Source organism: Mirounga leonina, unplaced genomic scaffold, assembly GCF_011800145.1.
Source record: "Mirounga leonina isolate KUSES-001 unplaced genomic scaffold, KU_Mleo_1.0 Mir_201, whole genome shotgun sequence".
In the NCBI taxonomy this organism is placed as follows: Eukaryota; Metazoa; Chordata; class Mammalia; order Carnivora; family Phocidae; genus Mirounga; species Mirounga leonina.
Window position 1 is genome coordinate 27,529,937 of NW_023270504.1, and position 72,089 is coordinate 27,602,025.

Consider the following 72,089-nt stretch of genomic DNA (forward strand, 5'->3'; position numbering starts at 1 on the left):
AGGTTGGTAAGGGATAGATGTGTTTAAATTCCAGGAACTGAATCTGAGAAGACACTGAGCAGAGGCACCTCTAAACCATGAGACAGAGTATGACTGAGGGTCACAATTAGAAATGAAGACTGTGGGTGCTGCCATCTGAGCTGATGGCCACAAGATGGGATGAACTCACTGAGAAAGAGAGAAAAGGGAAGAGCACGGACCAAGGAGTGAGCCTTGCAGGACACCTGCACTTAAGGAGTTGTGTGTGCATGTGCGTGCGTGTGTTGGGGTGGGGAAGGCAGCAAAGACAGAAAAAGGGCATTGCTGGCTTTGTCAGTTCATACCTACTTTCTTGCCCAAGCGAGTGAAGACAACTGAGCATGCCAGAGAGGGTGGAATGAAGAGTATTTCCTGAAGGAGGGAGTCTTTAGCTGGGTGACCAGCCTCAGGGAGGCCCCAGGGCTGAGGAAGGTGGTGGGGAGGGTGGCTTAGGAAAGTCACCAGATTTAAGAAGAAGAAGGTCACTGGCTCTCAAGGGAACCATGGAGGAAGTTAGGGCAGATGCTCAGTCTCAGGGGCTTCAGATGTAATTAAGAAAGAAGTGGAGACTTTGGTGGGTGTAAGGTTATACATATTGAAACAGTGTTCCCATGAAATTAACAAACATATATATGAAAAACCATATAATGTCCCTAAAAACCAAGCAGAACACTTTACAGGAGATCTAGGATGACATCAGGAAAGGGACCTGTGGACAGGGCATGAGAACCCAGGAGGTGGTAGAGTGCCCCCACGGTTCTGAGTGTTTCTGGGTGGGCCTTCCTTGTAGCTTAGCCGAGGTGCCACAGGGCAGGTGGAAGGATGCAGCCTCCTGGCAAGATTGTACACAACAAGGAAATGGGAAAGGAAAATGTCCTGTGTCCTAAAATCCCCAAATCTGTCGTTCATTGTTTGAAGAAGACAATATGAAGTCTGCTTGTAGATATTAAGTCTTATGTTGCTTTTCTTCTTTGCTTTCTTAAATACTTTTCCCACATGCCTCTAAGTCCGACTGCAAATGTGTGTCTCTGAGGGGTGTTCTAACAGGCTTCTAGTCAACATGAGAAGCCCAAGAGTTTATTCTTGGGGACAGACCCTACGACATTTGGGGAATAACAAATATTGTGCTTTGGGTCCTAAAACATCTAGCCTTCTTAAGAAGGCCTTATGGACACTGAGAGCCAAAAATTTCAGCCACAGTAGAATAAAACATGCTCCCTTGCCTCCTGTTTGCTTTCTTATACTCTTACCGAAGGTCTCATTAAGCCTTTAGGGCTGAAGCATCAGTGAAAATTTTTACTTTGGAAAGAACTTGTGCTTTTCTTATATTTTAAAGATCCATGTATTTATTTATTAATACATTAATAAATTTCTTAATAAATACATTCAGGTGCAGAAAATCAAGGTTAAGAAATTGCCTCTCCACTTAAGGCAAAAGTCATTTTCATGAAATAAAACAGATATTGCTAAGGACTTGAAATATGACAGTCACCAGGCCACGTGCTTGACATGTATTACCAGATTTAACCTTTATAACAAGTTGATGAGGTAGGTATTTACTGTCCCTATTTTATAGATGCTGAAAGGGAGCCTCAGAGACATTCATGGGCCCAACACCAAGAGCTGGCAAATGGCAGAGCCAGAGTTCCATTCCCAGTTGGCTCCACTGACCGTGTTTCTAAACCACTGGAATCCCCTGATGGTACTTAGTGAGCCTTTTTTGCACATGCCTGCCTAGCCTTCACAGCCGTGGTGATGAGGGGTTTCCCTGTAGGAGGAAGACATCTGGGAAATCCAATCTATCCCTCTTCCTCATGCCCCAATGATGCCTCACTTCCCAAAGCTTGGAAGACCTTGGCATCCCTCAGCCACACTGAGGCAGAAAGGGAGCCTTCCGCTGGTGGAGGGCAGGATGTACAGATAGCTCAAAGGCTAACAAGGCAGGCAAGGTCATACTTCCGGATCACAGTGATGGGGGGTGCTTCTAGAAGTGTGACCTTAGACATGTGACGAGACTCCCTGGGCCTCGGTTTTCTCAGGTGAAAAAAGGAAGTGATCTTACCTTCCTCTCTGGGGAGGTAGAGTGGGGAGCAGTAGGTTGGGAGGGCGTGGGGAAGGAGCCCTGCCCAAGTCATGGAGACCAGGCTGGCGGAGAGCAGCTAATGTGGGGAAAGCATGGTCCAGGCAATGGGCTGGCTTGGAATTTGCACCCGGGTGAAGGCTGGGGGGATGGGGTCAGGGGTTCAGGCATGTGAGAGATAAGGTTGGTTTCACAGGGATGGGATTTGCCAGGGAAAGTACTTTCCTTTATTTGAAGTGACAAGTGCTCTTGACAGTGCTCTTTAAGGGAAGGAGGAGATGTGGCTTAGGTGGTGTAATTTCTGGATGACTGTTACTGGGGAGCAGGAGTTTATGTTCCCACGCCTGATGATGCATTCAGCAATGCATGTGGCTGGGCTGTTTCTTCACACACTTTTACTTTTGCTTTCCTGTAAAGAGTTCCAGTGTTATCATTCTGTTTAACAGTTATAAACACTCCCATTTATTAGGAGCTTACTAAGCACCGGCTTTACTTGTATTTGCCTGGGAAATTTGTGCTTATCACCCCCAAGCTGGGCAATGAGTGATCTGTACAAACACTGCTTTATAAGCCTTGGACTGACTTGTTAGTATGCAGCCCTCACTATAATAGGACATGGTTCAGCCTCTCAGTTCCTGATTCCCGCCGCCCCCGCCCCCCGCCACAAGGCAGAGGTCATGACTGCCAGTTAGTGAGCCTGCTTTCAGGTGTGTGGGGAGGTTGGCGAGTTTGTGAGTGCTGCTTGGGGCATGCCCAGCTGGAACAAAGATGTTTGCTTCCTTTTACATTCTAGGCTGGCTCCCGGCCCTAGGGAACTCACAAATCACTGTCATAGCGTTTCTCATATCACACAGTCCTTATCTGTTTCTTTAGTGGTCTCTCCCCCAAGACTGTGAAGTTCTCATGAGCAAGACCTAGGTGTCTTTCCTGTATCTCCTCATCCCTAACACCGATGTCCCCAACAGGGTCTGGTACAGAGTAGATGGTCAGCGTGTGTTGAGCAAAGGAATGACTTCTTTTCTCAGCTCTGTTTCTGACATGCTTTGTGAGCAGCTCATTTTTGGAAGGACTTTCTTTTTCTTTCTTTCTTTTTTTTTTTTAAGATTTTATTTATTTATTTGTCAGAGAGAGAGAGAGAGCGAGCACAAGCAGGGGGAGCGGCAGGCAGAGGGAGAAGCAGGCTCCCCACTGAGCAGGGAGCCCGATGTGGGACTTGATCCGAGGACCCTGGGATCGTGACCTGAGCTGAAGGCAGAAGCTTAACCGACTGAGCCACCCAGGCGTCCCAGAAAGACTTTATTTTCCCTCTGTCACAATCTCATCACAAGTCTTTCCCCACAACTATAGTACAGTTGACCCTTGAACAGTACGGGTTTGAACCGCACAGCTCCAGATACACGTAGATTTTTTAGGGTACATTCTTATATTCTCTTTCCTGTGGTTTTCTTAACATTTTCTTTTCTCTAGCTTCCCTTATTGTAAAAATACATGCGTGTAATACATTTAACATACAAAATATGTGTAAATTGACAGTAAGGCTCCCAGTTGGGGGAGCCAAAAGTTATACACGGATTTTTCTCTATGCAAGAGGTTGGCACCCCTAACTCCTGAATTGTTCAAAGGTCAACTATACTTTTGTGACTGTGGTGTGTGATTCTGAAGTGTTCTGTTAAGATTATTCATTACAACTTATTATGTACTACAAAGAGTATTTCACAATTGTTGAGGGGAGAAGCCAATCCTCCCTTTCCATGTGCTAACATAATTACACAATCCATGTTTGCTGGGATGCTCATCTGAAATTATGTAGGACACACAAAAGTAGTTTCTCCATTATTAATAAAGGTAGCTATACCATTTATTAGATGAAATATACACCTGACCTCCAACCCAAAGCTTTAGGCTGTTGGCTAATAGAGGAAAGGTTGGATTAGAATAGGATGGGCACCAATGAGGTAAATTTGATCCTGAACCAGTTATTTGTCCATTAGACAACTTTCCTCGAATCACTTATCTGTTGTAGAACAGGGAAGAAAGTGAGCTAGTTTGGGCTTCATTATCAATTGTATACTAAAATCCTTTTCTTGTCTTGAAATGTGTTCTAGTATTAAACTACTTGAGCTCACCTTTCTGTGACTCCTAAGATAAAAAAGAAATTTCTGCATATTAGATGATTATCTAAATGTTCTGATTAGGGATAACTGGTAATGGCTTGGAATGCCTTCAATATCCCACCAAACTTTTTGGAGTATCCCCTGGATAGTGCTCAACAGGGAGAGGGGAAGAGGGCAGGAGGGAGTGACCTGGTACATGCAGATCAATAACAATACAGTCCCACAACACACCCACACCTAAATGCCACAAGGATGATTATGATTAAGTGTCAGATGATCTACACTGAATCCATCGGAGATTTCGAGAGAGGAAAGCACTGTGCCTGCGGGTGGTTAGGAAACACTTCCCAGGAGAATGGGTAACTATGCTGGGCTTTCAAGAGCAGGTGAAAGCTGCCGGAGAGGTGGCTAGGGATCACATTTTACCTTAGGGAATGGCCTGAGCAAAAGGATGGGGAGGCCCCGGCACGTGGAAGAGTGACATGGTCCAACTGAATGGAGAGAAGGCTTGCACCTGGGAGAAGGAAGAGACACAGCTGGAATGAAATGTTGGGGCCAGACATGGTGGACTCTGAGCACCACACTAAAGAATTTGGATTCTAAACCAAAATATAGCTTTGAAATTAAAAAAAAAAAAAAAGCAGGGGGCGGGGTAGAACAGATTTTATTGAGAGGAAACTGAAAGCCAAGATAAAGGAGAAAAGTTAGTAAGAAAATGTCTGATTTTTTGCGACATAGAACAGAGACCATCCGACCTTGAAGGGCCCTTCCACATCATCTGGTCCAAATGCCCTATTTCACAGATGGGGAAATTTCAGCTGAAATGAAATCAAAACCTGCCCATGCTCACTCAGCTAGTGAAGGGCAAAGCCAGAGCTAGAAACTAGCGTGGTGTTCTTTTCACCCCCCTTAATAAATTCAAATCTCCAGACTTAGACAAACCGCATCCCAGGTTGCTCAAAGGACTCCCAGAACCATTGTCGATAATCTTTGAAAAAGCATGGAGAATAGGAGAACTGTTAACAGACAAGAGAAGAACAAAGTTGTCCCAATTCTCAAAAAGGGGGAAGGGGGCATATTATAAAAACTATAAGCCAGTCAGCTTGACAATTATCCCTGGCAGAATTCTAGAACAGAATTTTAAAAAGCTATTTACTCCACAAACATTATTATAATAATAGAAACGAAGGGGGAAATAACCCACAATTTCACCACTTTAACCCATCAACTGAACAGATTATTAAGTAGACTCTTTGTAAGTCTTTAGAAAAGCAGAGATCACTCAGAGCCAACCCGAAATCTCAGAAAACAAAACATGTCTTCATTTATTCCTTTTTTGATAGGGATATTAGACTGGTAGAAAGAAGAGGCATCAAAACCATCCTTGCTTTCAGCACGGCAGTTGACAAAATCTATCATAATCACCTTGTGGATAAGACATGACCTGGCTGATAGCCAGTGGGTACAGCCACGGCTGGGGTAAGAATTATACCTAAAGACTGCTGATTAGTGCATATGTCAGCCTGCCGGGAAACCATGGCGGCGAGCCTGGAGGTCTCTCTTTTACACGTCCCTGACAGGATTTTTGTCTGTGTCTTAGAGGAGATGCCTATCAGATTTTCATATGACACGAACAAGGAGGGAGAGCTAATATGAAGGAAGATAGGGTAATATTAATTATAATAGCAAACACTTACCGAACACGTGAACACATGAATTGTGTGAAATAGACTTCTTCCACAAAGCTGTCACATTTAATTTGCACTACTCTCTGAGGCAGGTGACAACATCATATCTCCATTTCAGAGATGAAAAAACTGATGTTTTAAGAGATCGAGTCATTAGCCTCAGAGGACACAGTTCATGAGCAGGGGAATAAAATTTTGAATCCTGGTATGCCTAGCCCCTGAGTCTGAATTAAATGAGTCTGTGTAATTATAACAGAGCACAGCCATGAGCCAAAATCTATGCTACATCACAGAGCTAAACAGCTGAATTATAATTTTAAAAATGAATTTCATAGACAAGGATTGAGCTGGTCTGACCCACCACGAACACGTGAGTGACCTGGGAGCTGGTCACAGGCTTCAAAAAGAAAACAGTGGAGAGAGTTCACCAAATGTGGGTCCCCTTCCTAGAAACACAGCATTTGAACCAAGGCAGCTGACAGTTCTGTTGGCTATGTGATCAGAACACGTGTTAAGATAAATCAGAAAAAGGCAACCAAAAATCGATCCAGAAACCATGTTATATAAAAAAGGGTTGAAGAAACGGATACTATTTTAGGCTGAGAAGGCCTAAACCATCACATATTTTAAAAGAAGTCATAGAAAAGAGGCTGTTTATTCTGCATTCCTTTAAAAGGAAGAATGGAGATCTATGGGTAGAAGTTATAAAGAGCCACACTTGGGCTCAACCTAAAGGACTCTCTGTTGGAATTTTCTGAAAATATAACAGGCCACTTCTCTGAGTGGTCAGTTTGCCATTACTATAAGAGTTTAAACAGATGGAGCGAGCCCTTGTTAATGTGGAAGAGATTAGTGTGGGAGCTGGGAGGAAGACAGAGGCCATATAAGCTCCTTTCTAAATCCAAAATTCTAAGACTCAACTTAGATGTTATCTCATCAGAACTTGGTTAGTGGTTATAGTTCAAATGGTGAATAGTTTATCAAATGGTCCATCAACTAATCCTGAAACAGATCCAAATATGTTAAAACAATACAGCTTGTTGGGAAATGGGAGAGTTTCTACTTTAATCCCTAATTTAATTTGATTTAATTTTGTAGCTACCTGAATTTATATCAGCATTATTTAACTGGCAAAGCCCCATCCATATCAGAACAAGAATCTAAAACCTCTCACTTTTGATTATGGTGCATAGTTAAGCCTCCTGACCGCCTATCTTTTTTTGACACTATGTAGTTAAGTGATCTATAGTTCTTTATAAATGCCTTTACTCCTAAGTACATATTATACTGCTTTTATTTAGTCTTGACCATTTGGTTGATTTAGGGCAAAGCAGTACAATTAGATTATTGCTACTCCAGACAGCTATTCTGAAATGTGCTTGACAAAAGCTGATCTTGCCCACCCAGAAACAAAGGAATTCTCTGGCTTATTAGAGAGTTTGTGCTCGCCTTCCCCCCCCCCCCCCATTAGAGACCTTCTTGCCTGTGTGCTAGCGCCATCTAGTGAGGAAATGATAAAGTGAGCACATTTTCCAGCCAGGGAGCAAAAATCCAGTTTCAGACAATCTATGAGGGACCACCATTCCTTTCTGCACCCCGGACTATTTGGATTGGAAGAAATCTCCAGGGGTCAAATATTTAATATCCTTGTATCATCCAGGCAGCTTTTCCCCAAGATCCTACCCAGAGATACTGATTTTTAGTCTAGTCTCAGAGTAGGTATTCATCCAGGAGGGCCCCGGCTGAAAGAAATCCTCCCAGGACAAATGAAAATGAAGGAATCGAATGGTAGAGATCAAGGTGATTTTTCTTTTCTATTTCCTTTTAGTACCCCCCGCCCCCCGCCTTTTTTTTTAAGAACTCATGGCAGGTGAAGACATATAAAGGCATGTTACTGGAGACCTGTGGAAATGATCAGTATAGCCTCAGGGAGTGGAAACAGATCTGAAATGAAAGCATGAGATAGGAAAACGCACCAGCACCCTGAAATAGAGGGGAAGAACTTAAGATTCTTCAGGGCAGTGATTTTTGAGAAGTGGTTGCCAGGCAAATCTTGTTCAACTCTATGGCAATAATGAGCCTCGTCTTAAAACTACTCCACATTTAGCTCCCCGGACTTTGAAGAAAAGGATATTATATGCATTCCTGTTCCAGTTTTAGGATCATTCAGGATTGTGGATAATGTCAGGAATATTCTATCAAGTAAAAATATAAGCACAAGAGAAGCATCATCCCAAATGCTAAATGCTGATGGAGGGATTTGGATTACCTGTTTGCTAAGATTCCTTTTCTACTCTGAGAGTTTCTTATTCTGTGATGTGAGGCCATCCATAAGATCTACAAGGAGTGCCTTTGCATCAGGGGTACCTGTCCCAAAAGGCCCACGGTTTGGCAGAGTAGGAGCTCTCTTGTTTCTTCAGTTGCACAGGTGAGTCAAAGCAAGGTGATCTGGACCGGAGAGCGGATAGTCATTCTCAGCTGCTTCCTGTTCCTTGCATTCTTTGGATGGTTTGTGTATTTACTTTATATCTTTATCAAGTCTTATATCTGGCTCTCTTATTAGTTTCCTTCAGTAAATGAAAAGTTCCTCAAAGGCAGAGAGTTTATCTTTTGCTTCCTCTGTGTCTGGGCATCATGGTGCTGACATCCCTTAGCCCAGCATCTGATTTGTCTCATTATGACACCAAATCATGGACTGTGAGATCTGGCAGCAACATTGGAGATCACCTGGTCCAATTATCTCATCTTTTAGATGTGAAATTGAGGTCCCAAAATGGGATGTGATTTGTTCAGTATCACCCAACAAGTTAGAACCAGAGCTTGGATCAGCCGCTGAGTCTCCTGACTGTTATAGACTTTAACATGACATCTTAAGCTGCTCTCCGATAATGGCAGGGAGCATGTGCCTCCCCATCCTCAGCTGGAAATAGCCAGCCACAAGCAAGAAACTGCTTCAAACAGTGTGTGAATATTGCCTTCTCATGTATGCAAATTTTGCCTTCCACTCCATAATATGTATGTTTGTTTCAACATACCCATGTTAGAATTATTTTTTCTAATAAGAAAAATTGGTACTGAAGGTATAATGGGAAAGAGCCATTTATTCCTTGGCATAATGCTGTAAGCCTTGGAGTCAAAGCAAAGGTATAATTTTGGGTTGAGTGCTTGGGGTTTAAGAATGGTAGACATTTTTCTGAGTGTGGTTCTGGGCCCCCTGAAACTATGTGAAGGAGGACAGAGGAGGGTTAACAAAGGATGTGAAAGCCAAGGTCCTGTATTTTTAAAAAATGAATTGTTTTAACAGGTTTTTTGAGACGTAATTCACATACCATACAATTCCTCCATTTAAAGTGCATAATTCAGGGTGCCTGGGTGGCTCAGTCCATTAAGCGTCTGCCTTTGGCTTGGGTCATGATCCTGGGGTCCTGGGATCGAGCCCCATGTTGGGAAGCCTGCTTCTCCCTCTCCCTCTGCTCTCTTTCTCTCTCTCATGCTCTCTCAAATAAATAAATAAAATCTTAAAAAAATAAAGTACATAATTCAATGGTTTTTAATATAATAAAGTTGCTGTATCTTGAGAGAACTGGACATAGAAAGCATGAGAACAGCCAGTGATCAATATGTTACAAATGCACCTCCTCCACACAGTGCCTTTTAAAGTGGAAGGAAAGGCAGTATCTAGTTTTTAAATGCAGTGTATGCTCTGTCCTGCCTCCTAGTGATCTGTAGGGCATTATTAATCTACAGAAGCACCCCAACTCCTCCTCTCACACTGAACCAAAGCTCTATCCATAGACTTGATTTGCTGGGCAAAAGCGATTGACTTCATGGTGAACTTGCAGAAAAGATCAGTCCTTGAGTTGATGGGGGAAGGGAGCAAGGGATCAGGGAAAAGGATATAGGTGATCAAGGAATGAGCAACGCTGCTTTTTTATAAAGAATAACGTAAATTTATCCTGGGAGAGTACTTGAATTCCAAGTGCAATTAGGTAATCAGGGCTGGTATCAGAAATATATGGGTTAAGACCACATTGAGAAATGGCATAGAGTAGTGATTAGGGGCGCAGGCTCTGAAGCCAGGCACCTACCGAGATTTGAATGTTTGGTCTTGGGCCAAGGTAATTGATCTCTCTGAGCCTCGGTTCCCTTACATATAAAAGGGGTGAGAACACCTACTTTATAGGTTTGTTGTGAGCATTATATTTGCTAATATATATAAAGAGCTTATAACAGTGTCAGACACATACTTGGTGACATGTAAGTATTTGCTAATTTTTATACCAGGCCCTGTTCAATCTGCACATCTTCTCTGCTCCCCCTGCTCACACACACACACTCACACACACTCCTTAGGATCTTTGCACCCTGTTCCCTCTGTATGGAATACTCTTTGCCCAGATATCCATCACACTTGCTCCCTTACCTCTTCCAGACTTCCTTAAAGTTACCTTCTCAAGGAGGATCATCCTGATGACTCTCAATATCCCTTACCTTGATCTAGGTTCATTTTTTCTATAGTTCTTATCACCCTATAACATACCACACAATGTACTTATTTATTACATTACATTATCAGTTTCCCCCCAGCCCCAGGCCGAGACCAGCCCGCCACCCCCCACCCTTGCATGTAAATCCCCCCATGGGCAGGGATTTTTCTCTATTTCATTCACTGATGTATCCTAAAAGGCTAAAGACAGTGCCTGGGACATAGGGGGTGGTTGGTAAATATTTGTCGAATGAAGAATTCAAGAGTAATTCATATTAGATAATCTGTTGTAATTTCTTGACCTCCCTGCTCATTAGGAACAGGCATCAGCCCCACATGCCTGGAATGACCTCATGCAGGCAAGACACCCTCCAGCCGCTCTTTCCACCACCGAAGGCTTTTACTTGCCTCCCTCTCTCCTAATTTTTAAAATTATTTCTTATGGAAGTGTTTTCCTGCTTTCCGCTTTTAACCTCAAAGCTTCTCACACTCCTTTTCTAAGTCATTTCTGTTGCCCCTTTCCGGATCAGTCCTATTAAGTCCTTCTTTACAATGTGATGACCAAAACCCTAATGTGGCATTCCTGGAAGGAAAGCCCACAGCCAGGAATGTCACAGCTCCAGAGCCTTTTCAGACTCTCCATCCTCTAATTAGGATGGCCACACATCTCAGCTACTGCTTTTGACTGTTGCTGTGAGCTGCATGTTGATGCCCATCATTGTGCCTAGATAATTTCCCTGAGCAGCTAAAACTAATAATCAGTGGTATTTTCAATAGAGCCTTGCCATTTAGTGGGTGAGTTATTTAGCACTTCATTTTTTTTCAGTTGAATTTAATTTCTGGTCATGTTTCCTAATTAGGAAGATTTACAGGATTCATTTTGATTTTTTGAAAAATTCCTTCCCAGGAATGCTTATCTCAGCTTCAGCAAATGTTTCATCTGCTTATTTCACCTCTTAATTCCTGCTGGGGTTGTTAACGTGTCAGACTTCAACAGCAGGGCTGATTCTGGGGCTGCCTCATTGTTGGCTCTTTTTCAGACTGAGCCTAGGTCTTTATATTCAAGGCTGATGGGCACAAATGCAGCTTTTTCTCCCTTACTCCTGGACCCTCTTGTGGCCCCTCAGCAATCCTTTTGCGCCTTCTTCCGGTCTCTGGCTCCTCCTTTCTGTCAAATCCAGCCTGTCTTCCATATGCATTTCTAGGGCTCCCCTATTTCGAGCCCTGAATGTGGCTTTTAAAAATAAAAACTGTTATAGAAAATTTCATTAAAATAATAAGTGATGCTATCTCTTGCATCTCACCACTTACTTGGTTCTCCTTTCTCCTCCTATCATCTGTACGTGAGATTGATTTTGTTTGCACAAATTTGCCTTGCTGCTCTGTTATTTTCGCGCTTTCCAGTGATAGGTCTCCACTGCTCCTTTTCTTCTCCTCGCTCCTTTCCCCTCAGGCATTTCCTCCTCCTCTCCTGGTACTCAAAGAGCTAATAAACTCAACCAGGTGGAAGGGGGGCTGCAATCACTCAGGATCCTTGGGCTGGGATTAGCCGGGCTCTGGACACCTCCAGCCAGAACACACATAGAAAACACCAAAGATAAAGTAAACTGTCTTCCGTTTGTTTGGTCTTCCTGAGAAAACCAGTGCCCGTTTCTACTGCACAGTGACCAGTGTTCATAATTTCTACTGCCGTGGCTCTTTGCCCAGAGCTGTGATGCAGAGGGGAGCATTCCCAGTGCTGGACTTGGTGTGACAGGGAAAATTTCAGGCATTACAGGCAGAGAGTAATCTATGAAAAGACTATGAGAGGTGGAGCCCCAGAGGTATGGGAGAATACAGTGAAGTTGTTTTCTATGAGGATATTTTTAGAAAGTCCCAGATCCATTGGGTTTCCTCAGCAAAATAGGAGGTGGACTATCAGTACAATTTCAAATACCCAGAGGGCCTCGGTAGGCAATTTAAGGATGAGAAATACTGGCCTGGTAACTCAGGTAACACTGAGAGACCATCCCTAATGGGAAAGGGTCAGCGAGACTTTGGCCAGTTGTTGGCACAGGTGAGAATACCGCGACTAAGGGAAGCTGAAAAGCCACAGGATTTCATGTGAAATTTCCCAGTTTTAAGATGGCAGCCACTTACCAAAAAAATTTCAATAGTCTGTGTGTGCCAAAGCTCATTAGCTATGAGTTTACAACCCCAGGACTAAATGATCATTAAGGTCCCTTCCCACTCTTACTCTCTCAATGGTCATAACTCAAGAATGATATGGAAAAAAAATTAATACTAAAATTTGCACAGCTATTTTCAGTTTATGAAATACATTCCCTTCATATTACTTTGAGATATAGCAGTTTGTATTTTAAAATCTGATATATATTTGGGGCACCAGAGTGGCTCAATTGGTTAAGCGACTGCCTTTGGCTCAGGTCATGATCCCAGGGTCCCGGGATCGAGCCCCTCATTAGGCTCCCTGCTCCTTGGGGAGTCTACTTCTCCCTCTCCTTCTCCCTCTCCCCCTGCCTGCCACTCCCCCGCTTGTGCTCTCTCTCTGTGTCAAATAAATAAATAAATAAAATCTTTAAAAAATAAAAATAAAATCTGATGTATATTCAAACTGGTTGTGTTCTCACCATTCCATTCTCTGACCACCAGGCCAGGCAACCCTAAGACTTCAAGAAAATGAAGTATAGGGGCCCCTGGGTGACTCAGTCATTAAGCGTCTGCCTTCGGCTCAGATCATGATCCCAGGGTCCTGGGTTCGAGCCCCACGTCCGGCTCCCTGCTCAGCAGGAAGCCTGCTTCTCCCTCTACCACTCCCCCGCTTGTGTTCCCTCTCTTGCTATCTCTCTCTCTGTCAAATAAATAAATAAATAAAATCTTAAAAAAAAAATGAAGTATAGTCCCAACCCTACAAAAGGTTGAGGAGTTGGTCCCAATCTTTCCAGTTAAACTTGCTTTGTAAAAATCCCCACCTTTGAAGAAGAGCTAAATAACTTAAACTGCTGCTATTCACTTAACAAAACTTGTTAAACACAGACACAAAAAACACCAGTAACCATGGACCAATTTCATTAATTATAAATAAATTTTAATCCTAAATAAAAGATTAACAAATTGAATCTGGCAGTGTATTCAAAGAATAATGAATATATGGCAAAGCAGAGTTTATTTCAAGAATGTAAGGGTAGGTTGGACATTAGGAAATCTACTATAGTTCATTATATTAATAAGTCAGAGTAAAAAGTCAATCTGGTAATAGACCTTAAGAAACAGTTAATAAAATTTAACCTCCTTTCCTAATTAAAATCTTATAGTAAATTAGGAATAGAAGAAAACTTCTTCAAAGATGACAGTGTATTTTTTTAAGATTTTATTTTTAAGTTATCTCTACACCCAATGTGGGGCTCAAACCCACACCTGAGATCAAGAGTCACATGCTCTACCAACTGAGCCAGGCAGGCACCCCAAGATAACAGTGTATTTAAAGGATATCAAGAATCAACTAGGGGCAAATACTTGTCTTACTACATTATAGACTGAATGCCCATGATCTTGTCCTGTATTCTTCAAAAGTTTTCTGAGGTTTTGGCCAATCCAACAGGAAGAGAGAAAATGCATTATTTGTAGGTGATATGATTGTTGACATAAAAATTCAGAGAGATCAGCTGGCAAATTATTAGAACTAATAAGACATTTTCAGTGTGTTAGGATAAGAGATAAATAAATAAATAATAAAAACGAAGTTTTCCTAATTTACAGTAATGATAAATATCTCATTCGCAATATTACCAAAAAAAAAAAAAATATCTAGGAACAAACTTCACAAAAATTGTGCAAATCTTTGTGAAAATTTTTTCATGTCCTTGAAATTTAGAATACCTAAATACATGAAGAGATGTATTCCTGAATTTGAAAATTTTGACTCACGAATTTGAAAATTTTTAAAGAAGAGAATTAGGAGAGGACTTGCTTTATGAAACAGCAAATATATTACAAAGCTACAATGATTTTAAGTGTGACATAGCACAAACCATGAGAGACTATGGACTCTGGGAAACAAACTGAGGGTTTCAAGAGGGGAGGTGGGTGGGAGGATGGGGTGGCCGGGTGATGGTTATTAAGGAGGGTATGTGTTGTGATGAGCACTGGGTGTTATATGCAACTAATGAACTGTTGAACACTACATCAAAAACTAATGACATACTGTGTGGTGACTAACATAACATAATAAAAAATATAAAAAAATAAGTGTGACATAGCACAGGAATAAGCAGATAGCTGATAGAATAGACAAAGTGTTCAGAAACATACAAACACACACACATTTAGTTCATGATTAATGGTGCCACTTCAAAGTAGTGGGGAAAGAATAGATTATTCGACAGGTGATATCGGGGCAACTGGTTAACCATTTGCAAAAAGTAAAGTGGAAAAAAATAAGGTGAAGAAACCTATGGTTTCTTGGTGAAGAAATTAGAGATTTCAAATTTACACATTCTTTTTGAGTATAGTTTGGCAAAATGTTTTAAAATTTGAGATTTCTATAATCTCTTATTAAATGATTCCATTAATTTCTTAAAAGATTTTATTTATTTATTTGAGAGAGAGAGCATGTGCTTGAGCGGGGATGGGGGACAGGAGCAGAGGGGGAGGAAGAGGGACAAGCCCCAAGTGGGGTTTGATCTCAGGACCTGAGACCATGACCTGCACTGAAACCAAGAGTCACATGCTTAACCAATTGAGCCACCCAGGCACCCCTAAACAATTCCATTTATAAGAACTAATTCCAACGAAGTAAATGGACAAATGTACAGAAACGTCTGTACAAGAATGTTTATTGCTGCACTTTTTAGAATAGTAAAAAATTGGAAACCACTTACATGACTGTCACAATGGATTATTTCAAAAGTGTGTGTGAGAGAGATATACATACAAACCTCGGAATGCCATGAGTCTGCTTCAAAATGATGGAATAGATTTATATATATTGGAATGAAGGCTATCCACATGATATTAAGTGAAAGAATCACGTTCTATATCTGTAGGTATTCTTTGATTTTTTTTTTTTTTTTTAATGTGTGGAGCTATGGAAAAGCCCAGAAGGAAATATGACAAGCTGTTTCTTTTTCCTTTTCCCTGGGTAGATTCTATTTTTTCGCCTAGAAGATTCTCCCCGTTTCTTAAGAGCTCTTTATCCAGGTAACTTCAATAGTACATCCTTGAGGTCTTAGCTTAAACTCTGTTGGGGGGAGAAGGGAAAGCAGAAACCCTATCCCTAGGTAAGCATGCTCTCATTGAACCCTGTACTTGCCACACTACCTACAAACCATACTACACGTTTCTATTTATCAAATTACTTACTTTTTGGGTTTTTTTCCCCCTAGACTCTAAGCTCCGTGAGGGCATGGACTGCATATGGGTCTAGCGTTCCAGAGCCTAGCACGGTGTCTGGGAAATAACTGTCGCTTATTGAGCTCTTACTGCATGCCAAATACTGTGATTGGCGTTTTAAATGATCTCACTACACCCTGAGGTAAATGCTATTATTCTCTCCATTCTGAAGACGGGGAAACTGAAAGTGAGTGAAATTTGTCCCCAAAGCCGTTGTCCCGCTGGGATTAATTCCCAGGCCTGACTCTTGGCCACTACACTCACTATATAGTGATCAGTAAACACCATACGAACTACAACCAGCCGCGGCTTGAGGGTCACTTGGCGGGGACACTGCGCTGGGGACATAGCACTGGAAAGGTGATCGGAGGAGAAGCCCTTTAAACCCGCTCACAAGGTAGATACTCGCAAGCCCCGCCCACCACGACCCGCCCACCAGCCCGGAAGGGACCGGCTGGGGCGGGACGAGCTTCCGGGGGCGGGGCGGGGCCAGCGCTGGTTGGCCGGCTTCGGGCGGAAGTCGGAAGGGTCGGTGGTCCGAAGACGCTGGCTTGTGACAGGGCGGGGTAGAAGGAAGGCCTACATAAAGGTTGCCTCTCCATCCCTTCGCTCCCGGGGACCCTCGGAAAAAACCCAGCACCCCGGCCCCGCGGCTAGCCCCTTCCCCCAGGCTCTCTCCGCTCGATTTCGCCACCGTTATGTGGGAAGCGAATCCGGTGAGTAGCCGGGCGGGACGGGGCGGACCCAGTGGGCGGGGTTCAGGGGAGAGGGGCGGGAGGGGGTTCCTGGGAACTGCTCCCCCTCACCCGCTTCGGGCTGGGTGCTGAGTTCCGGGACCCCGAAGACCCTGGCCCTTGGGGCTTCTATAGTTTCTGGCTTTTGAGCGGTGGAGATAGCTCCGTGGGTTTTCCAACGCATTATTACTTTCTGTTACAGTTATTTATTTGACTTGCTGTGGTTTCTCCGCCTCCCCCTCCCCCCACCGTCTTTTTAAACTTTGTGTTTTGCTTCCTAATCGGAGTTCCGGGGCTTTGGACCTGTTCCTCTGCCTTTGCCTCGGGTGTACCTGCCAGTCCCATCCATCTAAAGCGAGGGGATTCGACCCCCGTGTCTAGAAAGGGCCTAAGAGGAACCATCAGTGCTCCTTTTTCCCTTCTTGGTGGGCAGTCATTTCAAACTTGGGGGGACCGAGTGTATGTTCTAAGCGTCTAGATGGTGAAGTTCTTAGATTTTTTTTTTTTCCAGTGGACAGAACTGATGACCTGGAACTTTTCAACTGCAAGTCTTGTCTCCCTCCTTCTTGTCTGACTCCGGTGTTTGCATTCTGTCTGCGTGTATTTTGGTCTGCTTTGCTTTTATACATTTCTTTAATGTGCAGCTCTCAAAGAGTGGAATCCGTTTGCCCAGAGTATTCCATTCATCTCTTGTTAGAGTTGAAATCGCCTAGTAACATGGCAAATGTACACCTTAGGAGTTGACTCAGGAAATGGCAGAATCCCGTTTCAGCAAATTGTTGGACTGAATGAAATTACCGCGTGTGCCGAGATAACTGCCCAAATTTACTTACAACCCCGCTTTCATACTTGCAATACTCTTTTGCTGTAATCAACACTTTTTTTTTTTTCCATTTCTGGAATATATTTCTAGATGAGTTGGAGTGTTTATCAGTTAATTCTGTTATGTTTTTAAGTTTTTATCCAGTAGAAACTAGTCTGTTGGTCTGCATTTGTTGGTTGCACATTGTGGTTGCATCCCAGTCCTTCATGTTACTGGTCGTCATCTAAGATCTTTTTTTTTTGGGGGGGGGGGTTCATACATATAACCCTGCAATATCAGCCCACATCACAGGAAAGTAATTGCTGGGATTTGATTTTAGCAAAAATAATTTAGAATTATGAGAATGTGCTCTCTGCGTTTGTATTCAGTTTCACGATCTGTCATCAACAGTCTTCATTTTCTGCCATTATACATATATGTGTGTATGTGTATGTGTGCATCTGGCGTCTGTGTCTTCAGTTTTTATTAGCAGTCCTTTTCGTCTTGGTTTCTCCATAACAAACTTTTTAGTCATCTAGGTATGTCTTGCTCGAAGTCACATGTTTCAAATTCTTCATTATATTGTAAGCTCCCTGTGGGCAGGGATTTTTGTCTGTTTTGTTTATTTCGGTATCTTCAGGGCAGAGAACAGAGCCTGGCACTTAGTAGGCACTCAGTAAATATCTGTTGAATTAGCAAAGGTGACTGGATTTAGTACTAGAGGGAGTCCTTTGCTCCTACTGTTCATTCTCCCTCCTCCATCACATATACATTAGCAATTGCTATTGGATCATTTGTATGTTTGTAAGGATTATAAAGACATTAGTGAATGTCTTATAAATTTGTTTTGTTATATAGCATTATCTCATTTCTTTCTCATTATACATTTCTTTGTATGCTGTTTCTTCTGACATCACCCTAATGATTTTGCTTGATTTCACCAGAGCAGACTGACCTTTGTTAATAGTGGCGAACCTTCCACATATAATCCCACGTTCTTCTTTCAGCCCCTGTTGTGCTACCCTAGTATGTCTTAATGCTACTCTGTTTTCTTACTGATACTGGTTTCCTTCCTATGAACATATGAATTCTGTCAATAAGGACAGTTTAGTTTTTAAAAATACAGTCAACATTCTGTATGTGTGTTTCTCTAGTAATTTGTTAGTTTATAGTAATAGAAGCAGCATCTGGACAGTTTGTCCAGCTGTACTCATGGGATGAAAATTAATTTTAATGTTACCCTAAGCCAAACACATTGGAAATTTAAAAAAACAACAAAAAACTACAGTGTATCCTAAAGATAAATGCAGATGACTTTTGCATTACCCATCAATTGAAATTACTGTTTGCCATTTCTTACCATTGAATGAGATCATAAATTCTACTTTGTGAAGCAAGGCCACTGTGAACTGCTCTAATTGAGGTCTTCTGCCTAGTTTCTCCCTGTATATTTTTGATAGCATCTATGGCCTTAATGTACCACCTATGAGCCGCGGACATACCTCCTATTGCAAATATACCTTCTGTATGATACTGTATTCTACTCACAAGTGGCTTTGCGAAAATGTTACACTGATGGCCATGGTAATACTCAGAAGCAGCTGCCCCTTCCAAGTGAAAAGTCCCCATGACATGGTTTCAGTGTGGAAAATCAGCACTGAGCTTGCAACATTTCCTTGGGGGAGAAACCTAAAACAGAATAACCAAGGAGTTATAAGCTTTGTCTCAGTACAAAATTTTATTTTATCTTTCAAGACAGTCATGAGGTCAGTGATATCTACTCAAGCCTTTCACTGACTAGGCACCTTGAGGTAAGCATAATGTCCCTGCCAAGGCAGATCTGATTGACAGAAGGAGCAGGCTCACTCAGTTCTGGTATGAGCTTTTGGCAGTTCGCCATCCACCTGGGGGAGGTAGCCCTTGACTAATGTCCCCCAGTTTAGAAAAATGGCAAAGTCTGTAGAAAGGAATTGAAGGGGTTGCCATCACTGCTTTGACTCTCCATACCGTGACTTTATCCTGCCTTTCTCTGTCCTCTGTGTCATCGTCTTATTCCTCTTTGCTGCGAGTAAGTAATCACTGTTACATATGAGGGAGTTTCAGTTTCCTTTTCTCGCACTGATGAAGGAAACTGAAAAATGACAAACATCTGTAAGATTACAGACCCATGTGTTACAGTATTAAGACCTTGCTTTCAGTGATAAAGTCTCCCATAATTCCTTCCCACATATGAATTCATATTATTCAAAGAATCTGATGAGTTAGCTAAGGGAGGGGAAAAATGATTTTCTCAGGACCACGCAGGTGAGTATGCAGCAGAATTATATGAGTACCCGTGTCCTGTTGCTGGGCGACAGCAGTGATAACGTTGTGTATTGGTGCAGTGCTTTACCTGCTGAGCCATCTTTTTCTCTGTTATTTTACATTCACAGCTGCTTCCAGACTCACTTGGCACTATGATTCTTCTCTCTCCTTTTTCTGTCACGCTTCTTGAAAGAATAGTCTTATACTTTTTGTCATTCTTATTCATACCTCTACTCCTCCAGCCTCACCTCTGTCCCTAACACCTCACTTGCTAGGAGGTCACCAAGGACTTTTGAATCAACACATCAGTAGTGACTTTTATGCCTCCAACCTCTTCTGTCTTTCTGCAACATTAATGCACTAGAGGTGTTTTTTAGGACTCTTTTTTTATTTTCCTGGGTCTCTACTGCTTTGGATTTCTTCTTTTTATGATTTGTCTTTGAATCATAATTTTAACTGCACTTCCTTCTATCCCTGAAATGTTCTACTGTTAACCTTTGTTTTTTCTCAACACATCCTTTTTTTGGTGAGCTCCAAGGCTTCAGATACTACTGTAGTGAATATGCCTGCCAAATGTACCTTTTCAGTCCTGACCCTATTCCTGAGCCAGGTGATGGACACCTCTACTGGTTGTCTCTCTGACAGTTCCAAGTTGGTATGTCAAAACTGGACTGCCAGAGAACCCAATCATTGATTATTTCACCCACTCAACAAATAGTTACTAAGTATCTACCACATATAAAACATTCTAGGCACTAGGGAGGGGCATTACAAATACGGATCAAGTCAGAGTCTGCCCCTCAGGGGTCTGGCAACATAGTTTGGGGAGTGGAAGTGATACCAGAGGATATTGGGGGACTAGGTTCACTAACATAAGTTACATTTGAGCTAGGTGTTGAAGTTATAGAGGTGGTTCTTTGGGAAGGGCAAAGGAGCAAAATGACCACAGACCCCAAAGGTGAAAGAGATTGGCAAGTACAGTTTGGATAAAGGAGTGAAATGGAAAAAGTGCATATCTGATGAGTCAAGTCTCAGGATGGGCATTTTCAGAGAATGAGGATGGAGGGGTTGTGCGTGGTGGTATCTAACATGAGTGTAATATCTCTTCTGAGTCAGGCAGCGTCCCTCAGGCTTGGGGGAGGATGGAGATAGGATTCATTTCTGGAAATGAAAATTCTACAGCGAACGTAGTGTCTATGAAGAGGTGTTCCTAGATCCACATACAGTCATGGGTTCATATACTGATACCTGTGTCTTGGCATTCTTTCTAATTGTGCCAGTAGTAGATTGAGTTAAGCTTGTGAGTAGTGTGATGTGCCAGGGTTTGGTGGCTGAGGCGGCACTCAACAAAGCGTGCCCACACTGAGGTTATCTGATACCTGTGGGAGGTAGGAATTAATAAATGATTAGTCTCCCTTTTTCAAGGATGATACTAGGTCTCAAAGTTTGGTGACCTTTCAGAATAAGGACAGAGCCGGGTTTTAAATCTAGGACTTTCTGGCTCCAGAACACATACTCTTTCCAGTCTGCCTTAACATACAAGACTTAAAAGTGGGTAGAGAAGGACCTGTGAGGAAAGATACAGGGAGTCAGAGAAAAAGAAGAATTCTTGAGCTGCAGAAAATCACACCCTTTGTGCGACACCCAACTCCCATGATTTTAGAACTTTTTTCTAGTGGTGCAGCACATGAACAGCAGTAGGGAAATGCTGTGGCCTCCCCAGGATGGGTACAGCAGATGCAGCACAGGGCCGAGGGAGTGAGTCTAATGGTTTCTGGAGTATCGGAGTTTGTGATACAGGCCAGAGGCAGACTTTTGTAACAGGTTTGAAGGATGGAGTGAGGTGAAATGCTGAGTATGACCCACCTGGTCTGAAATACGCAAAATGTTGAGGTCTGTGGCTTATACAACTCACCCTCTAAGAGTCGGATCTGCTTTTGAAATAGTATCTGATGGCACTCATCTATATATTGAGCACCTACGATAAGCCAATCAGTTCTAAGCCTCAGCGTTTACAATGGTGAATAAAACAGACCAGGTCCCAGCCCTTAGGAGCTTGCAGTCTAGTGCAGGGAGGCAGACAGTAAGCCAATAATTATACAAATAACATTTAACTGCAATTGCAGCCAAAGCTCTAAAAGAAAACAAGAACAATGACAATGTATAATAGGGGGAGTTAATATTAGACTGGGACATAGGTTAAGTCTCCTCTCTGAAAGCCACTTTTACAGCGATTTGAAGGACTGAGCAAGAGTTAGCCAGGTAAAGTTGGATGGGGGGCAAGGAGGGCTCTTTAGACAGCAGAAACAGTGTGGGCAGAGATCCTGAGGCAGAAAGGAGCTTGGTGTTTGAGGCAGAGAGAAGCAGTGTGTGGCTGGAACCCAGTGAACCAGAACATGAGGCCAGGAGGTAGGCAGGAACTAGCCAAGCACGGCTCTGTGGCACATGTTTAGGATTTTGAACATCATCCTTAGAGGAGTGGGAAGCCATTAGAGGATTTTATATAGGAAGGGGAAGGAACGTATCTATGTTTTTAAAAAGATCAGTCTGGCTGCTGTATGGAAAATGAGTTATGTATTAGGAAGTGTGAAATAATGGCCTCCCAAAGATACCCACATCCTAATTCCCGGACACTGTGAATATGTTAGGTTACATAGCAAAGGGGAATTAAGATCTTAATCAGCGGGCGCCTGGGTGGCTCAGATGGTTAAGCGTCTGCCTTCGGCTCAGGTCATGATCCCAGGGTCCTGGGATCGAGTCCCGCATCGGGCTCCCTGCTCCTTGGGAGCCTGTTTCTCCCTCTGCTTCTCTCTCTCTCTCTCTCTCTCTCTCTCTGTCTCTCATGAATAAATAAATAAAATCTTAAAAAAAAAAAGATCCTAATCAGCTAACTTTGTGATTGGGAGATTGATTACTTTGGATTATCCAGGTGGCCCAGTGTAATCACAGGCATCCTTAAAAGCGGAAGAAGGAGACAAAAGTGAGTCAGAGAAAGGTGTTGTTGTGGAAGAATAGTCGACATTGCTGGCTTTGGAAGATTAAGTAAGGGGGCTACAAGGCAAGAAATGTGGGTAACTTTTAAAAGCTGGAAAGGCCAACAAAACAGATTCCCCATTACAGCCTCCAGAAGGGAATCAAGCCCATGGTGATTTTAGCCTAGTGAGTTCCATGTCAGACTTCAACAGAGGTGTAAGATAATAAATTTTGTGTTGCTTTAAGCCACTAAGTTTGTGGTAATTTGTTCCAGCAGCAACTGAAAACTAATATCGAGGGCCATCGGAAAGGCCATTGTAAGACCACTTAGGGAGCTATAGTGTAGTCCATGGCGAGGATGAAGGTGATCTGGGCTAAATTGGTGATAGCAGGGAGAGAGACACATAGGTGGATCCGTCCAGGCTGCGCTTTGGATGAAGAGTGCTAGGTTTCTGGCACAGGCAGCTGGAGGAATGAAATATTTTCACTAAGATGGGGAGATTGGGAAAGGGGAAGATATGGCCGAGACCAAGAGTTTGGCTTTGGGCCTGTTACAGGTTTAATGTGCCTATGAAGCGTTCAAGCAATAAAGCCAAAGAGGCAATTGGTAGGTGGGTCTGGAGAGTGGGTTAGAAGTGGCAGTTTTGGGCTTAGTCTTTTAAAGTCTTTGGCTTTTAAAATCATGACAGTAAGTGAGACCCCTAGGACAGTGTTTCTCAAACTTTTAGTATCGTTGCAGATCACCAATCTTAAACAAGAAAGTAGTATTTAAAAAATTAATGTTTTTATTATAGAAAAAAGATAGTTTTGCAGCCTCTTACAAAGTATGTATCTAACTTGTTATTTATTTATTTTTACTTTATTTTATTATGTTATGTTAGGTCACCATACAATACATCATTAGTTTTTGATCTAACTTGTTGAAAGATAGCTTGAGATGTAGGTTAGATCCAGACACTGATTTTTTTTTTTTTAAGATTATATATTTATTTATTTGACAGAAAGAGAGCGAGCCCAACCAGGGGGAGCGGCAGGCAGAGGGAGAGGGAGAAGCAGGCTCCCCACTGAGCAAAGAGCCCGATGCGGGGCTTGATCCCAGAACCCCGGGATCATGACCTGAGCTGAAGGCAGACGCTTAACTGACTGAGCCACCCAGGCATCCCTGACTTTTTTTTTTTTTTTTTTTTTTTTTTTTTACCCTGTATTTCTACTAAATTAGGAAATTCCATGTTATAATTATAGATTGTCAGGATTTGCAACTGGTGTTTGCTGGCTCTGTCAGATGTTTTAGAATGCCAAGATCAAACACATATTGAGAAAGTATGAGAAGATTTCTCCCTGAAGACTATTCCTAGTGTCCAGTCAGTTGCCAAATTGACACACTTAAAAGATTAAGTAACTGTAGGAGCAAATGTTTCAACCAGCCTGAACATTTGGAAGATAGGAGCAAATGTATTCTTAGTCATTCTTTGATTACTTCAGTCTCTGGAAAGTATCTGTTCAAGTTATGTTGTAACATTTGGATGTGTTCTTTATATATCCACAATAATAAAATCAGTCTCACTCTCTGATGAGTGAAGAAAGCCATCAGATTCTGGGAAGGAATCACACCCTAGCAATCGAACCATTTGTAGCATAGTTTCGTGACTGGAAAATCTGGTACCTTGTTCTCCTCATTAAAAATTGGGAATTCTGGCCTTGAAATAGTAGGTTTAGGTTATTTCAGATGCCGAGTGTATTTTAGCTATTATACACTTAAGCAGGCCTCTGGGAATCAAGAATGGCTATTAGTATTATCAGCATCATAAAGAAATATTTTTATCTCATCTGTCCTTTTGGAAACTCTTGTCAGCACTTTTTTCCTTGATACCCTTTAAACTCAAGTAGAAGGGTGATTTTGCAAACACTGCCATTTCCACACATTCGAGAGCACATACTGAGTTGTCAAGATTTGCTGATACTTAATTTTCATTGTTTTCTTCAACATTCAATTACAATCAGGAGGCATATTGTTTACTTCTTTCTAATTGTTCCATGTGTTTAAAACGCCTTTTAGTGATGCAGCAATACCTTTTCTTGCTGTTTGTATAGCTCGTGGTCTGTCAGTTTTGAGTGGGTTGCACCTTTTCCAGCCCATGTCACAGCTCACAGAAGCATCATCGTCTAAATGAAAACTGTCTTTGTGCTGTGAGTTTTCACTGATAAGCAGAACAAAAAGTTGTTGAGTACTTCTGCCTCATTACAGAGTATATATGCTATAAGAACCGATTTATGTTTTCTCTACAAGTAGTTTGTTCAGTTTTAAAACAAAGTATATGCTGAAACACTCATGTGATAATAATTGCTCTCTCATAACATGTACCATTGATACTCTGTGACTTCCAATAGAGTCATTTAATAAAGAAATTTTGTCAGTAGCTTGTTTCTTTTCACAATTTGGGCATTAAATTTGGACTGACAGTTTCTCAACGATATCAAGACCTTTACCTGTTTTAGCTGAGGAATGCCTCTTTATTCTTGGTCTCTTCTCTACCTTATCAACAAAGTAAATTGATTTGAGGCTTTGTTTTAAAATGATGTGAAAGTTTACTTGGTTTTACACCACCATATTTGCTGAACACTAGCTGATATGAACTGATCAGCATAGACTGAACATAATGACATGGTTGGTAACTTTAAAGAAATTAAATTTTCATGAAAATCATTATTACTCTTAAATTTCAACTTTACAAAATATATATGAACAAATTTCTTTAATTTCTCCTCTGAAAATGCCTGTGAACTACTTCATAATTCTTGAGGACCATGTTTCGAAGATGCTGAGAAAAACAAGAAAAGGGGCTAGGACTGAGCCCACAGAGCCTAAAAGTTACAGGCTGCATAGAAATTAAGGTACAAAGGAGATCAAGAACTTGTGGCCAAAAATTCAAGACAGTCTAGAGAGTATGATTTCATGGAAATCAAGAAAAGGGTAAACTGTGGAATGTTACTGAGTGGTCAAGTAAGATGAGAACTGATAAAAGAGCATAGGATTTAGCAACATTGAAGCTCATTGGAAGTCCTAGCAAGTGCTGTTTCTTGTTTGTTTGCTTGTTTGTGATGGTGGTGGAAGATACTGGGCCAGAAGCTAGAAAAACTAAATTAGAGTGGATTTTAGAGTGAATGGAAAGTGAGGCAATGAAAATGGTGTGTGTAGACAAAGAATTATACTTAATCCACCAAAGGAGATAAAATGGAATCCTAAAAGTACTCAATCTAAAAGAAGATTGAAAAAGATGAAAAGGGGAACAAAGAACAGATGGAACAAAAGCAAATAACAAGATGATAAACTTAAACCTAACTATATCAATAATCATACCAAAGTAAATGCTGCATGCATATCAATTGGAACACAGATTGTCAGATTAGAGTAAAAACTAAGACCTGACTCTAAGTTGTCTACAAGAAACACACTTCGAATATAAAGACACAAACAGGATAAAACTAAATGGAAAGAGAGCTATGGTGCTGACACCAGTCAAGAGAAAGCTTGAGTGGTATATTAGATTTCAGATTAATGATATTATCAGGGATAAAGAATGTCATTTCCTATGCTAAAGAGTTCAGTTAATCAGTAACAATCCTAAACATTTATATACCTGATAATAGAGCTTCAAAATACATAAAGCAAAATTAATGGAACTGTAAAGGGAAATAGACAAATCAATCCCATTCTAGTTGGAGATTTTAATACTCCTCTCTCAGTAATTGCTAGAATAAGTAGGTACACATGAGCAAGGATACAGAGGACTCGAACAACACTATCAACCAACTTGATCTAATTCACATTTATAGACCATTACACTTAACAACAGTTGAATACAATTTTTTTTTTTCAACTACATGGGGAACATTTCACGTGATAGACCATATTCTGGGCTGTAAAACAAGTCTTAGTACATTTAAAAGAATTCAAGTCATGTACAGTATGCTATCTGATCAAAATGGAATTAAATTAGGATTCAGTAAAAGAAAGATCTGTAAAACCTGCAAGCATTTGGTAAGTAAATAACACTTTAACCCATTAATCAAAGAGAGAAAATGTGAAGACAACATATCAAATTTGTGGTATGTTGCTATAACAGTACTTAGAGGGAAAGTTATGGCTACTTTGATGCCTATATTGGAAACGAAACGTCACAAATTAGTGACTACAGCTTCCTCCTTAAGAAACTAGAAAAAGAAGAGCGAATTAAACTCAAGCAGGGGCAAGGAAATAAAATTTAGAATGGAAATCACTGAAACAAAAACCAAAAAATTAATGAAAGCAGAAGCTGTTTTTTTGTTTGTTTTGAGGAACATCAGTAGAATTGATAAACCTCCAGCCAGACAGATCAGGAGAAAAAGAATTCAAATTATTACTGACAATGAGAGAGGTAACATCACTACAGACATTAAAGGGTAGTAAGGGAATGTTATGAACAATTTAATGTCAATCAGTATGGCCACTTAGATGAAATGGGCATATCCTAAGACACAGACTACCGAAGTTCCCTCAAGAAGAAATAACATGAATAATCCCAAATCTGTTAAAGAATTTAAATATATGGAAAAGGCCTACCCACAAAGAAAACTCCAGGCACAGATGGTTTCCCTGTAAATTCTAACAATATTTAAGGAAGAAACAATACTAATTCTGCACAAGCTTTCAGAAAATTGAAGAGAAGGTTATACTTCACAACTCGTTCTATGAAGCCATCATTACCCTGATACCAAAACCAAAGACATTACAAGAAACTATAGATGAATATCCCTAATGAACATAGATACAAACATTTTAAACAAAATTTTAGTGAATTGAGTCTAACATATAAGAAGGTTAATTCATAATTACAAAATGGTGTTTATCCTAAAAATGCAGGTTGGTTTAATATTTGAACAGCAACAAAGTAATTCACCATATAAACAAACTAAAATGAAAAACAATATGATCATTTCAATGTATGCAGGAAAGCATTTGACAAAATCTAGTATCCCTGATAAAAACTCTCAGCAACCTAGGAATAGAAGGGAACTTGCTCAACCTGATAAGGGGTATGCAGAAAAGGGCTAACTCAGCAGGCCTAGGGTGCTCAAACCATGTACATTCTCAAGAAAGGCCTGTTTCCATGACTGTCCTTTCCCTAGCTCCAGAGAACTGAGCTCTTAGAATAGTTTGTCTAATGAGTGTATTTGCATACCTGAGATCTTGAGCTATGCTATACCAGTTTATCCAGATAGTTTACACTGGCAATGTGATTTATGGTGAACACCTGCTTTCTCTCTGGAGGTCTGGAATGTCAGCAGCTGAGGTCAGTCACATACTTATATGACTAACTCCTAGTAAAAACCCTGGACACCTAGGCTCAGGTGAGCATCCCTGGTTGGCAACATTTTGCACTGGTCACATATGGTTGCTGAAAGAATTCAGTGTGTCCTATGTGACTCCACTGGGAGGGAACACTTGGAAGCTTATGCGTGGTTTCCTCTGGATGTCACTCCATGCGCTTTTCCCCTTTGCTTATTTCACTGTGTATATTTTTACTATAATAAACTGTAACCGTGAGTAGAACAACTTCCGAGTCCTGTGAGTCCTTCTCCTATGAGACCAAGGGTGCCCCTGACATAAGGGGCATCTACAAAGTACCTATATCTAATATCAGACTTAAGAGTGAAAGACTGAATACTTTCTCACTAAGACCAGGAACAAACAAATGATGTCCATTCTTTATTTGACATTGTACTTGAGATGATAATCAGTGCAATAAGGCAAGAAAAAGAAGGCATGAAAAAGAAATAACAGGCATCTATATGCTAAAAGAAAGTGAGGCTATCTATATCTATCTATAAAATGCCTATTTTATAGATATATGCCTAGAAAACCTGATGGAATGTCCAAAAATCTAGAACAAATAAGGGTTTAATAAGGTTGCTGAATACAGGATCCATGTACAAAAAATAATGTATCTCTAAATACAAGCAACATTCAATCAGAAATTGAAATTTACATGCAATTCCATTTACAATTATAACAGAAATATGGAATACTTAGGCATGAATCTTGCATAAATGATGTACAAGATCTATACACTGAAAACCAGAAAACATTACTGAAAAAAGTTAAGACGTAAATAAGTCAAGAGATACGCCTCATTTGTGGGTTGGAATACTCAATATTGTTGAGATGGCAGTGATCTCCAAATAGATCACTACGCCATCCCAATCAAAATTGAAAGGACCTAGTATAGCCAAGCAATTCTGAAAAAGAACAAATTTGGAGCACTAACACTCCTGATTTAAAGATTCAGTGTGAAACTACAGTCATCAAAACAGTGTAGTATTGGCAGCAAGATAGAGAAAATGATTATTAGAACAGAACAGATTCCAGAAATAGACCCACAAACATATAGATAACTGACTTATTATTTTTTTTTTAATAAAAGTAAGGTTTAGTGGAGAAAGGACAGTTATTCACTGGTCAGAGGCTGTGTTTAAGCCCCTTGTGCCAGTGAGACTTCCACCCTGTGTTGATCCATCCATGTGCAGCTTAGGAAATGTTTTCAAGTTTGTCCCATGACCTGCTCTGGTCATTCCTGGGTGGATTCAACCTAGTGCTTGTACACAGCCTTCCTGACTCTCATGGTTAATTGTAATTCCAGGAGGGCTTTTCTTGGTTATCCCTGGTTCTCTGTATTAAATTTCTGTATTCTCTACCATTTGGCTTGTATTAGGGCTTTGGGCTTCTTGGTTGTTTTTCCTCAAGATTTCCTTTTTTTTTTTTTTTTCAATAATGTTCTTAGGTATGAGGTTCTCTATTTTCTGTTCAAAATAAAGTCAGTCCCTTCAGAGAGAGATGTGGAGCTCTTTGTCCTTATGGTGTGCCTTTTCCCTTCAGTAGAACCCCTGCGCCACTACACTTGGGGCTAGAGGTGGGAGCTGACTTTTTCCACAGGGATACCTGCACTTTAGATAGAAGGGGTATTGGCAGCCCTGGTCTTCAACTAGGTTGGTAGCAATCAGGACTCAGTATTCTTAACCTACTGAGCCTGGAGTAGAGTTCCACCAAATGAACTGGGACTGGGTGAAGGAGCCAGGAGGTCAGTCTCCTCTGTTGCCTGCTCAGAATAGACCCATACCTCTAGGCTGAAGAAGATGAGAAACACTAGCAGTCTGCCCCTTCCAGGATGAAACTAGCCCAGGACCAGGAGCTGGAGGGAAAGGAAGCTCCTGTCTTCTTTTCTGCACATGACTGAGGTAGATCTTCTGTAACATAGCATTGATGGAATGGGGGTAATGGACTATATCTTAGTCAAATGCCAGACTCTTGCCTGTTCTGAGATTTAGTAGATTTTCTTGATTAAATGTTTCTCCCATTTGCTGTATGCCCTTAGGACAATTTCTAGAGACTTTATATGTTTTTTGTTTGTTTTTATTCTTTAAAATACTGTTCACCAATTAGAATGTGGTTTTGCTGGGGAGAAGGTCCACTGAGCTCCTTACTCTGTCATTCCACAAGTTCCGCCCTGCGTTCAAGCTTTTAATAGCAAGCTTTGGATCTTCTTTCTGTAGAGACAAGGAAGTTTTCATTACCAAATATGATTTTCTCAAGATTATACTAACGTAATATATTTTGTTAACTACAATAAACTTACCAGAAAGCTTTTAACCAGTCTGGAAGTTGGTTTATTTTTCTCCTATGGACTGGGATTTTGACTTTACACTCATTTTCCACATAGCTTTTCTATTTGATGATCCAGATTAATTGTTCCCAGGCCCCATAAATACTGTCTTTGGAATAGATGGCATTACAGACAGATACCACCAACATACCCCCTGCACTTGAAATTTTACAAAATGCTTTTTCACTTTATACTACCTTTTTTCTTCATAACCTGGTGTGCAGGAAGTATCAGTCCTGCCAATTAAAAACTGAAAATCGGCATGGTGGCTAAACTAATTCATTCAGCTAGCATTTATTAATTGTCTACTCCATGATAGACAACTTGCACACATTCCTTTTATTGCCCATAAAAATGTTCTAATCTAGATCCATTGTATTTTAAAGTTACTAATTTAAACTTGACTTACTCTTTGAACCTAATTACACAGAATAGCCCCTCCTTTGGAGGGGAAACTTATTGTAGAAAACCTAAGACTTAGTCTTATGAACTAAGTCTTTGCAAAGAGCCATATAGTATCTGGGAAGCAAAGCAACCAAATTAAGCTTTGGCAACAGGAGAGAAGGAGCAACTGTCTGTATTTGAAAGTGAGGCCATGGGGGTTGGCAGTTTAATGAAGAAGTGATGCTCAAGAGGCCTTGGGTGTTTCTTTAATCTTCTTTGTACTGCTAACTCTATGATTCTATTTTTTGTTTTGTTTCAAGTTTTTATTTAAATTCTAGTTAGTTAACATATAGTGTAATATTAGTTTCAGGAGTAAAATTTAGTGATTCATCACTTACATGTAATACCCAGTGCTCATCACAACAAGTGCCTGCTAATACCCGTTACCCATTTATCACATCCCCCCACCCACCTCCCCTCCAGCAACCCTCAGTTTGGTCTCTATAGTTAAGAGTCTGTTTTATGGTTTGCCTCTCTCTCTTTTTTCCACCTATGTTCATCTGTTTTGTTTCTTAAATTCCACAACTGAGTGAAATTACATGGTATTTGTCTTTCTTTGACTGAATTATTTTGCTTAGTATAGTACACTCTACCTCCATCCGTGTCATTGCAAATGACAAGATTTCATTCTTTTTATGTCTGAATAATATTCCATTGTGCATATTATATATATATATATAAATATCATGGACATATGCATGATGATATATATATATATCATCAGTTGATGGACATTTGGGCTCTTTCTGTAATTTGGCTATTTTTGATAATGCTGCTATAAACATTGGGGTACAGGCATCTGTCCCTTCAAATCAGTATTTTTGTGTCCTTTGGGTAAATACCTAGTAGTGCAATTGCTGAGTTGTAGGGTGGTTCTATTTTTAACTTTTTGAGGAACCTCCATACTGTTCTCCAGAGTGGCTGCACCCATTTGCATTCCCACTAACAGTGTGAGGGGTTTCCCCTTTCTTCGCATCCTCACCAACATCTAAGTTTCCTGTGTTGTTAATTTTAGCCATTCCGACAGGTGTGAGGTAGTGTCTTATCGTGGTTTTGATTTGTATTTCCCTGCTGATGAGTCATGTTGGGCATCTTTTTATGTGCTATTAGCCATCTGTATGTCTTTGGAAAAATGTCTATTCATGTTTTCTGCCATTTTTTTTTAAGGTTCTATTTATTTATTTGACAGAGAGAGAGACAGCAAGAGAGGGAACACAAGCAGGGGGAGTGGGAGAGGGAGAAGCAGGCTTCCCGCGGAGCAGGGAGCCTGATGCAGGGTTCGATCCCAGAACCCTGGGATCATGACCCGAGCCGAAGGCAGACGCTTAATGACTGAGCCACCCAGGCGCCCCTCTTCTGCCATTTCTTAACTGGATTATTTGTTTTTTTTGGGTGTTGAGTTTGATAAATTCTTTATAGATTTTTGGATACTAAGCCTTTATGAGATAGGTCATCTGCAAATATCTTCTCCCATTCCATGGGTTGCCTTTTAGTTTTGTTGATTATATCCTTTGCTGTGCAGAAGATGTTTATCTTGATGAAGTCCCAATAGTTCATTTTTGCTTTTGTTTCCCTTGCCTCTGAGGGCATGTCTAGTTGAATTTATTTTTGTGTATGGTTTAAGAAAGTGGTCCACTTTCATTCTTCTGAATGTGGCTGTCCAGTTTTCCCAACAGTCATTTGTTGAAGAGACTGTCTTTTTTCACTGGATATTCTTTCTTGCTTTGTCAAAGATTAGTGGACCATAGAGTTGAGGGTCCATTTCTGGGTTTTCTGTTCTGTTCCATTGATCTATGTGTCTGTTTTTGTGCCAGTACCATAACTGTCTTGATGACTAGTTTTGTAATATAACTTGAAGTCCAGAATTGTGATGCCTCCAGTTTTGCTTTTCTTTTTCAAGATAGCTATGGCTATTCAGGGTCTTTGTGGTTCCATACAAATTTTAGAATTGTTTGTTCTAGCCCTATGAAAACAGCTGGTGGTACTTTTTTTAATGATAATATTACACATTTGATTTTATTTGGTATTATTTCTTTTTTTAAAATTTTATTTTATTATGTTATGTTAGTCACCATACAATACATCATTAGTTTTTGATGTGGTGATCCACGATTCATTGTTTTCGTATAACACCCAGTGCTCCATGCAGTACTTGCCCTCCTTAATACCCAGCACTGGGCTAACCCATCCCCCACCCCCTCTCCTCTAAAACCCTCAGTTTGTTTCTCAGAGTCCATAGTCTCTCATGGTTCATCTCTCCCTCCAATATCCCCCCCTTCATTTTCCCCTTCCTTCTCCTAATGACCTCCATGCTATTCCTTATGTTCCACAAATAAGTGAAACCATATGATAATTGACTTTCTCTGCTTGACTTATTTTACTTAGCATAATCTCCTCCAGTCCCATCCATGTTGATGCAAAAGTTGGGTATTCATCCTTTTTGATGGCTGAGTAATATTCCATTGTATATATGGACCACATCTTCTTTATCCATTCATCTGTTGAAGGGCATCTCGGCTCTTTCCACAGTTTGGCTGTTGCGGACATCGCTGCTATGAACATTGGGGTGCATATGGCCCTTCTTTTCACTACATCTGTGTCTTTGGGGTAAATACCCAGGAGTGCAATTGCTGGGTCATAAGGTAGCTCTATTTTTAATTTTTTGAGGAACCTCCACACTGTTTTCCAAAGTGGCTGTATTCTTGAAAAATTTATGATTGAATTTCTTTGCTGGTTATTGGTCTGTTCAAATTTTCTATTTCTTCCTGTTTCGGTTTTGGTAGTTTGTAAGTTTCTAGGAACTTATTTTATTTATTTATTTTTAAAAATTTTATTTATTTATTTGGGATAGAGCGAGAGTGAAAGAGAGAGAGGGAGAGAGAGAGCACAAGCAAGGGGAGCAGCAGGCAGAGGGAGAAGCAGGCTCTCCACTGAGCAGGGAGCCCGATGTGGGGCTCGATCCCAGGACTCTGGGATTATGACCTGAGCCGAAGGCAGGTGCTTAACCGTATGAGCCACTCAGAAGCCCCTCTAGGGATTTATCCATTTCTTCCAGATTGCCCAGTTTGTTGGCATATAGTTTTTCATAATATTTTCTTATTATCGTTTGTATTTCTGTGGTGTTGGTTGTTATCTCTCTTCTCATTCATGATTTTATTTATTTGGGTCCTTTCTCTTTTCCTTTTGATAAGTCCGGCTAGGGGTATATCAATTTTATTGATTCTTTTAAAGAATAGGCTCCTGGTTTCATTGATCTGTTCTACTGTTTTTTTTGTTTGTTTGTTTCTATATCATTTTTTTTTGCTCTAATCTTTATTATTTCCCTTCTCCTAGCTTTAAGCTTTATTTGCTGTTCCTTTTCTAGCTCCTTTGAGTATAAGGTTATGTTGTGTATTTGAGACTTTTCCTGCTTCTTGAGAAAGTCTGTATTGCTACATACTTCCGTCTTATGACCACTTTTGCCACATCCCAAAGGTTTTGGACTGTTGTGTTCTCATTTTCATTTGTTTCCAGGTATTTTTTAAATTTCTTCTTTAATTTCCTGGTTGACCCATTCATTCTTTAGTAGTATGTTATTTAACCTCCATGTATTTGTGGTCTTTCCAAATTTTTTCTTCTGGTTGACTTCAAGTTTCATAGCATTGTGGTCAGAAAATACGCATGGTATGATCTCAATCTTGTAGTACTTGTTGAGGCCTGATTTGTGACCCAGTATGTGATCTATACTGGAGACTATCCCATGTGCACTTGAAAAAAATCTGTATTCTGCTGCTTTAGGATGAAATGTTCTGAATATGTTTATTAAGTCCATCTGGTCAGTTGTTTTCTTATTGATTTTCTGCTTAGATGATCTGTCCATTGCTGTAAGTGTGGTGTTGAAGTCCCCTATTATTATTTTATTATTACTAACGAGTTCCTTTATGTTTGTTATTGTTTTATGTATTGGGGGGCTCCCAAGTTGGGGGCATAAATATTTATAATTGTTAGATTTTCTTCCTGGATAGACCCCTTTGTTATGATATAGTGTCCTTCTTCATCTCTTATTACAGTCTTTGGTTTAAAATCTAGTTTGTCTTATGTAAGTATGGCTACTCCAGCTTTCTTTTGATGACCATTAGCATGATAAATGGTTCTCCATCCCCTCACTTTCAATCTACAGGTGTCTTTAAATCTAAAATGAGTCTCTTGTAGGCAGCATATAGATGGGTCTTGTTTTTTTATCCATTCCAAAACCCTATGTCTTTTTATTGGAGCAGTCCATTTACAATTAGAGTGATTATTGAAAGATATGAATTTAGTACCATTGTGTTACCTGTAAAGTTGTTGTTTCTGGTGATGTTCTCTGTTCCTTTCTAGTCTTTGTTGCTTTTGGTCTTTTTATTCCCCACTTGAAGAGTCCCCTTTAATATTTCTTACAGGGCTGGTTTAGTGGTCACAGACTCCTTTAGTTTTTGTTTGTCTGAGAAACTCTTTATCTCTCCTTCTATTCTGAATGATAGCCTTGCTGGGTAGAGTATTCTTAGCTGCATATTTTTCCTCAGCACGTTGAATATATCATGCCACTCTCTTCTGTCCTGCCAAGTTTCTGTGGAGAGGTCTGCTGCTAACCTTATTTGTTTTCCCTTGTAAGTTAAGGATTTCTTTTCTCTTGCTGCAGGATTTTTTTCCTTATCTCTATATTTTGCAAGTTTTACAATATGTCTTGGTGTTGCCCTGCTTTTGTTGATTTTGATGGGAGTTCTCTGTGCCTCCTGGATTTGGATGTCCATTTCATTCCCCAGATAGTTTTCAGCTGTAATTTGCTCAGATAAAACTTCTGCCCCTTTTTCCCCTCTCTTCTTCTGGGACTCCTATGATACAAATGTTACTATGCTTTATGGAGTCATTGAGTTCCCTAAGTCTACATTTGTGATCTGATACTTATCTTTCCCTCTTCTTTTCGGCTTCATTATTTTCCATAATTTTATCTTCTATATCATTTACTCATTCCTTTGCTTCTTCCATCCTGTGGTCATTACATCCAGTTAGTTTCACATCTCAGTTGTAGCATTTTTTTTTTTTTTTGTAAATTTCGGCCTAACCAGTGTTTAGGTCTTTTTTCTCTGCAGTAAGGACTCCCTGGTATCTTCTATGCTTTTCTCAAGCCCAGCTAGTATCCTTATGATTGTTGTTTTAAATTCTGGATCAGGCATATTACTTATATCTGCTTCAATCAGATCACTGGCCATGACCTTTTCTTGTTCTTTCTTTTGGGATGAATTCCTCCATCTTGGCATTTTGTCTAGGTCTGTCTTCTTCTGTGTGTTAGGAAAGTCCGTTATGTTTTCTGTTCCTGAGAGTAATGGCTTTATGAAGAAGAGGTCATATAGTGTCCAGGGCCTGGTGCTTCAGGGAGTGTCTCTGGTGTGTGCTGCGTGCACTCTGCTGCTTTGTTTTGGCTGTTCTGTCCTTCAGGCCGGTCGTCTGCAGAGGCTCTCCTCGCCTGCAGTGGGCAGTGTTTGGACCTTGTCCAGAGTGTGGCAAGTTTTAACTAGGTATGCTCTGGTTGGCTTGTTAAAAGAAACCAGATCCTATTTCCAGCAGAGCTGGAGCTTTGCAGCACTCTGTGGTCAAGAGACTTGGTGGCTGTGGGGTTTGTGCTGGTCATTCTGGGGGAGGAGCCTGCTGCTCTGGCTCTCAGGCACACTTGCCCTAGTGAAGCAGCACCCGCAGAGTGCAGGGGAGCAGGGCTTGGTGTAAGCAGTTTAGGTTGACTCTGTTGGCACTGTGCTGCTTACCGAGGTTACTTTATGCTGAGGGGTGGCGGAGGGAAATTGTGCCAGCCCTCTCCTGTGCCCCAGGGGAGGGGAATTTGTGCCCGCAGCTGTCTGGGCAGCCCTCCCAGGAGAGCCTACAATCTCCCCTCCTGTGTCCCAGGCGTCCTTCAGATCCCTGCCTTCACCCTGTCTGTGTCCGGTCCATCTGCCCACCCGGCCGCACAGTGCACCTGTCTTCTATCTCAGGCAGGCCAGCTGAGTTCTAAAACTCTTAGCTCCCTGGCTAACTCTATGATTATAGACAAAATAATTGCATTTTATCTGCTTCATTTCCCCCCTAACTTTAATTGGAGGATAGTGACTTATCCTGCACATGGGGCTATGGAAGACAAAAAATTCTGTAGAATTTGAAGTGCTTTAGGAATGTTCTGTATGGTGGCACCTTTCTATAGTGCTAACTTCTCCAAAATAAGGATAAAGATGAGTCTGTCCTGGGTCCGACCTAAAGCTACTTATGACAGGAAGTTCTGGAATGACTTTGGTAAAACACACTTGTAACCTGGCTTAAAGTGTGATCTTAGGGACAATGTGACATAGCAAAGCACACATGATACGTGTATACTGTATAAAGGGTATTTTCTACTTCCTATTTCTTGTTTTCATTTCCCTTTCCTGGTAGAGAAAAGATAGAACTCATAAGCCAAATGTTTATCTTAACTATTACCTTTAAACTCATCCTTCCACATTTGGGGAGTTACTTTCAGAAGAAAAAATAAATTTAGGTTTTTCTTGCTTTCTTTCTTTCTCATAGTAAAATGGCCAAACAATGTGAACAGTAATAGGAAGAAGAGCAGGAGCTGTGAATAGTTAACCTGGACAATTGATCTTAAATTTCAAATCATTGCCTTTATTTTCCGATTAAAAGGTATAAGGCAAATAGTGGGTCCTATACCTGAAGCTCTTGACCCTAGAGTGTTCTATTTTTCATTTCTTAGCAGCCAGTCAACTTTAAAACATGAAGGAAATATCCAGAAAATAATCATAAAGCATTCCTTGGAGAAGTTTCCAAACATGAATAAAAAATAACAAGCCCCCTTCATTGAGCTCAGGTACTGTACTTGGCACTTTACTGCATTATCTTATTCATTACTAACAGTGGCCCAATGAGGAAGGAACCTTTAATCTCTATTTTGTGAAGAGGAAACTGCCCTAGACAAGGTAATTAGAAGCTTACGCCAGGTTACACAGCTTCTGGAAACAGGATGGACCATTTTAAGTAATGAAATTTAAAGCAAATATTTTCTAAATTACCCAAGTAGTGCATATTCTTTGTAAAAAAAAAAAAATCAAAGATGTAGGAAATAAAATTTTAACAAATCACCAATAACCATATATGTGTGTATGTGTGTATATGATTACACACACACACAAAGATTGGAAAGGCACAGAATAAGTGATAGTGTTGGTTAACCCTGGAGAAGGAAGGTGAGAAGATACCAGAAATGGAAGGGATGGTCAAAAACATGTTTAGCTTTATCTAGAATGTTCTGACTTTTTGCACAGGGACTGTTTTCATATATCAGTTGTGCAAATTTAATTTATTTAAAAACCCTCAAGGAATGAGGACACATTCCAGATAAAGTTAATCATTTTTGACTAACCTCATCACCCCTTTTCTGGTGACCCTCTCTTCATCACAATCTCTACTCAAGAATGTTTAAACCTTTTCAAAGATAGTGTGGACATAAGTTACTTGATAAAGGGAAGATTGTAGAATTGTTGATAATGAAGTATAAGGCAGTATACTATGGCAGTTACGCGCACAGACCCTGGATCCAGACTGCCTAGGTTTGGATCCTGACTGCCCTATTGTATGATCTCTCTGTGCTCCAGTTTCCTCCTTTATAAATTTGGGATAATAATACCTATCTTACCGGGTTGTCATGAATCCTAAATGAGTTATTATCTGTACATTACTTAGCACCTGGCACACTGTAGGAGCCAGATAAGGGTTGCTATAGTCATTATTGATATCCTGACACTTAGAAAAAGCTATGATAAATTGTTGTATAGGCTTTTTCAGACTTTTTATCTGTATGTGTGTACATATACACATACAGACATGTACATACACATATATTCACATGGGTAAATATAGGTGAATTTTTATGAAAATTGGATCATACTATTTCTATTTATTATAACCTTTTTTTGTACTCAACACTATAGATTATAAACATCTTTCCATGCCATGGAATAATGAATGTTTAAAACAAATCTCAGGTGTGTTTGGTCTTAGCTAGTTGTGATAGCATGGATTCTTTTTGACCAAATGTGTGAACATATGATAAGACAGAAATTACTTGGCACTATATTGAAAATCTGGAGTGCTTATAGATATTGACACAGCTTACTTAAATGGTTGAATGGGCATTGATATGTCTTACCTGAGTGTATAATTATTTGTCTTATCTGTTAAGCAGTGATATTCAGCCTTTGTTAAATGTTTATCTTTAGAGTCAATATGCCAGAGAGAATGGTATTTTTAAAGGGTCACTGTGGGAAGGACACTTGGAATATAGTTCTTTGTAGTAAGAAAAATGATGTAGAAAAAGTACATTGGTTATTAAGAAAAGTATTTCTTCTTCTGCCTCTTTCTGGCTTCTCAGGAGATGTTTCACAAAGCGGAAGAATTCTTACCCAAGAGGACGGGTAGTGAAATGGATGAGATGGACACGTCGGACACCCAATGGGGCTGGTTTTACCTGGCGGAGTGTGGGAAGTGGCACATGTTTCAGGTACTTCCTTTCCAGAACATACCAGAAGGGCCTCAGGTCCACTTAGCGCCACCTTGCTGCCGCACTGCGTGCCAGTGCAGACCCTGAAGGACATTCAACCTTAAGGACATCAGATAGCTTGACTAAAAGAAAAAAGAGGAATCCTTCTAGTCCTTTTCCTTTTCATTTCCCCAGGTTTTCTCAATCATGTATTTAGAAGAAGCAGTGCGCATTCACTGTGCGTACAGAGGGCGAGTGTGACTGAGTTGTGTAGTGTCAGTACGGCTGAGCAACTCCAAGTTCCGTTTGGTGGACAAGGAGAAGGGGAAGAGAGCAAGCCCATATTAAGCACCTTGTGTCCGCCAGGTATTATGATAGATGCCACAGGTATCTTTTCTCCTTTAGCCTCCCAGCAGCTCTGAAGCAGATGCTAGTACTCTCACAGGCCAAGAGACTGAAACTCAGAAAAGGTCACAGAATCCGTCCAGAGTCACATACAGCTAGGGAATTTGAACCCATACTCAAAAGCTTGTGGTCTTCTTTTACTTCCAAGCCTGCTTAAAGGAGATTTGAGCCAGTGAGGAAGTTGTAATTATTGTAATAATAATAATAATAATTGTAATATGCAATATAATAATAATTATTATTATTGTAATAATTATTGTAATCATAACAGTTTGGAAAGAGGGGTTCTAAGCAGTTGCTGGAGTTTCTTTGCTGGAAATCCTGACACTGTTTTGCACACGCTGGCTCAGCTGTGATTCTCCCTGTGTGTGGGAACTAGAACAGGCAATCAGTGAGTTCCCCATGTTGCTCCATTCTCTGTCTCTTGTGACCACAGAACCGCCTCTGTGGCCAAGCCATTGATGTGAACAGCTGGTAAATGAAACTTTCTGGTTTGTCTTAAAGCCGGATACCAACATTCAGTGTTCAGTTAGCAGTGAAGATATCGAAAAAAGCTTCAAAACAAACCCTTGTGGCTCCATTTCTTTTACTACTTCCAAATTCAGCTACAAGATAGACTTTGCAGGTATGTTTTTTTTTCCCTAATAGTTGTGTGTTTTTAGTCTATCGATATGATAAAATCTACAGTTCTGTAGATGAGAATTAGTTGATGTATTTGTAAACAGTGAAGTAAATCCTTTTTGTCACACACAGAAATCTCTCTATAAAAATTCAAGATTTAAAGTCTTGAGCAACATTACCTTTTATAAAGGAGTATTTGTATGCTTATCGATAACTAATGTATATGGAGATTGTCGTATATTTTGAGCTTATGTAACACTTCTCTTCTAAGGAACACAAAACACTTTTTAGCTGTTTTCTTCATCATCCCTTCAGCCTTTTGAAATAGCTGGGAATCTTTATTTTAAGGATCAATCTGAGGGGTTAGTAACACTAGCTGGTGATAGTTTGAAGACCAGAGTTCAGCTGAACGACCCATCTCCTAGTGTCTTTGCCGGAAAACTATTTCTTTCATGGACATTGCCTTCTACCACTTTCTGATTTCATTGGCTCTTTCACAGAATAGCCAGCTAATCTGGAAATTGGCCCCACTTTGGATCATCTGTGATATATGGGCATGGTTTTAGGTATCCCATGAAAAACCTGTCGGATTCAGCTCTTTCAGTTTCAAGCTGTTAGTTTCAGCTGTTTATTGCACAGAGACATACAAGACCTGGATGGGGAGGATATTTTTTTTTTAAGATTTTATTTTTAAAGTAATCTGTACACCCACCATGGGGCTCGAACTTATAACCCCGAGGTCAAGAGTCATGTGCTCTACTGACTGAACCAGCCAGGCCCCCAGGGAGGTTTTCTTAATAAAGCATATTTTGGCTGCTACATGGCGCAGTCCTCTAGCTGGTGCATCCCAACTTCTATGAGTAGTATCTTTATGACAGAGTTAGGAGTGTGTTGTGGTGCAGTAGGGTGGTGAAACCTTAGGAAATCCCCTTGAATGAGCTAAGGCCCAGAAATGGTGAAGGGGGTGGGGGCGGTTGTCCAGTAAGAGGTTGATGCAACCAAATCTCTAATGATTATTGTTTCCCCCAAAGCTTGTTTTATTAGCAAGAGTTATATTATGTTATAATACATTCTTATTATTCCTGACTAGCCATCACTTTTTTAATGACATTAGGCAAATAGACTGCCTTTAAGGGACCCCGATTATTTGTCTTTTGGCCTCAGTTTAGACAGAAGGCGTCCACTAGACCTTTTAGACATCTTGTGTACAAGGGCCTATTTGAAGTAATACTGAGACATCATGATATGCACACACACCAGGCTTCATGACAAGGATGAAGTTTATCAAAGCATTTGGTAGATAATTCAGCAAGCCACATGTTTCTGAAAGAATATTTTCTATTAAACTGTATTTTGGGGAGAAGTTTCAAACAATGCAGTTTATTTAAAAAATGTCTTTATCAAAGAATAGGAGTCACATATAATGATTCCATTTCACCAGCCCTCTATATAATGATACCAGCATTTTGCATGTACTATTTGCAACATTAGCCCCAACTATTCGGCCACAAGCCAACTCAGGTGCTCTTGATAAAAATGGTGAAACAGAAACTCAGAATGAGCTGCTATAAGAAGACACCACAGGCTTTGCTCCCTTTGCTGAGATGATCTTGCTTTTTCCTGCACAGCAGTGATGCCATTGTGGGCAGAACCTAAGAGAATCCAGAAAGGGCAGAACATACTTTATACCTTATAGCATTTGCCTGGATGGGCGGACCTCTTTATTTTGGAATGGGATGATGCCAGTTAGATAAGATAGAGGGACTGGCATCTCACATTAAGCCTCAGTACTTAACTTTGTGGGCACGAAGAAATGGACCTGGTGATATCGCCACAGTTAAGGCACAAAAGAGAGAGCTAACTGGTCTTTTATCACTAGAATCTCTTTAAAAAGGATGTATTGCGTCTAGTGGGTTTTCTGTTTTTTGGCTTGGGAATACAATTTAGAGAGAAGGCGAGAAATGTACCAATTTTCGATATTCTGTGAATTGTGTTAAGTTTTACAGCAGTGACATATCTTTTTACCATTCACAACATTTTTGGAGAAATCAAAGTAAGTACACTTTCCACTTAATAAACCAACCGGAAGCTTTGGTTCTATAATTTCATTCTCTTCCGAGTACTCTTCATTTTCCTAAATTTGGAACTCTTGCACTGTAGCATCCATTTACTGTCAGTGGGATACAGAAAGGAGCGGGCCCTGCCTACTGAGCCGCATGAGCCGAGCATCCTGTGCGTGAGCGTAGGTCACGGGATGAAGCCCGGCTCCCTGAATAGCACTTTTTTTTTAAAAAAAGATTTTATTCATTTGACAGAGAGAGAGAGAGAGAGAGCACAAGCAGGGGGGAGGGGCAGAGGGAGAGGGAGAAGCAGGCTCCCCGCTGAGCAGGGAGCCCAATGTGGGGCTTCATCCCAGGAGCCTGGGATCATGACCTGAGCCAAAGGCAGACGCTTAACGGACTGGGCCCCCCACGCGCCTCCTGAATAGCACTTTTATGTTGTGATAAGTAGATGTATGGTGAGGTGTCCTTGATAGACTGTGCTTACCAGCTCTTCCCTAAACCCCAAGGTGCTGTGGCTATGCATCTCCGTGACTATTTACAGCACAGTATGTTCCTACCACTTACCTAATATCTTTGTCTTTGTATACAGAAATGAAGCAAATGAATCTCATCACTGGAAAACAGCGCTTAATAAAAAGAGCCCCCTTTTCTATCAGTGCTTTCAGGTATTGTAAAGAGACTAGGGGTAGAAAGAGTGGGCTTTTCTCCTCTTAGTATTTGACAGAGGAACAAGTAGACTGAAAATGTTTGGGTAGGTTATTTCATGATCTTGATATTGCTCTTTTTGTTACTGAATTTCACAATAGTTGATGAACTAACAATATGATTATTTTCTGCCCTTGTTTCCTTTCCTATTGTCCTCTTCATTTCCCCTTATATGTTTACATGTTTTCGTTTCTTTAGGACAGTTACAGAATGCCACATGGTCTCTGCTATAAGTCCTTGAAATAGCTTACTGAAGTAGGTTTGAATTAACTTGCAAATACTCTGACAGAACCATCCAGTTATGTGAGCCATAAATCCTAGGCAGTTGCCCACTTTGTCTCTGCCTCCACTTATCCCCATTGGGTGACTCCTGGGAGTGATTTCAAATCTGTCATGACCAAAGGAGGCCTACAGGAGCTGGGAGAGCAGTGGGCCAGCAGCATGGTTCTCTGCTCCTGGGGCTGGTTGCACATTTTCCTTTTTGCTCTCTCTGGCTATACACAGTCTGAAAAGAGAGACATAGATGCCAAAAGAGAATACGTATTTGTTATTCATGTGAATGAAAGTGAAGGGGAAAATCTTAGAGCATACCTCCCACTTTCTGTCCAAGTGAATATTGAAATTCCTGCTGTTGAAAGAATGTAGAATTAATCAGGGAAAAAAAAAAGTGCCAGCATGTGAATTAGTATCTTTGCTCTTCCCAAAGAGATACTTTGAAAGAATTAGAGTAAGGAAAGAAATTCTTTAAGTTTCTTTTTTTTTTTCTTTATTGATCTTTATTGACCTAATGTCACCTTTGTTATTAGGTATTTTTTTTTATGCTTTAAGATTCTATCAGTTTGTTTCTTAAGACCTTTGGCTTATATTTTAGCATCATGATTTAAAAGTTATTCAAGTCCTTATATAATCAATGCCCTAGTACTTCTGTGGAATATGGAGAATATATTATTTTCTTACCAGCCACATCATATCTTTATTCTTTTTTTAAAAAAATTTTTATTGTTATGTTAATCACCATACATTACATCATTAGTTTTAGATGTAGTGTTCCATGATTCATTGTCATATCTTTATTCTTGAGTACAAGGAATATAATAAAGAAATTACTTAGCTTGCAAGAGCGTGCAGTCTGGGAGAAAAATGAGATATAATCATGGAAAATGTGAATGTAATTGTATGTTATTATTGCTGGTGTACTTTGGTGGGGAGAAGCAGCACACTGTGGGGTCAAGCACTTTGTTCTGTCACAGACTATAGAGACCATAGAACAAAGACGGGAGAGGGAGAGAATAATCAGAATGGAAGACAAGAAGCAAGATAATGACAGAGGAGGAACAGTTAGGTAGGCTACAGTAGAGTGAGGCCAGTAAGTGAGCACTGACAGGGATGTATTTATTTATGGCAGGGATATATCGAGCATGTATTAAATCCAAGGTGAATGGTTAACATTTTCCTACCGGCAAGGAAATTACAATTAATTAAGGCTATGGGCTCCTTAAAAATTAGAAGGAAAAAAAAAAGTTTTCTGAGGGTAAAAGTAAAAATTTGCCTGAAGTATCTTTTGTTTTAACAAAACAAAACAAACCCCCTCCAAAACAAACAAGAAAAACAATAAGAACAAAACAAAAACAAAAACAAACACTGGGAAAAGTACTGGAGTTCTTATCATCAAGGGCTCATCTCTGTAATATCTGAATTTCTAAGTAGAAGACCCACAACCCATTAGAAACATATGACCTCACTCATAATAAGAGAACTACAAATTATACCAGACTATTTTTTACTATCAAACTGTCAAAAAATTCAAAAGTTTGATAACATGCCATTTGGAGAGATTGTTGGGAAATAGGAATTCTCTCCATTTCTGGTGGTAATATTAATGAGTACAACCTTCAAGGAGGGCATTTAGCCAGTATCTGTCAGAATCCGAAATAAATATGTTCTTTGACCCAGGAATCCCATTTCAAGGATGTTATCCTACAGATACACTAGTGGGTGTGTAAAATGGCAAAAGGATAACCTTGTTGTTTTGCAGCATTCTTAAGAGTAGCAAGAAGTCAAAAACAAGCTAAATATCATCAACAAGGGACCTGTTACATAAATGATGGTATATCTGCACCATAGAATTCTATGCACCTACAAAATAGATTGCACTCATTCATTTAACCACTATGTATGGAGTGTTTACCATGGGCCAGATTCTGTGGTAGGTACTTCTGTATCAGTACTTTCTGTACTGATACAGGAAGATCTCTAAGAACATAATAAGTGGGAAAAAATGGCTGCAAAAAACATATTTTTACTACCATTTTTGTAAAAATTTGGTTTGTGTTAACCTAAAAATGTCTGGAAAACTACCCCAAAGTCTAAAAAAACCTGATTATTTGGAGTTGGGGCAAGAGGTGACAGTTGGAGAGGGAAGGAAACTGTTCACTGTCTGCTCCTTTATACGTATCCATTTTTAAAACATGATTGTAGGATCTTGTCAAAAATTAGAATGAGCTTTAAGAAAGAAGCTATAGACAAGCTGGAAATTTATGGCTTTCTTCCAGTAACCTCCAGTCTCCAGAGGAGAGATATAATTATAATTAAAATTTTTTTAGTATGTCCTTCTCAGCCTTTTGCCATGAAGCCCTCCAACTTACTATCTTTTTCTGTGTTCACATCCAGTGGCTTCAGCGCAGTGGGCAGGTTTTCAAAGTTTCATTGGCCACACTAGGTGAATTACCACAGGCTGTGTATGGGGAATAGAGGGCAGTAAACAGAGAAAAGTTTAGGTTTGAGTTAGAGCTTGAAGGATATTGAACATACGGCTGAGGGGTTTGGATTTTATTTGATAGGCAGTATCTGTTAAGGTTATTTTTTTATCAAGAATTTGGTTTTCTTCTTGGAAATTCCTTTCCTTTATCTAAAATCCTCCTTACATTTTAAAAAATATCTGGCAATTTTAAGAAAGACATGATGGAATTAAACAACCGTTTTTTAAATGTTGATGTTATTCGAGATTGGCTGTTTTCCATCAGAGTTGTCAGTTCAGCACCCAAAAAGCAGCACACAGGAGACACTGAGTAAATATTTGAAAATAAGGAACCAAGGGCTTCAGTTAATTGCGTTTGTCACAATATCCCAAACCTGAAAATTCAGCTTTGGAGAAAAGGCGAAATTAAATCATCGACCATAATTATCATCAGTTTCTAATACTGTGTTGTGTCTTTTGCCATTTAAAGTTACATCTGTGAAAATGAGTCCATCCCTATGCCCCCACACTGGGAGAATGTGAACACCGACGTGCCCTATCAGGTAAGAGCGGGGCTGGCCAGCCGCCCTGTGCAGGACCGGAAGGGGCCCCAGTAAAACTATGCAAACTTCTTTTTCCAGCTGGTTCCTTTGCACAGTCAAACACACGAGTATAACGAAGTTGCCAGTCTCTTTGGGAAAACAATGGACCGTGGCAGAATTAAAAGAATTCAGAGAATTCAAAACCTGGACTTGTGGGAGTTCTTCTGCAGGTGAGGCGGCGTCTGACCCGAGCCCTCTCTGTAGCCCCTAAGGCTTCTGGAGTCTTGGAGAAGGCGAGGCGCGGATGTTGGCCCATGTTGTCTTTTGGCTTTGTCGTGCCAATTGTGTGTCCCAGTGCTCCACCTCAGCGCGCTCTCCAGGGGCCGGGGTGAGGGCTGGTGACAGCCACCCCGGAGGTCAAGGCCAGCCTGGCTTATAGCACTGTGGCTTTTGAGGTGCAGAGCTATGCGTCGTGGCTGCAGTCAGCAATAGGAGGGAGGTGAGGAAACTGTTTAGTTTTGTTGGCATGGCTTTGGTGGCACAGCCCTGTATGTGGAATTAGAAGTCTCTGGAAACAATTGTTGAATTTTCTGAAAAAGCGATTCCACCCTCTTGCCTATAGTCATTTGCTTGTTTTGTTTTGGAGGACATTGTAAAACACACCTTCAAAATGTCCTGCTAGGCCCAGTGTATGTAGTAGATTTAAAATCTCAGTTGACTACTTAATTTAGGTTGGAAACCACCTGTTGGATTGCTCAGTATGCATTTACCCTAAAAATAAAGCTCGTTGTAGAAAACATAAAGGTATTGTCCAAATTAACCTGTTGTGCTGTATTTTTTAATAACAAATATTACTTAAAATAATGGCTTCCTGAAGCATTTTTTTTTTTTTTTTTTTAATTTGACAGAGAGATAGCGAGAGAGGGAACACAAGCAGGGGGAATGGGAGAGGGAGAAGCAGGCTTCCTGCCGAGCAGGGAGCCCCATGTGGGACTCGATCCCAGGACCCTGGGATCATGACCTGAGCCAAAGGCAGATGCTTAACGACTGAGCCACCCAGGCACCCCTTCCTGAAGCATTTTTATTAAATTTATGATGATATGTAATTTCTAATTTTTTAAAATATAGCAGACCTTTTTAAAAAAATGTGTTTATCTTAGAGACAGAGAGAGCACATGCCCACATGTACCCACAAGTGCGGGGGGAGAGGCAGAGGGAGGGAATCTTCAAGCAGATTCCTGGCTGAACACGGAGCCCTATGTGGGGCTCTATCTCAGGACCCATGAGATCATGACCTGAGCCTAAATCACCAGTAGGTTGCTTACCTGTCTGAGCTACCCAGGCGCCCCTAAATATGAGCAGACTTTTAATATTTACTCAGGAAATTTTCAAATAATAGAGTCTAATATAATGAATATAATGCAGAATATAATGTATCCATCATCCTGACTTAACATGTTAGGATTTACCTCACATAATCTATCTCCTTTATTTCTATTATTGTTGTTGCTGAAGTATTTCAAAGCCGTAACTCATTTCATTCCCATATACTTGAAAATTGGGCTGACTTTTGTTTGGTAATGATACATGGAATTCTTTCATGCTTCTGATAAGTAGTAATACGGCCTGAGTATATTCCTGGTTTTATTGCCATAATAGTTTATGGTAAGATAAGGGGTTTTCAGCGTGTATTCTTTTCAGTCTTGAGCCTTTGAACCAAGCCAACTTTTATTTCGGACAATAATGAGTTTAACTGAATTTAGGTTTTATTGGGTTCTTGTTAGATGATTCTTTTGTTGAGGAGGATTGAGGCTTCTCTCCACTTTAACTTTATTCTCTCAGTGAATAAAGTGAGATTTTCTAAAATGATCTGATGAAAACTTAATTCATTATTCTTAATCAGGCCTCTGAAGTGGAGTTCAATTATATTTGAACTCATAATTTGAGTTGTCTCTGTTCAATTCTAGTGGTAAAATGTACCAGTGAATCCCCATGTTTAAACATTGTATACAAAGGATTTTACTGGAAACGGTTTCACTCTGTCGATGCCCTTCATTATTTTATGTACTGTTGGCCTATAGAAATCTGTGATGGCAAATGAACCTGTCACCTGCTCTGACAGTAGAAAATACGGGGTCTCATTGTAAGGACAGCCTGTTATTTTGACATCTCCATGAAGAACTACAATCCTAGTCATTCTTATCATCATGTAACCTCTGACTCACTGTACAGGTGGTGAGGCCCACAGGAGTCCCTCAGGCATCCGTTTCCATTTTGCCCAGGCCCTTTTTACTTCGCTCCCTTCTTCCAAGAAATATGTTATAGCACCTACTTTGTGACAGGCACTATTCTAGGCACACTTGGGACATAACAGTGTACAGGACCGTAACTTGAGCAAGGAGCCAGGCAATTGCACCACAGAATGAAAATAAAAATTAAGATGAATGATTAGAGAAGGTAGAAAGGTAGTCAAGAGGTTGAGCATGCAGGAGTTTGTAGTAGAGCCACTGTGGAATGGTTGTGTGATTTTCTTCCGTAGCCTTACTGGAGTTGGATTGATTTGGAGTTGAGGTCAGAGAGTTAGCAGGAGCAGGCCATGCAGGGCCTTATAAATCAAACTGAGGGGTTTGGATTTTTTTCCTGGACAGTGGCAATCCGTTATAGAACTTGAAGCAAGAGAATGATCAATCCAATTTGCATTTTAGAAAAATAATGTTATCAGGCTATACTGTGGAGAAAGTGTTTAAAGCAGTGGTTCTTGATTAGGAGTGATTTTGCCCACCAGGGGATATTTGGCAATGACTGGAGATGATTTTTAATTGTCATGTGGTTGGATGGGGAATTAAGACTGGTATCAACTGGGTAGAAGTCAGGGGTGCAAAACATCCTACAGTGTATAAGACAACCTCTCACAACAGTTAGTTAGCCCAAAATGGCAGTAGTGTGAAAGCTGAGAAACATTGGTTTAAAGGAGTCACAGTTAGAAGCAGGGAGACCAATTTAGGAGATTGCTTCAGTAATTAAACTGAGACATATTGGGTGGCCTGAACCAAAGTGGCATCCGCTGTGTCGGAATGAAGAGGATGGGTTTGAGATATTAAGGATGTAGAATGATGATTTAATGTGTTCAGTGGTGTGAGTAAGGAGATGGGAAAGATACCTCCAGAGTTTCTGACTCATTTCGGTTGACTAAGGGAATATGGGCAGGAACAGATTTTGGTCTTTGTCCTTAGGGAGGATGGGGAGGAAGTAGTAGTTGATACATGTGTCATAACTCAGGAGAGTGGTGTAGATTAGAAATAAAGATTTTGGAATTATCAGAAAATGTGAGGTAGTAGAAGCCATAGAGTTGATAAGATGACCAGGGAGTGTAGGTAGATTAAGAAGAGGATGAAGGACTAAACTCTGCAAGGGATGGATAGAGGAAAACTCAAGGCAGAAACTGAGAAGTAACAACCACAGAAAGTGGAAGAAAACCAAAAGAAGATAGAGTCACAGAAACCAAAGGAAGAAAGTGGTTTAAGCATGTAGGTGTTGTATGTGACCCTGATCCTCAGGGTCACATACAAAAGAGATGCCAAGTAAGATGATATTGAATATGTCCTTTGGATTTTGTGACAAGAAGGTCATTGGTACCCTTGATGAGAGCCATGTTGGTGGATGCTATATTGTATATACAGCAAATATTGGCAGCTCTTCCGAGAAGCTTGGCAGTAAAGAGGAAGAGGGAATATGAGAAGATGGGTACTGTGAAGTTGGGAAGGGTGTCTTTGTTTTGTTTTGTTACGATTTTTGAATTTGAAGATGGGAGGGACCTGAGCATGTGTAAATTGTAGTAGGAAAGAACCCAGGGAAGAAGTTTAAAGTATAAGAGAAAGGGAAAGGGTAATTGATGCATTAAGACTTCTAAAGAGGTGTGATAGGGTGGAATTCAGAGACTATATTACAATATACAGAAGGAGCTGGACGAGGGTGGTCCAGTCATGTTTATAGATAAGTAGAGGTAGGGGATGAAGAGAGGGGTTATGTTATGGAGTTCCTTCCTGAAACTTTACGTGTCTTTGGTGAAATAAGAAGTGAAGCAGCCTACAGAGAATGAAGGGTTAGGGAGGTGTAGATAAGAGGGAGAGAGGGGGGAAGAGGAGATTTGGAATGGCCAATGTGGAAAACGGGAGAGAAAGAACTAACTTGGGAACCACAGGATTTCCATCAGTGTTGAGGGCTTAGCTGATGTCGGAATATGTGAATTTGGAATGGAAACCTGGGGATGTTGTGTGATTTATTTCAGCAGTCCATATTTAATAGCAGAGAGTGGAGGTGGTTGGATTGACCCAGGGTTGGGAAGGATGTGACAGCAAGGAATTAAGAGCAGGGAAAGCTGCTATCTCATAAAGAATGTGGATTTAGATGAGAGGTTCTCAGCCCTAGCCACCTATCAGAATCACCTGCAGAGCTCTTTAACTCATGGTGATGTCTATCACCCATCCCAGGTCTACTGAATCAGAACTTCTGTGTTCTGATATCTTTATCTTTAACAAGTTCTGCCAGTGATTCTGATGCTCAGCCAGGATGGAGAACCACTGGTCTGAACCTAGGCGAATTTACTTCAATCTGGAGCACAAAGTTATTCCTGTTGCAATTTAGCGCAAGTGGCAACTTAGTCCTTTTGGCACCCTAGTCCCTGAGAGTGTGGGTAATTTTAAGATATCTTTGAGAAGAGGGTGCTGGAGTATTTTCCGGAAGTTCAGAAATGACTGGGGTTGGACCAAGGTGGGCAGGGTCATGAAGAACTTAGTGTAGTTTGAATCCTGTGATGTTCCGCAAAGGTTTTAGCTGCAGCCCAAGAGGTCTTGGAGCTCAATGTTAGCCTTTCCGGAACCCCAAGGTCACAGTATGTCACGAATCTCCACATTTCATGGGTGCCTTAGTAGTTGGCACTAGAATAAACTATGCTGTGGGGATGCAAAGCTTTGCCTATCCCATCCCACTCTGCTTTCAACTGGGATATATGGCACGTCCAATCCAGTGACTGAGCAGATTTTCAATGCCCACACTACGAGAGACTCAGGTGAATTTTCAAACCAGGAATTATTCTAATCTGTGCCTGAGAAGTATAATGAGTGAATATCCTGATTTTAGAGTGGATTCTAGTCATTACAGACAGTGAAGCTTGACCTTAGGAAGATGTATACTAAAATATTTACTTAGGAAAAAACAGTATGGATTCACTAATGCCCAGCTAAATAAGAGGATTACCATAGTGGTAGATGACCAAGGCCCTGAACAACATAACTTGGTTTTTACAAAGTGGTTAATAAGACGTTCCCGTATTGGAGGCAAGATAGAGAAATGTATGCCGGGTGATAGTTCAAAGAGAAAAATTAATACCCAGTTAAAAGTCTTGGGCTGAGAGTAACTTGAGTGGCATGCTTGCTTTCTTCTTGAGCCCTTCAACATTTTTATCAGGAATTTGGATGAAAATGTAGAGGGCTTGCTTATCACACTTGTGAAAGATTTAACATGAGACGGGGTAGCTTATTTGTCGTGTGAATGAATCACGAGTCAGAAAGACCTTGGAAGATTGAAACAGTCAAAACAAATTTGATTATCTTCTTTTTTTTTTTAAAGATTTTTTCCCTTGCTTGGAACAGCAACATATGTGCATTGTAAGTAAGTAAATAAATAAATAAATAAATAATCAGACTGTACCTAAAGGTCTAAAAAAGAAAGTCAGCAAATTTGTTCTCAGTGAAAACATGTTGGATTTTTCTGAAGGACTTATTTGTTTAATGCATACCCCTCTAACCTCATGCTTAATGGTCTAAAAGACTCACCAGTAGACCAAACCATATACGTTTAAGTTTTTTTTTTTTTTAAGATTTTATTTATTTATTTGACACAGAGAGAGAGAGACAGCGAGAGAGAGAATACAAGCAGGAGGAGTGGGAGAGGGAGAAGCAGGCTTCCTGCTGAGCAGGGAGTCCGATGCGGGGCTCGATCCCAGGACCATGGGATCATGACCTGAGCCGAAGGCAGACGCTTAATGACTGAACCACCCAAGCGCCCCACATTTAAGTTTTGATACATATTGCCAAATGACTCTTGGGAAAGACCATTTCCATTTCTCTCATTTAAATGCAACTGTCATTCCCCCGCAAAGTCACTAAGCTGCATGTTGTTTATAAATGATGCATTTTTTTAAAAATTGCTTTTCAAGATAAAGCGTAATTGAAATCAATCAAAAGGCGATCTGGTTTGAGAAAGTCTTGGGGGTTTGGAGTGACTATGAAGTGATGCCACTGGTGAACCAGGAGAGCCAGTGCTGGCTGATGATATCTGGACCCTGCTTCTGTTTCTTACTGACATTTATAAATTAGAAAATACCCAGCAGATTCTTGGCAACTAAAGGCTGTCCAGGAAAGTAAAAGGCCGGGAATCTATGCTCTATGAAGCTGTTTTCAGTTTGTTTTTTATGGTTACAATCAGTCCTGCATTGAATATCTTTTTATGGGTAAGAAGAGATTTGTCCATTGGGAAGTGGGTTGAAGTGGATGGCTTAATGTTCCTCTCAGCTCTAAGATACAAAATTCAGTTCAATCCAACCAACATTTTCTAGTCTCTGGAGATAAAAAGATTAGGGCATGGTCCCTGCTGAAGGAGTTCACTATTTAAAATGGAATGGGAAGAAATCAGAGAGGGAGACAAACCATGAGACTCTCGACTCCGAGAAACAAACTGAGGGTTGCCGAAACGAAGGTGGGTGGGGGGATGGGGTAACGGGGTGATGGACATTGAAGAGGGCACGTGATATGATGAGCACCGGATACTATACTCAACTAATGAATCATTGAACATTATATCAAAACTAATGATGTACTATACCTTGTTGAATTGAATTTAAAATTGAATTGAATTTAAAAAGAAAGAAAAAAATAAAGACTCTGTGAACTTTATATTATTTGTTTTTAGTGTCATTTTTAGGCATCTGTAAAGCTTGGCTGGTTTAGGCAATCAGTTACCTTTACTATGATGGGGCATCATCTGGGATAGCTCTAGTTTTTGGTATAATTTTCAGCCTTAAGTCTCAGTTGTAACTAATAATTTTTGGTAAGATGATTATGTGTCCAAGGCCCTTTGAGATTATTTCTTTTCCAGAACTGCTTTGTCCACTTAAAGTGGATTAAGTTAAAGAAGTATTTTCTGTTTCACCCTTTCTATTGAACTTGGCTCTCCTGAAAACTAATAAATGCCACTTATGGTCTGTTTCTCTGTGTGTTTTGTGCCTATATATATTGTGTTTTTAGGAAAAAGGCTCAGCTCAAGAAAAAAAGAGGCGTGCCTCAGATTAATGAACAAATGCTCTTTCATGGTACCAGCAGTGAATTTGTGGAAGCAATTTGCATTCATAACTTTGACTGGAGAATAAATGGTATACATGGTGCTGTCTTTGGGAAAGGTAATTATCAGCGTTCCAGGTCTCGTTTGAGTCCTAGGAGAGAATCTCCTCTCTAGAGATAATTGTTTTATAATTCAGGAGTATGGTAGTCATTAAGTTAAAAGTTGCTGTACTAGGTTCCTCACACACCCTCAGAATTTCTGAGCCACAGAAAAGCCACTTCCTGCAGGTACAGGGTAGAAGTAAGACTTTGACACCTCTACCAGATTAAATAGCTCCCCAAGTCCCAGTCTTTCAGATGGGACATCATGTCCAGATTAGCTGATTTTTACGTTACATTTAATTTCCATGTATAAATCCCTTCCATGGATAAGCCTCTATAATAAACTGTTTTATGTCAAATATACAGAGAACTATAAAATGAATTGATTACGTTGGGGACAGGTCTAGGTACTAGTATTTTTTGTTTTGATTTTTAGAAAATGGTAGGTAAGAATATTAATGAGCAATAAGGAATATGGGGGAATTCCTCATCTTTTTTCTAATGTTGTGAAAGTCCAAGCTCTCCATTTTATGCCCATTATTCAAGGAAATTATGGTGAGAGATGAGGAGAAAAGATAGGAATGGGTGTTTATTTTTCTGGTCTTTATTTCATACCTTATCTCCAGCAAGAGAGCTGGCTACTACTTAGGATCAAGACATGCTGCATTTTCATAAAGTAGATTAATTTTAAGATAATTACTGAAAAGGCCATCCCATTGATTTAACTGTACGGGGATGGGAAAAGTGTTGCCATAAATCCTGTCAGTATGGCGTAATCTGAGACTTTGCGATTCATTTCCCAAATTTTTCAGAGTAAATATTGCCTTCACGATGTCAGTCTCCTAGGCCTACCCTTTTGGAAGAGTTGATGCTTTATTGAGTTTTCAGATTTTGGTGATGAACCAGTGTGAAGTTGTTCTTCCAGAGTGCTCAGATATGAACAGCATGCACTGTTCGGAAGTCTTTTCGTGGTTATGGGATTCTATTATCTCCAGAAATATTCTTGACTTGTTACCCTGTAGCAGAGAAATGTGGTTTCTTGGGTTTTGAAGTAATCTCTGCAGACCAGTCGTTCTCACTGTGCTCAGCAGAGGGCCGGTCAGTGCTGGACAAGGGCTGCGGGCTGGGAAAGGCAGTGGAAGCAAATAGAAATGAGAGCGAGGCCCATGCAGCTAGAACTCCGCTCTCACCACACGTTTGGTCACAGAAACAGTTTGTCTATATCATACATACTGGATTTCTTTGTAAGCTTCCTTTCGGAAACGGAAGTCTGGTCACTTCATTTTGGCGGGAATAGGGAAGGGTGTTGGTGGTAGGGAATGGGTTGTATAAACAATTTATCCATGGCTTTCTGTTCTCTCTCAGAGATCTACAGACGAGGAAATACCACATCTGTTTTCCTCAGACGGTTCCATGTGCCCGTTCCCCTAACAATTAGAGTGTTTTGCTTGTGTTTCATATGTTCTTCAGAGTAATCCTGGCTTTTTTTTTTTTTCTTTTTGGTCCTTTTTGTTTAAGGAACCTATTTTGCTAGAGATGCTATTTACTCCAGTCGCTTCTGCAAAGACGACATAAAACATGGAAACACATTCCAAATTCATGGCGTCAGCTTGCAACAGCGGCATCTGTTTAGAACGTATAAATCTATGTTTCTCGCTCGAGTGCTAATTGGAGATTACATAAATGGAGACTCCAAATACATGCGACCTCCTTCCAAAGATGGGAGCTATGTGAATTTATATGACAGCTGTGTGGATGATACCTGGGACCCAAAGATCTTTGTGGTGTTTGATGCCAACCAGATCTATCCTGAGTACTTAATAGACTTTTATTGATTTCACTTCCAAATCTCAGTGGTCAAGGAGGTTCTGTGCTTTTTTTGCAGGAAGATTTGCTCTCTTGTCATCTAGCCACTAAATGTTCACTATCTGATACTTTTGAAACAGATATGAAAAAAAAGTGGCCTCCATATAAAAAGACATACTGACTTTAAGGTTGGTTTTCTGTTGTTTTGTTTTTGTCCGTTGCTCGTAGTCTTGTTTGTTAAAGATTGATACGATACCATTGCCATTTTAACACAGAGGTGAAAGGTAGCACTCAAAACTGAATCAGCTGAGTCTCAATTAACATGATCATTCAGAGTCTGTAAAGTTTACGTGTGTGTTATATTTATTCATATATATATGTCCAAAAAATAAAAAAACAGACATAACTGTGTCCCTTCAGAGGAATTGATCCTTTGTAAATTGAATCCTGACATTATTATCCACCAATCAATACGTTGCCTTGTTGGTCTTCCAAAGTGGGGATTTAAAACCTCGAAGCAGGCTGAGTACCGTGGGAGAAATCAGAAATAAAAATGTTATTTACAGAGCTGCCAGACCAGCCGAAGGAGAGAGTCAAGGTAGAGTGTCCTGTTTCTGATTGCCCAGGGGAGCAGGCTGCCGTCTCAGACCACTCATGTCATTCTCTTATCTCCTACATCAGAATTGACAACATGCTGCAGACTGTAGTTAGCCCGCAGTTCACCCACCAGGGCTCTTGAATTCTCGTACCATGACTCACTGCACACACTGTTTCTTGCCTCTTCAGAGTGAAACATTTATTTCTTTTCCAAAACATGTATTTTTCCCTTTGCTTTGGGGTCCCTACAATAATTACTTGTAAGATTTCTTATCTGCTCCCTATCACACACAGCTATTCAACAGCGATTCATAATACTCACATTTTTAAGTTGGATCTCCCCATTTTGAATCACTGCAGAAGGCATGGGGTGCTTGGAACAAATCTGGTTTAGTCTTTTGAGTAGTAAATCGACAATCTGCTAACACTTGAAAAGTTAGATCTAGTTCATAATCATGTGTAATGGAAGTTTGTTTACCCATTCCATCTCTTTTGCTTTATTCTGTTCTAAAGAAGAATAAGTAATGTTGGAACAGCTTCCTGCCCCTAGAGGTATTCTGGCAGAGGCTAGACAACAACTTGGCAGAAATGTCATACAAGAGTTCAGGTGTCAGATGGAGGAATTGGCCGTATGATGGGTGAGTGTTTCCCCACCTTTATTTTCCATGATTCTACCTGGAAAAAAAAAAAAGAACACCTGTGTCAAGCCTTGCCAGAAAACCTTTCCTAACTCAGTCTAATACTGAATTCTCTCTCCATTATTCTCATTCAGTTTTGACTGAGAAATTGTGAACATAATGTAACTTTTCAGGGAAAAGCCAGTAAATGTCCATGCCTGTGTTGTTCATTTCAATCATTTGCACTGGGAAAGCATCTAGAAATCATAAAAATGAAGAGTATGGACCAAGATTAGGCATGGTAATTCTTCAACTGCCATATATCCCCAGATTTTTATTGTAGCCCAGAATACATGTAACTGTACAGTTGAAAGTAAGTAGTACACAGGAAACTGTTATGTACAATACTTTGAAACCAAGCAGCAACAAAGATTTCCTGACTCAGATGTGCACACTAACATCCGTTTACATGAAATGCTGTGAATATTTAGGAAGAGCCCATTTTAGAAACATGCAGAGATTACCATGGAAATAATTGGAAGAAAAGTCACCAGGCTACCTTGTGAGAGGTAGCAAACTATTGCTCTAGTTTCATTCACAAAAGAACAATGTTAGAGACATTAGGAACTCAGATTTTGAAAATCTTTTTATTCTATTTGTTATTTACACACCAAAAAAATGTTACAGTAATCCCCACTTCAACATGGCTGTCCTTTTTTTTCAGTTTAACACAGTTGCCCTTCCCATCACTGGAATGGAGTAACTGTCGTAGCATTTGGGAGTTATTCTTGTAGATGTGCAGATCTTATCTCAAGGTGTGACTAAGAGCCCAGAGTTGAGGTTTGCAAGACAGTCAGTATGAACTCTGAACTTAACTAGTTGGCTCAGATGTAGTAAATAGAGTGCATTGCAATAGACATTTTAAGAAAGAATTCTGTTGTTCTTGTCTGACAATGTACTGCCAATTCCCCTTTTATAAGGAAGAACTAATTTTGATAAATTTTTCAGTGTGATAGTGTAGCATTAATTGATATTAAAATTCTGTTCGTTTTGGTCAATAGATTGGGTTGAGAAATCCTAATTAATATATAATAGACTAGACGCAACCATCTGTCCCCTTTTCCTCTTGTCCTCACATAGTATGCGTGGGGAGAGTAAAGAGAACCTATTCCAGATTAAGGAATAAATGATTTTTAAAATTCTACATTGAACAAATTCTAGCTGATAGTGACTTTTGTTTTTCACTTTGATGTCAGCCTCAGGGTAAAAAAAATGTGTTTATAAGAAACAGTTTCATAAATCTTGCAGCTATGAACAGGAAGGTTTTTATATTAGTGCAACTTTCATTTCTAGACTGTTATGGTGATGATAAAGCATTTGGAGCCATTTTTGATATGTGACTATATTGTTTTTACATGTGGTGATTAAAGCTTTCCGTAGCAGGGCTTGGTTGTCTGTGTATGCCATATATTTGTTTCTGTGATTTCTGCGTCTCATCTCCACCTTGCATTACTTAAGCCTGCATTTGCAGCTCAAACTTAATGGGCCCTCAAGAAGTCTGTTGCCTCTAACTCTTATATAACCTACTTACAGATGGGGGGAAGTCTCTTGTTCTTGGTTTAAGTCATCGTGAGCAACAGCTAATCAAATGATCCATGGGAAAATCATTTACTCTGCTATTGAAACTTCCAAAACAGTTCAAGGCCAAGCGCCTACAGACAGTGTCCTTTACTCTCAGTGTGCTCCCCCAGCTCAGAGGAGCAATTCTGGGGGTGTATCTACATGCACCTGAGGAGCATGCTTCCCACAGTTCATCCAGCCTCCAGCCACTCCTAGTATGTCCACAGTAAGTTTTTGAAGCAAATTAGAAATTTCATTTGATCTTTAAGCTTTTGTTGCCAAAAACGGGAGCTATCCGAAGATGTCTTAATTTTACAGGTGAGAGACATGAGAGACAAGATGGCAGAAGAGTAGGAGACTCGTTTCATCTGGTCCCTTGAATTTTAGCTAGATATCTATCAAATCATTCTGAACACCTATGAATTCAACCTGAGATGTAAGAAAAAGAACTGATGGAATTCTACAACTAGAAAAGCGACCACTTTTTGCAAGGTAGGAGGTGCAGAGAAGTGAATCTGAGGGGATATATCGGAAGATAAATGGAGGGGGGTGGGGGAAGCCTCCGTAAGCCAGCTACCAGAAAGTGATATAGCCCCGGAGCGTGAAACCAGAACCTTTAGAAATCTGCTCCAGTGAAAGACATCCCTGCCTGAAAGGTGCTCAGGTGGTAAAGTGGGGCAGAATCCTAGGTGGGACAGTATGGCCTCAGGATCCCTGGGGTCACAGAAAGAACGGGGGTGCCTGAGCCAGCAGAGTTCCCAAGGATTGGGAGCGGGGAAACCAGCTATGGTCAATGAGCCCAGGAGGGGGCTCTCAATTGGTTTGCCATAAACCCCAACCATGGCATGATCAGGCAGCCACTGTCCCTGAGGGGAACCTGCAAAGGGCAGAACTGTGGCAACCCTCCTCCTTCCCCCAGGAGGATTGGCGTGGGTGTGAACCGCAGGAGTCTGCAGAATTTGGTGCACACAAGTGAAGACTGCTTTTACCTGAGGGTTTACTGAAGAGAGGGGGCTGCGATCTTTCAGCTCCAGGGCTGGAGAGCAGGGCACCACCATTTTTATTTTCATCCTCTAAAGGGGCGTGGAAAGCCTTTAGGGAACAAAAGCCACATAGAGCAACCCAAAACAGCTTACACGGAACCCGGCCCCTTGGCAAGGGGCAGTGCAACTCCACCCAGGTGAAGATACCTGAGAATCAGCACAGCAGGCCCCTCCCCCAGAAGACCAGCTGGAACATCAGGTGAATACCAAGTTTATGGAGCACACAGAACTGCAAAACTCCAGCCCTAGGGGAAAATAGTATATAGAATTTGAGATTCTTTTTCTAATGATTCTTTTATTTTTCAGTTTCAGTTTCCTTTTCTTTTTTTCCTTTTCAACTGGTTTCTTATTTTATCAGCTCTTTGTTTTTAAGTCCTTTTTAAACTTTCATTTTTACATTTACATTTTATAGATATATTCTTCATTTTTGGCTTCCTTTCACTGGATTGCATTTTATTTTTGTATATGTATAAGTTTTGCTTTCTTTAAAATTTGGGATTTAGTGTCTTCTAACAAAGAGACCAAAATACACCCGAGACCAAGTGGATCACCCTATTTTGTCCACCTGGAAGATTATATTCTCTCCTTTCCCCCTTTTTTTTCTTTTTCTTTTCTCTTTTGGTTTCTGACCTCTTCAGATTTTTCTAGTGTGTATTTCATTTGGGTCGTGGTTGATATTTTTTATTGTGTTCTCTCATTCATTGTTCTCTGGGAAAAATGACTAGAAGGAGGAATTCACAACAAAAGAAAGAACCAGAGGTAATACTCTCTGACACAAATCTAATCGATATGGATATAAGTAAAATATCAGAGCTGGAATTCAGAATAACAATTATAAAGTTACTAGCTGGGCTTTAAAAAAGCATAAAAGACATTAGAAAACCTCTTAGTGCAGAAATAAAGTCTAATCAGGCCGAAATTAAAAATGCTTTCACTGAGATGCAGTCTTAAATGGATGCTCTAACAGCTAGGGTAAATGAGGCAGAAGAGAGTTTCAGTGACATAGAAGACAAGATGATGGAAAGGAAGGAAGTTGAGGAAAAGAGAGAAAAACAACTAATGGACTGTGAGGGGAGGCTTTGAGAAATCAGTGATTCCATGAAGTGAAACAATATTAGAATTATTGGGGTCCCAGAGGAAGAAGAAAGAGAGAGAGGGACAGAAGGTATATTTGAGCAAATCATAGCTGAGAACTTCCCTCATCTGGGGAAGGAAACAAGCATTCAAGTCCAAGAGGTAGAGAGAACCCCCTCAAAATCAATAAAAATAGATCAACACCCTGACGTATAATAGTGAAGCTTGCAAATTTCAGAGATAAAGAGAAAATTCTGAAAGCATTTCAAGATAAGAGATCCTTAACCTGCAATGGTAGAAACATTAGACTGGCAGAAGACCTATCCACAGAGACCTGGCAGGCCAGAAAGGGCTGTGTGATATATTCAGGGTACTAAATGAGAAAAACATGCAGCCAAGAATACTTTATCCAGCAAGGCTGTCATTCAGAATGGAAGGAGAGATAAAGAGCTTTCAGGACAAACAGAAACTAAAAGAATTTGTGATCCGTAACCAGCCCTGCAAGAAATATTAAAGGGTATCTTGTAAGTGAAAAGAGAGCCCAAAAGTAACATAGACCAGAAAGAAACAGAGACAATCTACAGAAACAGGGACTTTACAGGTAATACAATGGCACTAAATTCATATCTTTCAATAGTTACTTTGAATGTAAATGAGCTAAATGCTCCAATAAAAAAGACACAGGGTATCAGATTGATAAAAAAGCAAGACCTGTCCATATGCTGTCTACAAGAGACTCATTTTAGACCTGAAGACACGTCCAGATTGAAAGTGAGGAGGTGAAGAACCATTTATCATGATAATGGACATCAAAAGAAATCTGGGGTAGCAATCATATTAGACAAATTAGATTTTAAGCCAAAGACTGTAATAAAGAATGAAGAGGGACACTATATCATACTTAAAGGGTCTATCCAACAAGAAGCTCTAACAGTTTTAAATATTTATGCTCCTAGTTTGGGAGCAGCCAATTATGTAAACCAGTTAATAACAAAATTAAAGAAATACATTGATAATACAATAATAGTAGGGGACTTCAACACCCCACTCATAGCAATGGACAGATCTAAGCAGAAGATCAACAAGGAAACAAGGGCTTTGAAAGACACACTGGACAAGATGGACTTCACAGACATATTCAGAACATTCCATCCCAAAGCAACAGAATACACATTCTTCTCTAGTGCCCATGGAACATTCTCCAGAATAGATCACATCCTAGGTCACAAATCAGGTCTCAATCGGTACCAAAAGATTGGGATTATTCCCTGCATATTCTCAGACCACAATGCTTTGAAATTGAGCTCAATCACAAGAGGAAATTTGCAAGGAACTCAAACACTTGGAGATTAAAGAGCATCCTACTAATGAATGAATGGGTCAACCAGGAAATTAAAGAAGAATTTAAAAGATTCATGGAAACAAAGTGAACACACCTGTTCAAAACCTTTGGGATACAGAAAAGGTGGTACTAAGAGGGAAGTACATAGCAATACAAGCCTTTCTCAAAAAATTAGAAAAATCTCAAATACACAAGCTAACCTTACATCTAAAGGAGCTGGAGAAAGAACAGCAAAATAAGCCTAAACCAAGCAGGAGAAGAGAAATAATAAAGATTAGAGCAGAAATCAATGAAATAGAAACCAAAAGAACAGTAGAACAGATCAACGAAACTAGACCCTGGTCCTTTGAAAGAATAAGATCAATAAACCCATAGCTAGACTTATCAAAAAGAAAAGAGAAAGGACCCAAACTAATAAAATCATGAATGAAAGAGGAGAGATCACAACCAACACCAAGGAAATACAATTTTAAGAACATATTTTGAGCAACTATATGCCAACAAATTAGACAATCTGGAAGAAATGGATGCATTCCTGGAAACCTATAAACTGCCAAAACTGAAACAGGAAGAAATAGAAAACTGGAACAGACCCATAACCAGCAAAGAAATTGACAGTAATCAAAATCTCCCAATAAGAGTCCAGGGCTAGATGACTTCCCAGGGGAATTCTTCCAAACATTTAAGAAGAACTAATACCTATTCTTCTGAAGCTGTTTCAAAAATAGAAATGGAAGGAAAACTTCTAAAGTCGTTCTATGAGGCCAGCATTACCTTGATCCCCAAACTAGACAAGGACCCCATCAGAAAGGAGAATTACAGACCAATATTCCTGATGAACATGGATGCCAAAATTCTCACCAAGATACTAACCAATAGGATCCAACAGTACATTAAAAGGGTTATTCACCACGACCAAGTGGGATTTATTCCTGGCCTGCAAGGGTGGTTCAACATTCACAAGTCAATCAGTGTGATACATTCCATTAATAAAAGAAAGGACAAGAACCATATGAACCTCTCAGTTGATGAAGAAAAAGCATTTGACAAAATACAGCATCCCTTCTTGATTAAAACTCTCCACAGTGTAGGAATAGAGGGAACATACCTCAATATCATAAAAGCCATATATGAAAAGCCCACAGTGAATATCATTCTCAATGGGGAAAAACTGAGAGCTTTTTCCCTAAGGTCAGGAACACGACAGGGATGCCCACTCTCACCACTGTTGTTCAACATAGTACTAGAAGTCCTAGCCTCAGCAATCAGACAACAAAAAGAAATAAAAGGCATTCAAATTGGCAAAGAAGAAGTCAAACTCCCACTCTTCGCAGATGACATACTTTATGTGGAAAACCCAAAGGACTCCACCCCAAATTACTAGAACTCATACAGCAATTCAGCAACGTGGTAGGATATAAAATCAATGCACAGAAATAAGTTGCATTTCTATACACTAACAATGAGACAGAAGAAAGAGAAATTAAGGAATCGATTCCATTTACAATTGCACCAAAAACCATAAGACACCTAGCACTAAACCTTACCAAAGAGGTAAAAGATCTGTACTCTAAAAACTACAGAATACTTATGAAAGAAATTGAGGAAGACACACAGAAAAGGAAAAACATCCCATGCTCATGGATTGGAAGAATAAATGTTAAAATGTCTGAGCTACCCAGAGCAATCTACACATTCAATGCAATCCCCACCAAAATACCATCAACATTTTTCACAGCTGGAACAAATAATCCTAAAATTTGTATGGAACCAGAAAAGACCCGAATAGCCAGAGGAATGTTGAAAAAGAAAACCAAAGCTGGTGGCATCACAATACCAGACTTCAAGCTATATTACAAAGCTATAATTATCAAGACAGCATGGTATTGGCACAAAAACAGACACAGAGCAATGGAACAGAATAGAGAAGCCAGAAATGGACTCTCAACTCTATGGTCAACCAATCTTCAACAAAGCAGGAAAGAATATCCAATGGATAAAGGATGGTTTCTTCAATTAATGGTGCTGGGAAAATTGGACAGCCACATGTAAAAGAATGAAACTGGACCATTTTCTTACACTATGCACAAAGATAAACTCAAAGTGGATGAAAGACCTAACTGAGACAGGAATCCATCAAAATCATAGAGAACACAGGCAGCAACCTCTTCGACCTTGGCTGCAACAACTTCTTGCTAGACATGTCTCCAAAGGCAAGGGAAACAAAAGCAAAAATGAACTATTGGGACTTCATCCAGATAAAAAGCTTCTGCACAGCAAAGGAAACAGTCAACAAAACTAATGGGAGAAGATATTTGCAAATGACATATAAGATAAAGGGCTAGTATCCAAGATCTATAAAGATCTTATCAAACTCAACACCCGAAAACCAAATAATCCAGTCAAGAAATGGGCAGAAGACATGAACAGACATTTCTCCAAAGAAGACATACAAATGGCTAACAGACACATGAAAAAATGCTCCAACATCACTTAGTATCAGGGAAATCCAAATCAAAACCACAATGAGATACCACCTCACACCAGTCTGAATGACTAAAATTAACAAGACAGAAAACAACAAATGTTGGTGAGGATGAGGAGAAAGGGGAACCCTCTTACACTGTTGGTGGGAATGCAAGCTTGTATAGCCACTCTGTAAAACAGTATGGAGGTTCCTCAAGAAGTTAAAAATAGAGCTACCCTACGATCCAGCAATTGCACTACTGGGTATTTACCCCAAAGATACAAATGTAGTGATCCAAAGGGGCACCTGCACCCCAATGTTTAGCAGCAATGTCCACAATAGCCAAACGTGGAAAGAGCCCAGATGTCCATCGACAGATGAATAGATCAAGAAGATGTGGTATATATATATACAATGGAATACTCAGCCTCAGAAAGGATGTATACTTACTATTTATATCCATGTGGATGGAACTGGAGGATATTATGCTAAGCAAAATAAGTCAATCAGAGAAAGAATTATCGCATGGTTTCACGCATATGTGGACTATAAGAAACAGCGCAGAGGAACATAGGGGAAGGGAGGGAAAACTGAATGGGAAATCATCAGAGAGGGAGAAAAACCATGAGAGACTCTTAATCATAGGAAACAAACAGGGTTGCTGGAGGGGAAGGGGGTTATAGGGTAACTGGGTGATGGGTATTAAGGAGGGCCCATATGATGAGCACTAGGTGTTATACGCAACTGATGAATTACTGAACTCTACATCTGAAACTAATGATGTACTATATATTGGCTGATTGAATCTAAAAAAAAAAAAAAAAGGCTTACCTGTGGAAACAAATCAAGTTTTCTGTTCACTAAAATCGTGTCCTAGTCTGGGGCGCCTGGGTGGCTCAGTCGTTAAGCATCTGCCTTCGGCTCGGGTCGTGATCCCGGGGTCCTGGGATCGAGCCCTGCATCAGGCTCCCTGATCGGCGGGAAGCCTGCTTCTCCCTCTCCCACTCCCCCTGCTTGTGTTCCCTCTCTCACTGTGTCTCTCTCTGTCAAATAAATAAAATCTTAAAAAAAAAAAAAATCGTGTCCCAGTCTGTATAAATGTTGGCCTATTGGTAAGGCTCAGTGTGATGAAATGCAACTCTGATGGTATGAAAATGTGACGTCTTTACAAGTTCTGTTCCTAGGCCATCCCAGATTTGAGGCCGCTTGTCAGGTCACCAAGGAATAGCAGTGGGAGCAGTCCGACAGCGGCCCTAGTTGTCCTGTAGCCCCACATTGTCCATTCTCCTTGGGGAAGGATGTTCTGTTTGTTTTTAAATGTTTAAAATGAAGAGTCTATTTCTAGATGAAATTACGCATTCTGTACTTGTAAAAAAAGGAAAAATAAAAGGTAATGGAAAATAACAAGGAAAGGAAAGACAAACAAAGCCTTATCAAAAATTAGTTTTTATTAGAAACTGTAGCACAAGGAGTTGATTTATTTTTACCCCATTTGCACTATATGCAGGAGGAGGTTTGGTGAACACAAGTTGCCCTGCCTCATTTCCTATTAATTAATTTTTCATGTCACTTGGGGCAACACTGATAGAAGAGATGAACATTTCAAAGAAATATGAAATACACAATTATTGGGGGCTGCCTAGTTTTTGTGAGTAATACATACAGGAGACGTGAGGCCTACATATCCAGGAAGGATGTTCTAAATTCATCCATGAAAGCTTCACTTTTTTGCAGAGGTGGTTCACTTCTCATGTTCCAGAGACTGCAGGCTGGAAGGTGGTGGAGAGTTTCTGCTGTCTCTTTCCCCTGCCCCCTCTTGTACTGAGCTGCACCTGACCCATCACAGGTAAAAAGATGTCTTGGTTATTCTTAACACTGAGACAGTAAATTCCTTGCTATTACTGAGTTAAGTCGCCGGCTGCAAGATTATGTAATCCATTTTCTCAGCTCTAATTGCTTGGCTTTCATTCTTCAGCACTGCAGGCTGAGAACTTGGCTTTCATTTGAACTTTCTCACTGTGTGGCAATGTTGCTAAGAATTTAACATTGGTTTTATTCATTTTTAAATGGCTTCTCATGAGTTTAGAACACGGGGTAATGCCAAAGACACTTGTTTTTCTGCAGCTTTTTAGCCTTGCTGTACCCTCTACCAAGAGGTTATGCAGTAAGCTGATTCTGACTCCAGCTTATGCTAACCTCACTAGGGTAAACCAGCTTAGGAGAATCACAATCCAGGATTTAATCCAAATCATTTTTGCAATATTAATTATAAATTCAGATTGTACTTCTTGGGTTTTCTTGGTCCTTCAAAAAAAAAATCCCTTTTCTTGAAGGGCTCATTATGCTTTAATGTCTCCTGGCTAACGCATGGAAGCTGCAGGCATTATAAGCTCACATTTGATTAACATTCTTAGAGAATTCAGTGTTCAAGCCCAGTTCCTCCTCTTTATTCCTTTAAGAAGGAGATCAAGCACCATCTTGGGAGTTGCTGATCTGAGTTTCATTTCTAGCTTTGATGTTTGACTCAGTGTGACCTTGGATAAATCAGCAGAGGGGAAGGTTCACTTTTCAGAAGGTGAGGTTTATGAAAGACTCTTGTTAAAAGTAAAAGACCTGACAGAGTATGGTTAGATTCCTCTAGGTAGCATCTGACCTGACTGAGGATGGTTTTTGAGTTGGGGTCAAGAAAGTACAGTAGAAGGGATCGTGATGCATTATGAAGCAAGAGTTTGGAATAGGAAAGGAAGGGAATTGCCCTGCTTCTCCCTGAACCTCTCCTGCCATTCCATCCCCCTTTCCTTTCAAGTTCCGCACTCAGAGGTCCTGCGGTGTGCCAGGCAGTGAACAAGTCAAGCATGGCCTCTGCTCTCATGGAACTCAAAGTCTAGCAGGGAGGAAGGGAAGACTGTAACAAGAGCGATATGCTTTCCCAAAAGGGGAGTTCAGACCTGTGACAACGGGACCTAACCTATCCTAGAGAATTACAGAAGCCTCCCCAAGAAGTGACATTTCAATGTGGAGACCTGAAAGATGAGTGGGTGTTTATTAGGTGAAGGATTGATTTTAGTCCCCCAGCCACACCCAACGGTGTCACATCAGGCTTTCGGGAGATGAGAGAAACAAGGTGTGGGAAGGAGGCAGATTGTAACATTTTTATCATATCATTAAAATTAAGGTGACAGAATCCAAGCCTCTTTAAGAACTAGAATGTGTTGCCCCCAACCCCGCACCTGGCCCTGGGAGTCAACCTTAAGGGAACTAGAACCAACACTAAGGGGTACATGGAGAGAAGAGCAGAGATTGTGTAGGTCTTTGTACAACTTACTAGGAGAATCAAGATGCTTGTTAGGTAGACTTGTGTATTCTTGCCCCCGTGCCTTTGCTCATGCCTTGCTGCTTCCCCCAGAACACATACTTGCCTACCTCTCTTCTTCTTCCAAAGTCCTATCTATCTGAAGCATGGTCCCTGGAGTCAGATGACCAAGTTGAACCCTGGCTCTACCACTCACCAGCTAGCTGACCTTGGAGAGGTTTCTCAGCCTCTCTATGATTCAGTTTCCATATCGATAATTGGGGATAATAATAATGCCTACCTCATGTGATGAAATCATTCCTGTAGAGTACGTGGATAATGCCTGGCATATAGTAAGCTTCAGTCAGTGTTAGTGGTTATTGACTTATAAGACCCTTCCTGTTTTGGGAAGTGTTCTGTAGCTAATTCAACCTCACAGATCTGGGATTCTTACGGGATTCACGTTACACTTGCAGTTAGGGCCATACTTTATTTTTTTCTTAGCATTTACTTGGTCAGTGGCCTTCAGTTAAAGACCACCAGAAGCAGTCCTGTAGTTAGTTAAACAAGTTGGGTTGTAGTGAGGGAGAACACAGACCCTGAGGAAATGTGGTGTGTCCCAGCAAGAGAGTGTTAGAAAGAACTTATCATAGGATTTGGGCTTTGCTTGGGTGATTTGGGGTGGCATCTAAGGAAGTGGGGTTTTACCCTCAATTGGATGCTGTCAGACAACAGGGTGAGTTTTTGACTGGGTATCTCAGTAACTCTTATCTGGCTGGGAAGACTAGGCAGGGGATGAGCCGTAATTTGTAAAGCAGTAGCAATCTCTCATTTTGGCTGAAAGATGGAGATGTTTGGTATTCTGCAGGTGGACAGTGACCTTATTTTTGTGCTTAGACAAAACTATGAAGTGGCCTTGCTTTGTCTCATTTTATTCTATTCTCCAATAACCTTGTCTGAGGTTCGAATTCTGTGAGATAGTTTAGGTTCTACAGGAGAATAACGTGACGTAGCCCGAGTGCCAGGCCAGTTTCTAAATGTCAGGGGCTGATCTTTTTGTCCTTCTCAACTTGTTAAATAACTGTTTTACTTGAGCTAGTTTTCTTCTTTCGGGGAAATTCTAAGTGGATATATTCATTCATTCGACAAAACACTCACTGAGCATCAATCTCTGCTACTCATCAGGCCCATGCTCAGCGAAGGGCACAGTGGTGAAAGCCCTGCTTTCAAGGAGTCTAGCTTGAGAGGAGATTTAAAGATTGTCTGCTTCAGTCCATCATTTTGATGGTTTTGATGGCATAAATGACTTCTTCAACTTTCCCATAAAGAAGTACTCCAGCCTGTGTCTGGACACACTCGGTCACACTAAGCACCCGCTCCTGTGAGACAATATTAGTTTAATGCCAAACGTTAGAAAATCTTCCCTGGATCTGTAGTCCCCTCCCGGTATCTTCCACCACTTGGACCCACGTTGACCTAATATTAAAGGCACACAGAACAGGTTTTCTGTGTGTCACCTGTAGCCCCCCTACATAGTATACCGCGAGAGGTGTAACACCTTCTCACATCTCAGTGCTGTACTAATTACTCATATTTTTCTCAAAAGAATATTCTCATTCAACAAATAATTTAATGTGATCGTGTTTTCTGAACGGCTTTGCTGTTTAGGTCTGTCGTGTGGCTGGAGGACAGAGACCGCATTACTGGGCCTTCCTAGGCAGGTGGGCGCCACTGAGGGTGAGAGCAACAAACACTAGGTGGCAGCACCTCCCTTCCGGACTGGCAGTGCCGTCTGGGCGCTGAGTACCCATCTCTGCACTTCAGAGAGCAGGGATAAAGGGACAGACACTCCAGAAACAGTCTCGTTTCTCCCTCTGCCACCAGGCAGGACAGCCCCCACGCAGGGCCACCAGGGTATGCATTTGTCCCATATGTGATAATTGCTGAGGAAAAGGGGGGCCCTTCCCAATAGTGACCTCTTCTAATGTTTTAGAGTCTTGCCTGTTTGAAAGTTCTATACAGCCATTCATTCACATGATATCATTTCATCTTATTTTCTTTCCTTTTCTCATATGAAATTTTATTTAGTCCAGCAAATAATTTTTGGGTACTTTCTGAGTCCATAAACACAATGACAGTTACTCTTCAAAACTTACTTCTTCAGACATAAAATAAAAATAAAGTGAAATATAAAATAGTTTCCAGTTCTCTAACTTCTCTCTGGCCTCATCCTGCTGCTCTTCGTGTACCTGTGGTACTATCTCCTGGGTATGCTCTACATCATTCGCTTGTTAGAGAGCCCCAAAGTTTCACCAACCTCCTTGACACAGACAAGATACTCAGTTTCTTACAGTTGTGAAGTTAGCATCTCAGAAAACAATATGCATATTCTTAGCTCTTTATAAAATATGTGTCAAATAATACATTATATGTTTAAAAAAAAAAGAAGATAGCAGGAGGGGAAGAATGAAGGAGGGGAAATTGGAGGTGGAGATGAACCATGAGAGACGATGGACTCTGAAAAACAAACTGAGGGTTCTAGAGGGGAGGGGGGTGGGGGGATGGGTTAGCCTGGTGATGGGTATTAAAGAGGGCACGTTCTGCATGGAGCACTGGGTGTTATACACAAACAATGAATCATGGAACACAACATCAAAAACTAATGATGTAATGTATGGCAATTAACATAACATAATAGTAAAAAAAAAAAGAAAAAAAATGTGTCAGAAAAGAGAGGCCATAAACTTGGCTTAAAATTGGAATCTATGACATACCAACACACATTTTTGAATACTTCTCTCAAACTCTGAGGAGTTGAACTTGGTACACTACAGCTTTTTTAAAGGTATAATTTCATACCATTCCTATGAACCTGGGTGGGGATGGGGTGGTCAGATAATAATTTGCTTCCATGGAGGACAGAACGCCCTGACTCCTGAGGTTGTGTTTCAGTGCCGGAGCTGGCTTAAACCCCAGTCACAGGCACTGTGATTACCAGTCCAGTGATCCTTTGGCGTAACTTTGTTGCAATGTGATCTTAGCACAGATACCCTTCATTTAAAAAATAGGTGTATTTTAAGATGAACATTTTGAAAATATATGTGTCATGTGTTTGGCATTTTGTGTTTGAAAAACAATGTGCTATCATGAAAAATAGGTTTTAGAGTCAGACCATCCAGCTCTGCCACTTTCTAGCCATGTACATTGGAGAGTTGCTAGACTGCTCTGAACTGCTGTTTCCTTGTCTTTTAGTGATGTTTTGAGAATCACCTGTGACTCTGTGAGTATGAAAAGCACTTAGCACTGACATATGCTAGTTGCTCAACACTGAGATAGAATTTTATTACCCGTTGAGTAGTTCCAAGAGGAGGGTATCTGTAAGGCAATGGTGGAAGGGGCCAGAAGGTCTGAGAGAAGTCATGCCATAGTGCTGTAGTGCTATAGATCTCAACACAATCCTTCACTTCTCAGAAAGCATAAGAAACACGGAATGCCGGAAAGAAAAACCAAGGCAACATAATAAGCAACATAAATAAGAATATATCTATGATTTATTTTTTTAATATTTATTTATGAGAGAGAGTGTGCAAGCAGGGTGAGGGACAGAGGGAGAGGGAGAAAGAGAGAATCTCAAGCAGACTCCATACTGAGCGCAGAGCCTGATGCGGGGCCCAATATCACGTCCCTGAGATCATGACCCGAGCCAAAATGAAGAGTTGGACACTTAACCGACTGAGCCACCCAGGAGCCCCAGAATATATCTATGATTTAGATTCCTTACTGTCCATCCATCCCTTGGCTTCCAGACAGATTTGTATCTTGTCCACTCTAGACAGCCCTAGTAGATTGGGAACAAAGCAGAGTTGTGGGTAAGGATAGTAGAATTTTGGGTATCCCTGGGACCCTCCTGTTGAGAATCCTTTGTACATTTTCATACTCAACAATAGCAACAATCACCTCTAATGCTTTGGCTTCATCTAGATTATCATAGACTGCAGTTAAGTCACCTGCCATCATTGACTGTCAAGTGCTCGGGGCCAGGTTGTAATTTATCCTCTTTTTTTCCAGCAGCACCTAGCTCCATGCCTTGAATATCCACATGTATACTTGTTGGTTTTACAATCAGTTGCATTAACCTGAATCCAGTCTTGGCTCTTCCACCAACTTGGCAAGTCACTTCCTCCTCCTGGGCCTCAGTCCCCCGTCTATAAAATGAGGTAGTCTGAAGCCCCCTTCTAGCTCTCATCTTCTGCAGGGCACAGCTTTTAGTCTCAAAGCTGCCAACAATAAAAGTAAGATCAATTCTGCAAAGTAATTTATGTTCACAGTTCTCCAGCTTAGAGTCAGACTTGGACCATAAAATGGAGGGTAGACAGAAAACTAAATAATAAACAAAATATACTAAAATAAAGGGTAAAGTAGCAAAGACTGAGGGTACTTTTAGTATAGCTGGAG

At 40.4% G+C, this 72,089-nt stretch overlaps 1 protein-coding gene across 4 annotated transcripts; it reads left to right on the top strand.

Moving 5' to 3' along the window:
* The first annotated feature begins 16,278 nt into the window (after nt 1-16,278).
* Nucleotides 16,279-58,241, top strand: PARP11 (poly(ADP-ribose) polymerase family member 11). Of its 4 annotated transcripts, none has more exons than XM_035028445.1 (9): nt 16,279-16,493; nt 37,483-37,596; nt 39,157-39,285; nt 40,174-40,294; nt 42,943-43,018; nt 46,286-46,358; nt 46,437-46,567; nt 53,642-53,793; nt 55,295-58,241. In XM_035028445.1, exons 3-9 carry the CDS (start codon nt 39,160-39,162, stop codon nt 55,609-55,611), a joined length of 996 nt encoding a protein of 331 aa, XP_034884336.1. In that variant the 5' UTR covers nt 16,279-16,493; nt 37,483-37,596; nt 39,157-39,159; the 3' UTR covers nt 55,612-58,241. The 4 variants fall into 4 exon arrangements, with proteins under 4 accessions (XP_034884336.1, XP_034884337.1, XP_034884335.1 ...); XM_035028446.1 differs by having other exon boundaries at nt 37,486-37,596; XM_035028444.1 differs by lacking the exon at nt 37,483-37,596.
* Nucleotides 58,242-72,089: the final 13,848 nt, after the last annotated feature.

Coding starts and splice junctions, on each gene's coding strand:
- PARP11 (XM_035028444.1), top strand. Junction 43,019..46,285: donor TTTTCTATCAGTGCTTTCAG/GTATTGTAAAGA, acceptor TGCCATTTAAAG/TTACATCTGTGAAAATGAGT. Junction 53,794..55,294: donor TGGTGCTGTCTTTGGGAAAG/GTAATTATCAGC, acceptor TTTTTGTTTAAG/GAACCTATTTTGCTAGAGAT.